Source organism: Sus scrofa, chromosome 14 (assembly GCF_054392235.1).
Source record: "Sus scrofa isolate SSC_HxYL_T2T_F1_AM1 chromosome 14, Sscrofa_HxYL_maternal_Yorkshire_Landrace_v2.0, whole genome shotgun sequence".
NCBI lineage: Eukaryota > Metazoa > Chordata > Mammalia > Artiodactyla > Suidae > Sus > Sus scrofa.
In genome coordinates, this window is record NC_139396.1 from 138,931,893 (window position 1) to 139,003,981 (window position 72,089).

At 38.8% G+C, this 72,089-nt stretch overlaps 1 long non-coding RNA gene across 1 annotated transcript; it reads left to right on the top strand.

Annotated features, from left to right (window-relative positions):
* The first annotated feature begins 7,119 nt into the window (after positions 1 to 7,119).
* LOC110256731 (uncharacterized) lies at positions 7,120 to 42,152 on the top strand. Its single transcript, XR_002338643.2, has 3 exons — positions 7,120 to 7,195; positions 7,336 to 7,445; positions 41,781 to 42,152. It is a non-coding gene; the product is annotated as an uncharacterized LOC110256731 (long non-coding RNA).
* The last annotated feature ends 29,937 nt before the right edge of the window (positions 42,153 to 72,089 follow it).

The window sequence follows — 72,089 nt, forward strand, 5'->3', positions numbered from 1 at the left end:
AAAAAAAAAAGACAAAAAGAAAAAAGAAATCACTGCTTTGATATGCACCTCAACACTCTGGGGTCAGTATCCTGTGCTTTTTCTCCCTGAGTCTCCTCAGGGTGCACTGTTGGCATTGCACTGCCAGATAGGGGACATCCTTTTTCCATCCTGAGTTCCTTCGGGGCTCACCTTTGGGGAGGGTGTAATGTGATGGCTTGATGGCTGAAGCATCCTTTGTTACCGATATGGCAGGCAATAGTTTGCATTCAAAATGGGATCAGTATCAATCAGTACAAGTTTTAATTTACATGATCCTGGCAACTGCTGGCAGAGGTAGGGATGATTATCATCTCTGTTGCACAGGTGTGTGTGTGTGTGTGTGTGTGTGTGTGTGTGTGTGTTTTCAGATCTACTTTCCATTATTTCCCATCCTGCTGGAGTGCTTGGGAGGCCAACTTGTGTGAATGCTATTACTTCTTTCTGGCTACCATTTCAGTGACGCCAAAAAGGAACAGAAAATTGTAGGAAAGGACAAGAGGTTGTGATACTTACTCTCCAGCTCCCTCCCTCATTGTGGGGTCCTCTTTGGATCAATGCGTCTCTTGACTGAAACCTGTATCTTCTTCCAGGCAGTCCACTCCCCACAGCTTTCCTTCTCTCTGGGAGTTCCACCGTTTTCCCTCTAGCCTAGAGGAGTTAGCAGTGGCACTGTCAAGTCTTTCTTTGTGGTTTCCAGGAAATTGCCCACACCTTTGTGAAAAATCCCTTTTTAAAACTCTCCTCAGCTTTCCCAATCTTTATGCTAAGTGGTTGAAGTAAGATTCAAAATCCAGGGATGGATTTCAGAGCCCATGCTAGTCATTCCTATGTTATGTTGCCCTATAAAATCAGTGATTACTTACCTGGAACTGGGTTTAACTTGTCTCTTAGTCTATATACTGCTATGAAAGATTTTATTTGAAATAATTTTAACACTTCTGGGGATTGTATGAGATCCCATCTGTATACAAATCTTGCACCAATGAACAACTATACAGAAAGGGAAAAGAGTTGGGCTTTGGAACCAGATAAACCTGGACTCCAACCTGAGATCCAGCTATTAGAGGTGAGTTACTTAATGTAATTAAACTTTCCTGCATCAAAGGACCTGCAGAGTTTAAACTCCTTTCTTAAAAGAAAATATTATAGTGTGAAAGCCTCCAGTTTAACACCTTGGACAGAGTAGGGGCTCAGCAGATGTCCATGTCTCTTCTTTTCTAAATTATGTTCTTGAATTTCTTATTAGTCCACAATTATGCTACATGTGAGTTTTCACTGCTATTCTCAAATTTGAGTCTCTGTATTTTACCACATGAAAGCAAAGACTGCGAGATTTATTATGTTTTTCTTTAAAAAACAAACCACAAACACACAAAGAAACAAAAAAGATCTGTCAAAAATGGTTTACAAGTTTTCTGGCCAGGATCTAGATTTTGAAAGTTTCTAAGGTCTTCATCTACTCTGGAAGAGATTTTTCTTTTCAAACAAAGGTACGACACTCTTTCTTAAAAAAATAGTCATGTGAAATACAAACTTATCTGCCTACTAATAAGTGATTCTACAAACCACCATTTCATACCCAAACTGAGGCCAAGGATTGATAGTAAATGTGTGCCAGACAGAGAGAGGAATTTCAAGTCATATCATCTGGGACGGCTGCCATTTTTCTCTCACTCCTCTTGCTTAGGAAAGGCCTCTGGAAGGTTACAATTATGTGGGTAGCTTTCTCATCTCATATTTGTTGGTGATGCTGATGATAAACTCTTCAAAAGCTTTGTTTTTTTCCCCAACTATTGTCACAAACGGGGACTGTGCATCTTGTTTTCCACTTAAACAGATGAAATTGTTTGAAGAATCAGCGGTTGCTTACTCCTGATTTACTTTGTTCGTAAAGTCCCCAAATGTGGGTGTTATAAAGGCAAAGTGAATTAAAGAAAGGGAGAAAAATGAAAAAAAAAATTAACCTCTGGGTGAATCAGTGCATCACTTTTCTCTCCGGTGACTGTGGGATGGAGAACAATAAAAACACTTGGGGAATCTCTCCCAATTTGCTTATGACATGATAACATATGAGCTGAATTACCCTCTCTGAGTATCTGTTTCCTACTTTATAAAATGCAGGAGTTTCATTTAACAGTCTATGGCATTGCCCCCAACTCCCATTTGGAGAATAGGATTCTATGAGAGGCTACCCTGAGAGAACTGTTAGAATACCACTGAATAAGCACAACACGGCCCCCCATTCCACCCCCTATGACTGGCTCTGAAGATTAAAAGAGGCTCAGCAGTAACTTTCTTTGAAAAACGTTAAACATTTAAAATAACCAGCCTTGTGAGGAGAGTTACCTGGCTCTGTGATTAGAGGCTGGAGGAAGGAAATCAGACCCCCTACAAACATGAAACTGCTCTCTGCAAGAGAAAACCAATGGTTGTTACCATCCCTGTGATGCCCTCTCTTAAGGCAGTCCCTGGGTATTGAGACCAAGCCAGGATATTTAAAGAACCCTCTCCTTATTCTTTTTAGGCTCCTTCTCTCCCTGCCTCGCCTCCTCCAAGTATCTCACACCCAAGTTTCTAATGAGAAAAGTTAATGTTGTTGCAAGCTAGTGGCATCTGACATCTTAAGGTTCCACTGAGGATGTATTTCCAAATCCTTTACAACCTTAGGGAGTGGTGTGTAATTGTTGCTATAAAGTAAGGCACGGCAGTAAGCTTGGGAATTTGAAATCACTATAGGATATTGAAGAGTAAATTCCTCTTAATAAAGCACTGCACAGCAAGACACAGAGGAGCAAGAAATTAACTTTCGTGGCAGAGGGACCTCCACGGCCAGGACCCATTAGTGGAGGCTCAAGATACTTTTTCTACCCACAGGTACTTGCCCTGTTTCAGAAGCAGCCTTATTACATTTTAGATGAAGAATTTTGAAAACAAAATGATTCCTCTGGCTTAAGCAGCAGAGGCAGCAAGCTGGGTGGCAAAGGAGTGGGGGTGGGGTGTGGGGTAAAGCTTTTGAGAAGCAGAGTCTAGTCTATGGTTTTTATCAAAAACCTGGTCTTTGAGGTTGAAGACTCAGATCATATCCTGCCAGCCTCAGTTTCCCCAGAACAGAGTACAATATTAGAAAGCATGATGACTTTTCTTCCCCCAGTGCCTGGGAAGAAAGATAGCATCTGTTGTGCTAAACACGGGATGTCCACAAGAAATAGGATATGTAAAGCTCGGGGAGGGAGGCAGGACATCAATACAAAGCACAATATCAGCACCAGAGCCCTGCTGTTAGTAGCACTTTGTGTCATGTTAGTCCTTAATGGTTGTTGTTGGTGGTGGTTTTAAACTGAGTGCACACAGCTAGGCAAAGGAAAGTGAAAATGCCACTAAAGCAGGGTGATATTGCCCAGAAAGGTACAGGTGATAGATGTGATGTCATATTTGTTTTCATGAACCAATTCCAGGGAAGGGTGATGTTAGCTGGAGTTGGTTACAGCCATAGCTTTCCAGGGACTGTCACACTCTTGATTATTCTAGAATATTCTAGCAACTTGTGATTACTCATATAATCACTTTCCACTCAGACCACTGTGTCTCCGGCCAAAAATTTACTAGAGTCCCCTGATTTCTCCCCTTGAGCCAACACCTCTCTTTTGCTACCCCAGGTAACCCTTGCCATCCTAGGCCAACCTCTTGGTTTTCTCTTGTTTTACACTATGTTAGAAGCAGCAGGGGATTGGCTAGTAGGCTCTAGAGTCTAACCAGGAGTTCCCGTTGTGGCCCAGTGGTTAACGAATCCTACTAAGAACCATGAGGTTGCGGGTTCAATCCCTGGCCTTGCTCAGTGGGTTAAGGATCCAGCATTGCCATGAGCTGTGGAGTAGGTCGCAGACACAGCTCAGATCCCACGTTGCTGTGGCTCTGGCGTAGGCTTGGCAGCTACAGCTCCGATTAGACCCCTAGCCTGGGAATCTCCATATGCCACAGGTTCAGCCCTAGAAAAGGCAAAAAGACAAAATAAATAAACAAATAAATACAAAAATAAAAATAAATAAAAAATAGAGTCTAACCAGATAAGGTTGAGTCTCAGTTCTGCCTTCCACAAGCAAGTTAATTTCCTCTAGCCTCAGTCATTTCATCTTTAACATGGAGAAAGGATTGCTAGGAATATTAAATGAGTCCAGCTATATAAAGCATTTAACAGAGTGGCTGGTATAAAAATCAGAACAATCCAATTTTACCCATCATTATTTTTGTTGCTAAGTACATATTTGTATTGACTTCTGATTTTCTTTGGGAAGCTCCCCCTAAAAAGTTTCACTTTCTCCACTCTGCCTCCCGTGAATCATCCAGCAAGCCAAAGTTACTGAGACTTGCTAGACCTCTGCTTTCTCATCTGTAAAATGGAAATGGATAACAGTTATTCTCTGATGGTTTTCTCTTACTGTTCCCGGTGGTCTAATCTCAACCCCCAACTGGTTGTCCTGTTACCTCCTCTAGGGGAGTCCAAATGCTACAGACGGCTTGTCAATTACCCTGAGTCTTATCTGAGCTGGAGTTGACAATCTACTTTGATTTATTATTTTAAGTTTTAACCACTCCTCATATGAAATTATTTCTAAGCTTTTACTATCCTGGGTTCTTTTTTTAAATGATCCGATTGGTCCATATGGAACCTTGCTATAAGGTGCCAGAAGCACTTGAAATACTTTTTTCCCATAAACAGCTCAGAGAAAGCAATGCTGCCTCTCATCGCCTTTGTTTTTTTACATTTTCCCCAAATTTTACCTATCTCAGATTGAAGCACACATCTCATTAAGGTTTTTCTGTGTCACCTTCCACTGTTGCCTAATTTTGAGTATCCTACTGACAAAAATCTTTACATAGAAACCTTGATGTCATCTCCCCAGTTCAGTATGTACTCAGTTGGTACCCTGAAGTGGAAAGCCGAGCCTTCATTTACATTTGTGTTAAATTTCACATTATTAGGTGCAGACCTTCATTTCAGTTGGTGGAAACTTTTGTGAACACTGATTTTGTCAATCGACACATTGGCGTCTCTCAGCATTTTTCATCCACAAATGTGATAACCCTCCCCCCCTTTCATAAGTTCACTTAGATCCAGTGATAAAAATATTTTAGACAGGGCCAAGCTGTTAACAAATCTTCTTCCTGTTTGTCAACCACCAAAACAATCCTCTTTGGGTCTATGTATTCAACCAATGATCAGTCTACCTAATGTCGGTATATCTTGACATTCTCTCTCCACCCTGGGCCCCATCACCACATGACACAACGTTTTACTCTTCCTATTGGCTCTCAGGACCCCACATCCACCTTGTTTCCCTAAGGCAGTAAGTCGTCCACAGTTGTTACAAAACTGAGCCTGGGAGTCTGATAGACTTGTGTTCAATTCAGCACCCACTCCTCACTAACTCTACGGCTCTGGGCAGCTTGGATACGCATTCTGCCCAAAATTCACAAAGGAAAAATCTGAAGTCGAACAGAAATACCTATTTTATAGGGCTAAATAATAAGATAAAACATATTAAATGCTTAGAAGAAACCACTTGCACTTCCCAGGGACTCTATATATGTTAGCTCTTTTTATATCTATAAACAACTCCACTAAAAAGGATAAAAGCAAAAAATGAGATTAATCTGACCAGATATTTACTGATTTCTATGACGTCTGTGACTTTTAACGTCTGTGTTCCTGAACAGCCCTGGTCTCTATTTGTAATCACACATGGATTCTGGTTATTTAATTACAATTGCCTTATTGAATCAGAAGCTCTATGATGACAACCGTCGCTGTAAACTTGTGCCCAGCTCTGCATCTCCAGGTACCCTGTACAGTGTCTGGCAGGCACTGTCAAATGAATAATCTATATGCAATTCATCTAATGATCACTGAGGTACAGAGAAGAATCAGCAAAAGTCACTGTTAACTATCCATAAGGCCTAATGTGCCCATCCCACCAGCCCCGCCATGTGGCTCTATGCAGAACAGCTGGTTAGGACTGAAGAACATCTCAGGGAAGACGTGACTGCTGGTGTAAAGAGCCTGTCATCAGGAACCTACCTGCATCCCAATGTGGCTGGCTGTTCGGACCCAGATGACTGTGGATGTTTGTGAAGACCAGAGAAAGATTAGGAGTGATCCTGCCCTCAGGATAGGTCAGAATCAGGGCTGTGTTCATTCAGGGCTGGAAGACCTGGGGAGAAAGGCACAGGTAAGCACATAAAGTTCTGAACAGGAGACATCAAGCAAAGGTAAATGGAGACCTTAAGTTGAGCAAAGAGCAGAAGAAATGAATATTGTGCCGATGCCGTGTCTCACAAGCATTCAGGGAGGTGGCAGCACAGGTGACCAGATGTCTAATATCTGAGTGACTGTTGTTCAGGCTGAACTGTGAGTCAAATCCTGTCCTCAGAACTTCCTGCATCTGTGTGACCTTGAGCAAGTCATGTGGCTTCTATCAACTTCAGTTTTCTAAAGTCCACACATGAGGCTAATAATATAAATCTCACAGAATTGTCACACAAATAGATTTATGTCACTGAATGAAATCACTTAACCATCAAAATAATGAAAGCTGGTTCACATATTGAGTGTTTATTTTAGTTATTTAAAATAAAGGGGGGTGATGCTTCTAGTAGAAATTTCAGTGTCCAGTAGAAGCAGCAGCACATCAAGAGAAACCTGGAGGTAGGTATCTAATAAGAACCTCATCTATAGCTCTACAGCCCTATGAGAAATACAGAGAGGCAGGATCAGGGAAAGTCACTATTGAAAACAAACCTAAAGATCCCTGAGTAAATGTTTCCCTAAATTCAGTGCTTACATCATTTAGTGAATTTGGGGAAATAGCAACTAACTGATGTAATTAATCATTAAAACAGAAATTCCAGATATACAGTAAAGAACAACTAAACATCATCCTCAGCGCAGGGACCTAGATATTGGGATTACAAGAGTACCAGGTGATTCTCATGATTAGGTGAAATTGGTAAGTCGTGAACTCAACCTTTGACAATTGAATTTCTTTAAACTCTCACTACTCAATGCAAGGTCCTTAAAATAGAAGCATCAGCATTACCTGGGAAAATGTCAGGTTGTAGACCCTCAGAACCCACACAGACTTACTGCATAGAAATCTGCAGTTTAAGGAGACTCCAGGTGAGTCCTATACATGTTAAACTGTGGAAACGCCAGCCTAAGACATCTTCGCCTGCTCTCAGACACAGTCAGTAGCAGGGGAATGTCTTTACCAGGAAAGTTTTTTCTACTCTTGGAACTTCTGACTGTTTAAATTCTAGCTACCACGAACTTCTCTACAGAGTCAACACCATCGAGGATATTTTGGGATCCGAGCCATTAATTGCAACACAGGCTGATAAGAGCTGAAAAGTCCAGACGCCTAAGAAAGGTAGGGACTAACTTTCTTCTATAATATCCATCCTCAAAATTGAAAGGCGTTTGTGATTCTGGGTTTTTTTTCCCTTGGATTTAAAAAATATAGTAAAAAACAAATAATGTAAATTCGCAATCTTAACCATTTTTAATGTGTTCTTTCAGGCTATTTCTCTTTTTAAAAAAAATTAGGAGTATTTTCTTTGCTTTTTTAAATTTTTACTTAACTTTTTCTGTCTCTATGATTGCAGGAGAAACAGTTATCTACTGTGGTCTTGAAGGGGTGTTTTTATGCGGGAGTATCCCTGTGTAGACTGTGTGTGTGAAGCACATTTTTTTGATGTAAGGGCTGGTTTTGGTGTGGTCTTCTCTGCATGCCTTCTCTCAAGGTATGCTGGCCTTTATCTCCTGGATAGGGGTGTGATTGGTGTAGTGTCCAGTACCTGTGCTGGACATGAGGGGGTTCCTCCTCTTTGCTCTGGGGGTATCACTGCTCTGTTTGGGGTGGCGTCTGCTCCCTAGTAATGGAGTAGAAGCCCTGCCGGTCCTGTTCAGTTGGGCTCCATTGCCCTTGAGTGCACTCCCTGCTACAAAGGAAGTGATTGTGGAAACAAGTAAGGTCAGAACCATGGCAGTGACCCTACGCGCTCGCCCGTGGACGAATCTGTAATTCTGCGTAGAAGCAGCCCAAGATTACATCCTTTTTTTCTGTTGTGTTCATCCCAGATCTAGTGCAAGGCTGGAGCTGGGGCGTTGCAGCATTGTGGCTGCAGGAATTGAGGTGGCTGTGCTGCCACTTGGGATCTGGTCTGCTTCCTTGTCAGCCTTCTCCCAGGACCTGTCTGCCCCAGATTCAGCACTAAGCTGTGGTGTGGAGGGGTTGGACCCCCGGGTGCTCTCACTGGGAAATGAATTACTGAGTCCTCTTGCCCAGGGCCTGTCTACCCAAAATTCAGCTCTTGGCCACTGCACACTCATGTGGCACTACCTGGTGTGCAAGCTGACGATGTCTACTGCAGCGGGACCCCCAGTCACCTTGCCTGCACAGACAACAGGCTCGTTTCTTCTCCTGGATCACACACCCAGGGCCTGTCTGCTGGGGATTCAGGGCTTATACTGAGGCTTCTGGTGTTGCTGCCTGGTGCATGCTCTGACAGCGTCTGCCCAGCTGGACTCGCTGCCTCTTACTGTGTGTGTTGACAGTGGTCTCTGTGGTTGGTCTGGATCACACGCCCATGTGTCCCTAACTGTCTTGGCACAGCTAGACCAAATCTTTGCCCTGCTGTCCACCAGGCTGTAGTGTGGTGTCAGTAGGGCTGGGGCGTTTACCCCTTTGGATTGGGAAGTGTGGCAAGATGGCAGCCTCCAGTGCAAAGTTCTCTCACCCGGGTGGTTGGCGAGCCAGCAAGGTATGCACTCCTTTTGAGCAGAGCCTAAGCTTCTCTGGTAATTCTGTTTGTCTTGGAGGATTTCCTGGCAGGCAAGGGGACTTGTCTCCTCTGCAGGAGTCCCAGAAGGGATGCTCAAATTGAGTCCGTCTGATCCCTTCCCAGGGTGAAGGACCACTTTGTGGACCTTCTCCTTCTTCACAGATCCCTTCCAAAGGTGCCAGTCCTGATCTGGTGCCTTTTTTTCCCCCATCCTACCCAGTTATGTGAAGATTTTTCTTAAAGTTTTGGTTGTATAAAAGCTTTCCTTCCAGTTTCCAGTTAGTTTTTTTGTGTGTCTGTGTGTGAGAGTTTTTCCATATGTATACATATTTTTGATGTCTTTGTGGAGGAAGGTGAGCTCCATGTCTTTCTGCTCCTCCATCTTGATGCCCTGTCCTGCTCTGTATTCTTAACTGCCTATTTTCAGAGTGTGGAATTGGTAGAATAGTCACCTCCAATGGTAGTAAATTGTTGTTCCCTTTTATTTTTACTATGCGCTTATGGGTTTTTTTCTACTAGATGTATTGCACATAGTTACATTCATTCTTTTTGTTCCACATAGCTTTTGAAGCATTATGTCATTCACTTAATTTAGATAATATGTTGTTCTTACAAAACAGAAATTGTCCACTTACTTTGTAAATGGAGTCATAGCTCTTGTACTAAGTTCTCTTCCTAGAAGAGATTAATGCACATTTCCTGTTATTTAGGAACTCCATGATTCTGGGCTCCATTTGATCTTGGAGACTTCCTCCAGATGCAGGCCAACTTTTGGCAGATTTCAACATGAACCTGGCTATTTTGCATTGGTTAATGCAACTCTTAGTGTTGCATTTTGAGAAATGTGAATAATTGCTATAAGATCATACAGAGAAAACCTATAGTTTAGAATTTCCTTAAACAAGTTTCTTAGAGCAAAAACACTCCTACCTAATCTGATGAAGCATAACTTACTTTAAAACACATAATAAGCAGTTGAGTATTAAGTTCCGTAACACCAAACGTCCCCATGTTTTCTTCTCTTAAGGGGGCCTCATTCTGAGCCTTAGTTCTGCCCTGTGTGGCAAGGGGTGCAAGTTTTCTGGAGGGTCTTCCTTAGACTCCTAAAATGTACTCTTCTCTGTTCTTTCAGGAAACTTTTGAATGACTAATGCTTGTGGGTTCTGCCCAAGTAATTTCTCCATGCTAAAAAAGAAAGGGACCGAAAAGCATAAAACTCAGCGTTTGCAAGCAGACTAGAAAACACCATGAATCATTAATGGTCAAAATGCAGTAGGCAATTTTGCACCAAACACAATTACTCTGTGTCTGGGGAAGGAACTCTATCCTATTGTTAAACTAAGAACATGTTCACTTCTAGTTTCAGCGACAGTAGAGAGTAAACACTTCTATAAACTCAGAAGAGAGAAGGTTCCAAGGAGATCTGAGAAATGCTTATAGAAGAGAGGAAAAATATACACTATCTTTGCAAATTGTAAAGTCATCGAGAAAATGAAAAAGGGGATTCTTGCGATTTTCAAGGGACTAGTACTTTTTTTTTTTTAAGTGAAAGGAGGCTTAGGTATCCAAAGAATTCAGTAATGTCTCCACTGTTGATTAATGAATGCATCTAAGACAGAGAAGCAATGGTAGAAATAGTAGAAATAGTCAAGGGCTGCAACCTAGGGTTCTTATGTCTAGCCTTGGGCTCCTACCTCGAGTTTATCATCCCTCTCTTTCTAGAACAATATGTCTTTTCTTCCACTGTTCATTTTCATAAGCCCACATGGAAATTATTTAGCTACACCTGTCAAATGGTAAAGCAAACACTTAGAATTTACTGTGGCATAATAGAATACTAGAATAAGAAGAGATCTAATAAATCCATGAGTCAAACAGCTGGTCCCCACTGGTGTTTAATAAAAAAAAAAAGGTGAAGCAGGCTGGGTTTATTTTACAGTGGTCACTTAAGTATATGACTGCACTGCCTATATACACACATGGAAGAGTGTTCTTTATTTCCAGAGACATCTTGAAATCTCTGTCTTGAAACATATGGTCACTCAGAACTTTGATTTTCTTTCTTTGATTAGAATCCTGGGAAAAGAGCCAAAATACCTTCTCTTGTATTAAGTGACCATTGGTGTGCAACCTCAGTGTCCAGGAGATAATTGAGGCACAAGACTAAGATGAATCTAGAACACAGCACAACTAAAAGGGAAAGCAGCCTCTTTTCAACTCAGCAAAAATGTGCATCAATTAGGAATCCCTTAAAATTTTAAGATAAAGCCAGAAATCCTGCTATTAATGAAAAAGTGCTATGTTTTTGAATGTTAACAATTAATTTCACTTTTTGAAGACACTAAACTGGCCAATACTGCACAAACTGAATCCTATACAAGGGCAACTAACTAGAAACCTGATTTAATTGGCAGGTCATTGTCCCATTTCTGAAATGGAAATGTTTGAAATGAGTTAACCTTAGAGCAAGCAGAGTTCTTTAAACTCTCTATTTAGGGAAGCATAGGAATACAGATCTCTCCCCCCAAAAGAAATGATGTAGAATCTCTCCCGCAACCTTAAATCTGGCTGATTCGTTCTTGTATGATTTGTTCTTCCTTTTTTTTTTTTTTTTTTGGTTTTGAGAGATGATCTGGTCAATCATGGAACAGTTTTACTCAGTTTTTTAAACTTTAATGTTGGTTAAAAAATAATAATGCATCTTTAAAGCATGTATTATGGTGGTAAATATTTAAAGTCTCATAAATCCACCATGACAGAGATTCCCAAGTCAGTGAAAATGGATAGCAAAACTGAAATGTGCATGTTCCCTTTGGAAAGATGATCTAAGAAACGACAATGTTCTCTCCAAATCCTTCTTTCCCTTTTGCCTTAGATCATTTTTTCTTGGCATAAGCAGTCACGAATGTTCATAAGAAAGCCTCCAGCTATCTTAAATTCTCTCCAATCTATGGATTTTTCATGGTGAATCATATTAGGTGAGGTGTTGCATATAAAAATCCATAGGAAAGTTGATAGTCATCAATTGAGTTTTTTCTTATATCTTTTGGCCCAAGGGACAGTGACATCAACCTTTGTGCTCCTTTCTAACATACTGATCTATATATAATCCATGATTTACTTCCATTCAGAGCTTTGGCTTAAATTAAAATTTATATATGTAATTTTATAATTATACTATGCAATATTATAATATCCTATATAACTATTACATATTATAATATGTAATTATACAAATATATTTCACATATAAATATATGAAACTATTTAATATATGTTTATATATTTTCTTCTGGTTTTCCTATATATAGCACATGCCATTATGTCATTTCAAATATTTCTCAATAACCAGTAGGAATTATGGTATTTGAGGGGTACACTTAGAAAAGGAATATTCCTTTTTGGCTTATTGGCTGTCATATATTGTTCTGTAGAAACTTAGAATCTTCCTTCTAATTAAAATACATTTGATTGCTGGAGTTCCCTTTGTGGCTCAGTGGAAACGAATCTGACTAGTATCCATGAAGATACAGGTTTGATCCCTGGCCTTACTCAGTGGGTTAAGGATCCAGTGTTACTGTAGCTGTGGTGTATGTCATGCACGTGGCTCTGATCCCCTGTTGCTGTGGCTATGATGTGCAGGCCAGCAGCTGTAGCTCCTATTCCTAGCCTGGGAATCTCCTTATGCCGTGACTGAAGCCCTTAAAAAAAAAAAAAAGGCAACAACAACAACAAAAAACATGTAATTGCTTAAGGCAATTTTTGAGGTGTCTGTGCAACTTATAGAAACCATCTTTTTTGGAGAACAGTGCCACCACACTCTATGCCCACCCCATCTACAGGGGTGAATAGGTATAGTCATAGTCATATACATGGGTCATGAGTGTGTATTTCACCAACCTGAAACGGTTGGAATTGCTTGCTTTGGAATTTTGAAGCAGGCTTGCTTCAACAGCAGTTGTGTATCTTTGGAAGCAGTGGGGCATTGTTCTTTACCAGGCATGGAAAAGAGAGAATGAAGCACACAGAGAAGCTGAGAGATCAGATCGCAGAGGGAAGCTGAGAAGCCCCTCCCACTTGGTTTATGCTATCTTTCCCACTCCTTTAGTCTTTTGCTAAGCCTGCAAGTATTCCTTGCCCTGGGCTTTGTGAAATAGTCACTTTATCTTAAACCTGTAAGAGCACAAATATATTTATTTGCTTAAACTTCTTTTAAATCTGTCCTTTGTTTGGAACCAAAAATGCATTAGGCAGAAATTGCATATTACATTTTATTTTTTAGGCCATGAAGACTATAAAATATGGTTGTGGGGGTTCATAATTGAATTTGCAAAGTCTTCAGGACCTAGTCCTTTCAAAAAAGATATGGGTTTCTTAAAAAGAAGTGACAGTAAGCTGGGAAAGAAAGTGATATTAACATTTTTATGGCAATGTGTGACTTACAAAAACTCTAAGTCCTCATTATAACCCTAAGTATTCAAAACAATTGCTCCCATTATATAAAGGAGAACAGTATGGCTCAAGATGTTAAGTGAATCTGTTGCATAGTAGCTGCCCCTCTGCAGGATCTGACAAAGAGAGGTCAACATACACTAAGCAAATGTATCGCTAGCACTCTGTATAATTATATACATTATTGCTTTTTTGGGGGGGCAGTCAGAGTTAAGACTATGATACTCAATGCTTTTATTGGCAGTGAATTGGGGAGATGCAAGTAATATACAATGTAGCAAAAAAAAAAAAAGACTTTTTTTTAACAATCCCATAATGCATAGCTGCTTGTAAACAAACAATCAATTAGTAAATAGTAATTATTATAATGGAAACTATAGAAACTTGCTTTTTCAATTATTTTGTACAAGGTCTTATGTGCAAAAAACCACGCTTATGGTCACAAAAAAGATAGCAAAATATACAATATAGTATAGGTTAAGTGCTAAATAAGTGATGGAATTGAAGACAGAAGAAAAAATTTACACTTCAGACAGATATATCCTACAGTGCACACAATTATATGTGTAAATTGAGGTCTGCCCAACAAAACTGTTCAAAATAGTATAAACCTGTCCATTGCATATGCTGAAGTCTCTCCTCATGCAGAGTTGGCCAGTGAATGTTGGCATTTGCTGGGGAACCAATATTCACTTACCTTACTTGTTTATTGTAAGGAACAGATTAACATCTGTGAGCATGGCAGAATGAGGGCAGACCTTTTCTGGCAATGCGGCTTTGGCTTTGAGAATCCATGTGTGTTTTATGGAAGTTTTCCTTTTGATGAGTGAACTCCATATGCTTCACCCGGCCATTTATCCATTCATCTGAAAATAAGTGAAGACTACGGAAAGTGCCTAGTTATGTTTGAACAGTGTAGAGCATATAGTAGGGATTTAAGTATTCAGTGAGAGCAGGTTTAATCCGAAAGTAAGAGGAAAAACAGAAAGGCAGGGAAACAACAACGACCAAAAACCCCAAGACACAAGAAAGCAGGAGTGAAGGAATATTATGTAATCTGTGTTCTGTTCTAAACTGTAAACATTGCTTGAAAGCCCAGGAGTTTGAGTTCATGATGTTTGCTCCCAAAATAAAACAAACAACAAAAACCTAAGAGCTTGGCGGGTATGTGTGTGGTTGTGATCATGGTCTTTGAAACATGGGTAACCTATATAGTTATAGGAGGTTTTGATTGTGGGAGACACATGGTGATGTTTAGGAAAAATGCCCAAGGACCCATCAAGTTGACTAGACATGGCTGAGAAAGGAGATAGGACGATAGGGGCAGAAAATGATAGAACATACAGCGTAAGCAAAACTGCATTTCCTGGGCAGACACAGATTCGCTGACATGGTGGGAGGTCAGTATTGGGAACTATTTTCTTTGAAGACGTTTTTCTAAAATCAAACCCCAGATTTAAAGTTGAGAGATTAATGGACTCTGGAAAATAAAGTTAAGTGAGATTTTTAAAAAGCATAATATATAAAGGCCCCATTGGATGTAATGATACAGCCTGACAATAAACCATCTCTCAGTCAGAATTAATCTCTTCCCCATAGGCCTGTGGTACTTTGCAGTTATGTTATGAAACTCATGACAATCTGCAGTATATTACAGGCAGAAGGGGAGCTGGCATTTGTTTGAGAGACCATGATATGACCTGCAGTTTCTTATATTGTCTCATTTTAAGTTAGTCATAAAACAGCATCTCTAGGACATCAGACTTATAATTCCTATTTTACAGAGAAAGTGCTGAGGTGTGAGAGGTTAAATAATTTCTTTATTAGTAAGTTTCAGTGCCAAAACTTGAACTCAGATTTGTCTATTCCCATTGCTCTGCATATGCATGAGCATTTAGAGGAAGACAATCCAAACATTTTTCAGCTTAAATGACCTACTGTGCCAAGTAGATGCTCAATAAATCTTATAAAATTGAATCAAGTGAACACATGGCAATTAGGTGTGTGATTTTGCAAGCCGAAGATTAAATAACCTTTCAAAGCTTTATTAAAATTTCAGTTAAACAATGAACTTCGAATTAGGATCAGCTCTTTTTTTGGGGACAGAAATTTTCTGAAAGTTCACAAGAGAAATAATTATTCAGAACTTCTCAATCTTTATAACAAGAATGAGCTTGCCTTCTAGATAAGCAGAAAAGGCGTTATCTGTTTCCTAGACATTCTGATGAGTTTTGAAATGTTTATATATCTCAAATTCCCTTCATCTGTGACCCTAACAACAAGTGAAATGCCTAAAATTTCCATGATTGGAGCTAATGCCTTATGTAAAATTATAGTTATCCAAAAACTTCAATTAAATTGCTTATCTGTACTAGGAATAAATAAAACATAAACCTCTATTTTATAGTAACACACACATACACAAAAATCAAAAGATTAATTTTCCATAAAGAAGATCCAAGGACCAAGGGAATTCTACATGCAGATTTGGAGGGGAGAGGAGTGAAAGGATAAGACACCAAAGGGAATCTTGCCAACCTCATAATGTTGCCCAAGGCTGGTTCTGAATTAGAAGCACATTTACTATGTCTGAATGACGTAACCAAGTAGAATCTAAATCAATGTGACTTTAATATAAATGGTGTTCTGTGTCTCCTATATAGTGATGTCAGAGAGCTAGACCTGGCAAGTCTCAAGGGCCAGAAGAATTGTTGGGTTCCTGAGTCATCTTTGGGCTGGATGTTCATTGGGAAATAAAGCTTTGCAGTTAGTAAAGACTGGGACCCTGCATGTTTCAATATTCAGCAACTCTGCTTAGCAGCTGATGTCCTAGCAAAGGTCATAAGCAAAGAAATATTGTGAAAGCTGTAGGATAGAAAAAAGGAAGAGACAAGAATTGCTTTGAATATGAGACATAATCTAATTAGGTACAGGCTGTGCATGGGAGAGAGAATGAGAATGAAACATGTGAAAAATGTTGGAATAATGCCTTAAACTTACAAGATTTCTTTGTATTTCTTCACTGGACCTTCATAAGAACTTCAAGAGGAAAATATTGTTATGGCAGAACACTAGACCCAGAGGAGTTAACTGACCCAAGACAAACAGCTAGAACAGGGCAGCCTGAAATATACTTTGCCCTCCTGGGCCCACATCTCATGTTTTCAAGTAGGTTATGCTCTCTGCTGTATAGGAATGAAGAATATATATGGGTGCTACAATCAGGAGGAAGTAAGCTTTGAGTTGACCTTTGCAGTAATTGGTGGGAGGTGGGGAATGGTTGAGAGTGGAGTTTTGAAGCTAGACTGCCTGATTTTGAACTTCACAACTGCCACATTTCAGCGAGGTGAAGCTGGTGAATTAATTTCTTTGTACTCAGATGTCTCACCTGTGAAACATGGATGACTGTTGGATACATAAATGGGTTAAGATTTGTAAGGAAGCTAGAACAGTTCTTGACAATTGTAGATCCTCAATAAATTATATAATCATTGTTAATCTCTAAAAGTAGAGTAAAAAAAATAAATAAAAGGAGAGTCAATTCCTGAATAAGAGTTTGTATCTCTACCCACCCAGTCATTTAGTGTTTGTTCAGAGTGTCCAGCAAGGCTAGACAAGCACTGTCCATGGTACTTAAACTACCTAACCTAGGCTCTGCTGGCAAATAGCAGAACAGTGCACAGACAGGGCTGTCACTGCCTGAACCTACCCATCAGTCTTCAAATCACTAAAAATGTGACAGATTTAGGTGCCTCCTGGTGTCTTGCAATCTAAACCACACAGGGCAACCTGTGAAGCATTCTTGCCAAAACTGCTTTATCTGAATCTAATGAAGTCTTTAGGAATAATTTACCTTCTATACTTCTTGTAGGATGCACAGAGGATAGAAGGACGAGTAAATGACACTATGAGGAAATACTTAGCTGAATTCAGAATATGGGCTTTGGACAACACCATTCAGTTTTTTTCAAAATATTTAAAAAAATGTTACAAGAAAAGGAAAAGAAAGACTGTTAAAGAGAATGAAAACAGATTTGAGAGACAGAGCAACTCAGTGAAATGATGGACCTTTTCTTTCTATGCCAGTTGAAGAAACCACTTGGAAAGAGAGATTTTTTTTGATAGTCATGGGCATTTAAAGGTATTAGATTATATTTTAAAAATAGAGCTAGTGCTATTAAGTTTGAAAATGACCTTGCAGTTATTTAACAAAATCTTTCATTGTGATAAAATGAGAGCCTTGAATAAAACACTTTTGTTTAAACTTTTTCTTCAAGAGACTAACTTGATAAAAGTAAAATTTAATGATACCAGATTTGAGAAATAGATGGAACTACTTAAAATTAAGCTTCCCCTCTCCCTTACTCAAGACCCAAGAGAGCCACACTGAGTGACCTGGGCCTTCCTAGGAGCTAGCATCTTACCTGTGACCTCATTTTATTTGAGAATCTTGAATATTTTACCTCCAGAGAGAAACTTATCTTGATGTAGGTGTCAGAAGCATCGTAAAGAAAATGAGAGGAAGACCAGAAGGTGGTAAGAGGAATGGGAACACTGGAAAAATGAGGATATACACAAAAATCAAATTAAAACAATGACAATATGATGTGGATCAAGGTGGAGGAATTAAGGGCTATGTAGGGAACAAGGGGACAAGAAATAGAGGTTAAAAATAAAGCGAGGGCAAAGAATCGAGAGCACCTAGAATTTAGACATCTAACACTTTACTGTTTGAGAAAGTGTTGAAAGAGAAGCAGAATTTACCAAGAAGGAAGAAATAGCATGAACACAATCAAGAAGAAGTTACAGGCAAGGGGAAGACACTGTTCTAGGTGCTTTATTTAATACAAAAATACCATGGAATATATATTATTCTCACAATTTTGGAACAGAGGCACAGGATAATTAAACTACTTGCCTAAGGTCAAACAGATAACAAATGGAAGTCCAGGACTCAAATGCAGGCTATCTTGGTGTGGAAGCTGCATTCCTAATTGCTGAGCTACCAAAGGGTCTCCCAGCTAAGGTACTAGCTCATGTTGGATTATGTAAGGTACTGTGATTTAAATGTTGCCCGTTTAACTTTGCCTTTCTAACCAGACTGCTGCCCACCCCTGTCCCTGTGAGTAGTCATTGTGTGCTTTCTACCCTGTCTAGGACAAGGCAAGGCATGGGTGCACATAAACCAAGTTCAATGTCTTCAGCAGTCAGAGAAGACACAACTGCCACAAGTGTGGAGCAGCAGAATGCCCATGCTAAAAAAGACTCAGATAATGTCTAGTCCACCTTCTTCTAACAAAGAAACTCGGGTCCAGAAAGGGAAAGGAATCTACTCAAGTTAACTGGCAAGTTAATGATAAAAATTTTTTCTTTTTAGGGCCACACCTGAGGCATATGAAAGTTCCGAGGCTAGGGTTCCAGTCAGAGCTACAGCTGCCAGCTTATGCCACAGCCACAGCAAAGCAGGATCTGAGTCGTGTCTGTGACCTACACCACAGCTCATGGCAATGCCAGATCCTTAACCCACTGAGCAAGGCCATGGATCAAATCTCCATTCTCATGGATCCTAGTCAGGTTCGTGAACCACTGAGCCACAAAGGGAACTCCCTAACAATGAAAATTTGATGAGAATTCATGTTTTCTGACTTCAGTGGCAAGATATGTCCCCTCAGGGCAGAATTAAATATCCTAGCTACATCCTAAATTTCACTATCAGGGAAAAAAAGACCTGCATGATCCAATAATTTCACTTCAGGGTATATATTCAAAAGAATTGAAAACAAGCTCACAAAGACCTATTTGTCATACCCATTTTTGCAGCAGCATTATTTATAATAGCCCCAAATTGGAAGTGGTGAAAGTATCCACCAATGGGTGATGGATAAGCAAAACGTGGTATATACATACAAGGGAAGGAAATTCTGACATGTGCTACCACATGGACGAACACTGAGGGCATTGTGCTGAGTGAAAGAGGTCAGTCACAAAAGGACAAATATTGTATGATTCCCCTTATGGGAGGTACTAAAGTGGTCAGATTCTTAGCCTGAGGAAGTACAATGGTGGTTGCCAGGGACTTGGGTGAAGGGGTAGTAGGGTGTTACTTAATAGGTAGAGTTCAAGTTTTGCAAGGTGGAAAGGGTTTGGTGGATAGATGGTGGAGATGTTAGCACAACAATGTGGATGTATTAGTGCCATTGAACCATGCATTTAGAGAGGGTTAGGATGGTAAATTTTGTGTTACATGCTTTTTGGCCACAGTTAAAATGAAAAAAAAAAATGAAATCAGACTGGGAACTCCAAAAAGGTTAAGGCACTTAAGGTTAATACATTTCAAGAGTCAAATCAGAGTTGACAGCCAGGATTTCAGCTTTGCCCTGATTTCTTACTGATGGAATTCAGTTGCATCACGGAAACAAAGATTTTGTGTTTAAAGAAATATGGAAAGTCATTCGACATCTGTAAATGACTAATGCCTTTGGTCATCCCTACCATAAAAGGTGAAATGTTACCTTTTAACAAATATCTATGGGCTTTTGCAGTTCCCCCTAACTGGAAGTCACCCCTTCTCTTCTGAAATATGCTCTTGAGCATATGAAGTAATACACATGAACAAACATACAATACCATGTTTTCTGCTCCAAACTCCTATCTATCCCCCAAAACCCTACCTTCCAACTCTTTTCTGAGAAACCAAAAACCTTCATAGTTATTTGCCCCTGATGAAGAAAATCTTATCCTGCCTTGCGCCACCACTAATATTGCTCTTATTTCAATATATTTTAACTTATTGCTGTGTTGTCATCAATAATTAAACTGTGTGTTCTTTCAAAGTAGACACTGTCTTTCATCTCTATCTCTAACATTTAGAATATTATACCTCAAAGGATTAGTCTTAGCAATTAGTCTTCATTGAGTGAATTAATGAAGGAAAAAAAATCCTGAGACTGGACATTGCATGTCTCCTTAGTGTCTGGCACTCACAACCCTTAAAAGGATCTTGTCCCTTGAATCAACCCATCAGTGTCAGTTGAAATTGTCTATGACATCTAATAAACCCAACATCCTGCCCTGCACTCACTCAGCACTGCCTTCAAATATTTAAAAATGTCACAGAAGATGGTTTGCCTTTCTGGAAGAAGATGATTAAGTGTGTAATTAAAAATTGATGCAATTTTCTTTGATGCAACAGTATTTTGCTGTTTCTCTTCCTGTAGCATATAAATGGAGCTTAACGCAGAAAATGTATTGGTTCCCAGTTGTTGGCACACTCTGCCCTCCTTTCCTATGCTGGAGGGAACAGAGACCTTGAGTTCCATCTCTCCCCTTTTGGAAGGAACCCTGAAGTTGCTGGTTTGCAGGATCTCTGCTCCATTACAGCCTTACTCTGTACATGTACCATGAGATGTAAAGTTTTTAGATAAGCATCATGCTACTTGCAAGCCACAAAGAGATGGGCAAGCTTTGTAATGGGCAAGTAGAAGAAACCCTGATTTTCTGTCCAGGTAGCCCAAATTGTTTGCAACATGTGTGTTTTTACCATTTAAAAATGGTAAATCAAATGTCAGGAATCCCAACCTTATAAAAATGTAGTAAAGGAAGAATTATTTAGACGTAGACATTGTTTTTAAATCACCCTCCTTCTACCGTCACCTATATTTTCTTCCTCAATTCCAGGTTTTTACCTACTAGATTCTTTTAAAGAGGAAAATACTTATTTTTCACTCTTTAATGAATGGCAAGCTATAATCTGGGTAATGAAGAAGCAGAGATGTGGAAAAAAGGGGTGGGATGAAATAAATCATTATGATGGAAAAGTAATACTGGAATCAATTCGAGAGGTTTGGTCTTCATTCATAGGTTTCTGCCAGTGAGTGATTCATTCATTGTCATAATGGTGTATCCCTCCCTCCTTCCCTTCTTTCCTTCTTTCTTTCTTCCCTCCTTCCTGCCCTCGTTCCCTCTTTCCTTTCTTCCTTCCTTCTTTTTCCTCTTTTTTTTTTTTTTTTTTTTTTTTTTTGGATTTTAGGTATGGGTAAAATATAGGCTACCTTAGTAGCCTATATGTATTTCATCTCATGTTGTTTGTATAAGAAACTGGATGACATACATAAAATGGTAGAAAACTAAGTTAAAAGTTAGACCTTAAGATTAACTTCAAACTACTAATCTGGTGATAATTCACATGACCTCAGGAAATGCACATAATCCCTGTGAACCTCACTTTCTTGCACAGCCACTCTTGAATAACTTCTTCTTTGCACACATGATGACTTTTGGCAACCGTCTTGGTGTGAGAATACAGATACTAAGGCAATTATGATAGGGTGGCTGTGGCAGAGGAAGGGACATTGGATGTAGGTTGGAACCTAAGGAAATGTGTCATAGGGAGATGAGCAAGGGAACTGAACTTCCCTAGGTGGATCAACATAACAGGGATGATGAGAAGGTAGGTGATGGGGAAGCACATTTCAGGAACTGGAAGAGTAATTTTAAACAGAAAATAAGCACCTTAGGAGTATGTTCGAGTATAAGTTTTAACAAATTCAGAAAATTATATATGTATTTGAGTGCCGTTTTTCTTCACATCTATTGAAAGAAAAAATACCCCCCTTAGCTAAAATGAAGAAATATCAGTCAGCTCAACATATGAGTTCATAGTTCAACATTGGAGGAGGAAAGTATGAATGCAATTAAATTGTCAATAGAGCTCTCCCTACATTTGGCCTTTCAATACCTCCCTCTGAGGGCTGCCTCTCTCTGCAGCATTGATTGGGTATTGTTAACCTTTATCTATCTCTTGTTTACGTTTCTCTATTAGAGCCAAATATCAATATGAAGCTTTGAGAAAGGACAGCGGCAACCAACAAAGAGACGTTGGGAAAAGGTCAAACTTTCAGAGATGAGGTGTGCTGTTCTCAGCCAGACCTGGAGAAATGCTCTTAGGCTAAGAGAGCGAGGTCAGGGCTCAGTGGCTGGCAGCCCTGGTGCTAGCCTTTTGGGAAGAAGTACTATAGGCAGTAATTATCAGTGCTTTCTCTGTCAGAGCAGCTGTCAGCAGCAAGTTCCCAGCCTAAAGAAGAGGGGAGAGCAAAGAGGGTACATTGTCATGAATGGGTGTGAAGGCAGTGAGTGCACTGGATGAGAATTTAGGATGGGGGAGGGATAGAGGCAAGCAGTGCCTGCTACTGCCTGGTGCTTCACCTCTGCCTCCTTCACCCCTACCCCTCCTCTGTTCTGCAAGGCTGGAGTGCAAGTTGGCATTTCAAATGAGAGGAAACTGAGGCTGTGAAAGGTTGGGTGACCTGTCAGGTCCCACAGTGGCAACCTTATTCTTGGGTTTCTCAGTTTGGAGATTCTACGAAATATAGAAAAGCCCTCCCCTTTTGCAAATCTGATATGTGCAACACATTCCCAGATGCCATAAAAATTCTGCAGAATTGCTTTTCTTTTGTGTGTTAAAAATATTTATCTATAGATAATAATTTATAATCTAGTAATAATTATAACAGTGAGCTTTCTCTTTCTCTTCCATCCTCCCTCTGCCCCTACTAACAGGGCTCACTGCTCTGTGGTCCTTTATGCTGAGCTGAGCCCTGGCCAGCTGTGAGAAGCAATTAATCTCTGCAGGTCTTAGTTTCTGAATCCGAATCCTAATCCTACCCTATTACTACTGCTTATAGGCCACTTACACTGATTTTAGTGAACCTTGGACTCAATCCCCTGTCTTGTCTCACTTGAGAACCCATACACTAAAGTATTTGGCTAAAGCACCTGTAAGTGTGGGCAGTGGAGTTTTGCTAGTGAACACAAGTTCAGGTGCAAAAAAAAATGTACAGTGAAGCCAAACGGTGCTGAAATATGGGAGTCTGGAGCAGTGAAATGTTTATTGCAGGGTCATGCAAGAAGACAGGTGGGTCATGCAAGAAGACAGGTGGCTCATGCCCCCCAAAATAACAAACTCCCCAAAAGGTTTTAGTAACGCGTTTTTAAAGGCCTGATGAGGAGGAAGGATTGCAGAATATATGATCATGTCCTGCACAATCTTCTGATTGGTTGATGGTGAGGTAACGGCAGTGCCACAAGGGTTAACATTATCGATCCTTAGGCTCCAGGAAGCCTAGGGGCTATGTGCTCATGGCCACCATGTCATTAGCATCTTCCATTTGGTGTGTGTGTGGGGGGTGTTCATATCTGTAAAATGCACTCAGAAAATATGCATTAGATATGTGAGAGAGGAGTGAAAATGGAGGATATGGGGAAGGATCCTACCCCTGGAAGGCCCCGTAGGGTCCTGCTCAATTACAGCTTCTATGGCTTTCTTGGCAGGATGCTTGCAAGCATCAGATACAAGTATAAAGGTAACAGCATGAGGTGGTCAGAACTGTGATGGTGATGGCCAGTTTTCCTGCTCACCACTGAAAATGGAGAAGAAGAAACAGACCTCGGAGCAACTAGAGGATTGTTCACCAATCCGTGTCTGATGTTGCAGTTTGGGCATTGCCTACAATAAGTATGAACAAAACTCTGGCAGTTCTCTACAGGAAGTTGGAAAGTTTCTTAGAAACCATATAGTGCACCCCTGTTTAAGTGTTTAAGATGGGGAATCCAAGGCCCAGAGCATCACCTGGCAGCATGGTCAGAGGAGCACAGGTTCTGATGACTCAGTTCATGATTCTTGGTGATCTGGTAAACTTCCTTCAAAAAGAAAGAATATATTTTACATAAAGTCAGACTCCAGATTGAACAAATAACCAACCAGAGAGAGAAAATTCAGAACTACAAAAAGCCTACACAAATATGAGTTGAGGTACTGAGTGCTTGTTCTAGGTCCACCAGAAGGTTCTGTGTGACTAAGCCACTTTGATCCTCATTTCCTTATCTACCTAACGGAAGTGATGACTTTCCCCTGTTTACCATTTTAATTTATTGTAACCAAATGTAATTTTTGAAAAGCATTTAAAAATGTTATATTTTGGAGTTCCCATTGTGGTCCTGTGGGTTAAGAACCCAATATAGTGTCCTTGAGGATGCCGGTTCAATCCCTGGCCTCACTCCATGGGTTAAGGATCCAGTGTTGTCATGAGCTGTTGTAGGTCACAGATGCGGCTCAGATCTATGCAGCTATAGCTTAGGCCAGCAGCTGCAGCTCCAATTCAACCCCTAGCCTGGGACCTTCCATATGCCACAGGTGCAGCCATAAAATGTAAAATAAAATAATTTAAAATGCTGTATGCAATTTTTAAAGACATTAACAGGTGGCTGGTCTGTCCCCACAAGATGAGTGAACTTGGGCAAATCACTTTACTGTCTATAAAAATAAAACTGCACTAGAAGCTTTTAAAATTAACTTTGCCTTATTCAACATTATCGGAGGCAAAAACATTCCTTTGTTCCATGGTTTTTGCTGAGATGTTTGCTTTTTGGGACCATGCCTTTGAGACCTAAGCATCCCTGTAGGGCTGGTAGCATACAGTCTGACTTTTCTAACCAGGGACTAACCTGGTTGGGCAAAGGCAGCCTCTTCACCTACATGCAGGTACAGAAGAACCCCATTTCCCAACTTTTCCAGGAAAGTCTAGATTTCAATGATCCCACTCCTATGTCCCATAAGTCCACTTTACTTGTCAAATTTGGGTCTGGCTCTACTTACGGCTGCAGTGATGGCGCTGCCTGATAGCTGGCCCCGGGCATGGGAGGACCATGTGTTTGGTTACAGAAAAAAAAAAAACTGATCAAGAAGAGCTGTCCCTATAGCCCTCACCTTATATGGACAAAAACCCAAATATATTTTCTAAATGTATATTTCTAGTCCCCAGGGGTATGCTACAGCTTGGTGACAATTTCTTGATCAAGGAAAGAATAAACGAGAATTCTCATAGACTTCTTATGGATGTTCAAGCATGTAAATAACTTTATACTTGAAGGTCTTGGGCATAGGTGGGTAGGTGGTGGTGGTGATGCTGGATACTTTCAAAATATACAGCTTAGAAAGGCTGAGTCTTGAAAAGCCACCTTCATACAGCTATCCTTTTGGTTGAATCACTGATTAAAATGCAGATATCTCTAAACGGGAATGTGTAATAAACTGTCCTGGTCATTAGCAATTTAGTGCTAATGTGGCTGTGAGATTGCTTTTTCCTTTCCATACCTAGACAGCAAGCTGCCATTAGCTTTCTATTAGGGATAAGACATATATCAGGCCTGATGACTATGATAAAGGGACAGTGAGAGGCCAGGAATGGAGCCCTGTCTGAGAAGCTCTGTCACAAGCATATTGATAGAGTAACCTGGGGCAACATTAGAAGGAAGGACATTAATGCTTTTATGAAAATTACATTAGAGCCAAAAATGTACTGGTCCTTCCCCCATCAATCTGTACCTTCAATGTGTATTTTTGAGTACTTGTTAGTTACTATGTTGGCCCCTGAGAGTCCAATCTAGAAAATATCACTTTCCTTTGCTGATATAGACCTATTGGTTTTTACCCCAAATACATAGGGCAAAGTTCTAACCCATAATAAGATGGTTTTGAAGGCAGAGCCTTTGGGAGGTAATTAGGGTTAGATTAGGTCATGAGGATGGAGCTTCCAAAATGTGATGAGTGCCCTTATAATGAGGTCAAGGGACTAGAGGTTCTTTCATCTACCATGTGAGAAGACAGGAAAAAACGGCCATCTGTGAACAGAGAAGTGGGTTGTCAACAGACCCTGCTGATGCTCTTAGCCTCCAGAACTGTTAAGTAAATGTTTGCTTTTTAAGCCAACCAGTTGTTGTGTTCTGGTCTCCACCTATGGATAACCAATATGGCTGGACCAGGCCTTGTAGTTCTGATAACAACTGCAAGATGCCCTCACCAATAACTATCACGAAACTGTGTGTGTTGGGCAGGAGGGTGAGATTTACTACTTACAGGTCCTGGGATTTACAAGGCACACCTGGGAGCCCACAGCAAGGTAATGGATAGAGAAAGAGAGCATGAGGTCCTGAGGTTCTGCTTTTACTGGGATTGAGGGTGGGGTGCCTTGAGTTTCACAGGCTCACTCTTCATTGGTAAATTTGAAACCTAAGAGAAGGAATTGAAAGTTTGGGAAGAGAAAAACAAGTGGATCCATAGAGTCAACTGTTTTTTTTGTTTTTTTTTTTTCCGTCTTTTTTTTTTTTTGCTATTTCTTGGGCTGGAGTCCCGCGGCATATGGAGGTTCCCAGGCTAGGGGTCTAATCGGAGCTGTAGCCACCGGCCTATGCCAGAGCCACAGCAACGTGGGATCCAAGCCCCGTCTGCAACCTATACCACAGCTCACAGCAACGCCGGATCGTTAACCCACTGAGCAAGGGCAGGGACCGAACCCGCAACCTCATGGTTCCTAGTTGGATTCGTTAACCACTGTGCCACGACGGGAACTCAGATGAATCAAAAGCTACAAAACAAATGAGACTAGGGTGTCGAGGAAGGGGGGATGGGTTTTTTTTGTCTAGTCCTAGCTGGCAGTGTGTCAGTTCATTGGTGTGGATGCTTCTTTGAAGGGGATGCCTCAGCAATCAAAGCTTAAGTCAGGTACCTGCTTTACTAAAAGTAAAATCAACTACAGTATCTATGGTATTGTTATTACTGAAGTCTGAACTAAGATACCTGCCCTCAGGGAGCTAGGTCCTATGTTGTGACATAAGTATGCAACAACTATAATAAAAACTGGAAAGATTTCTCATTGGGATCAAGAGTTCTGTGAAGGTCCATGGGTTGATACCTTGCCATAGAGCTGTAGGGAACTTAGAGCATCATTGTGCATTATTTCTTTTAACTTCACATGAGTTCTTGATGGTAAAATTTTAACCTCATATTTTAAGTGAAGAAACTCAGGCTTGGAGAATGTAGCCTCCATAGTTATAATAACAAAAACAGACAGTCATGATTCATGATCACCAAACCCACCCCATGTATCCATGAAACACCTAAAGTTACAAAGCCAAGTAGAAAGTCAAGATTTGAACTCATGGTCTACCTGACTCTACATGAATACTTGATCCCCTCAATCTCTACTTCGAAGGGGAGAGTGAAAGGGAATGGGACAGGGGGAGGGGACTGAACCAGAGAGCAGAGAGACATTTGAGGTCTTCACCATTCTTTAGCCCTAACGATGGCCTTAATGAAATATGTGTACAAAGAGGCCTTATCACCAGTCAGCTTTTGCACAGTGTCTTTTAAACAAAGAACACAGCAAGACCACATTTTCAAAATGTCACAGATTCCCTAACCACCCTCACTGTGGCAAGAGCACTGCTGTTTTCTTTCATCTACAAAGCCTGACTAGGGCTGGTTCCCCTGCTCCTTCATCCTCTCAGCAGAAGAAGCCAGGGGAACTGCCCTTTTAAAGTCCTTGAGATGAGGATTGGAAGGAGATATAATTTCTATCCTTTACACAGAAGACATTGATTCAGTAAAAGGTTTGAGAGGGTTCACCTGCCCCCCATACCACCCTGGACCAGGCACAGGGGGCTCTGTATTAAAGAGGTTTTGCTAAGATTTTCCCAGACTTCTTAGAAGTAGAATTTCTCTCTCAGCTGTCAGGAATCAAGTCTTAGGAGGACAAAGAACACAGAATTACTCTAAGAGGATTTGTGAATCTTAACATGACCTTCCTCCTCTCAGGACTCAGAGGAAGCCCCATCCTTGTAAATACCTCTGCCCAGATTGTTATTGACGAAGGAAATAGGATCATTAAGTCAGTTCCCCCTGACAGAGGTGGGATTACTGTACTGGTCTTTATATGACTTACTGGCTGGTTTCAGCTGTATGCTTGCTCCCCAAAGCCAGCAGTTTGCCAAGGGTGCGCGATTTTATAAATCACAAATAAATAAACATGAGACTTTCATCCAGGAGACTGAAAAGTGAAGTTTAAGTTTTAGAGAGGTGGGACAAAAGGCTGCCGGTTTCCAGAGCTCAGTCTTGCCCTCCTGCCCCCATCATTACAAGCACAAATCATGCTCAAGGAAGAAATACTGAAGAAGCTCCGCTCTCATGCCCCCTTGCACCCCCTCCTCACTGCTGCTCCATTGGAGATTGTAAAAAGTAAGGAAACAAGACCATGAGGCTTGTTTTTGGTACTTATTGAGCCTGACAAAGTCACCTTGATTGTGAACCCATCTAGTAATCATTTAAAATCATCAGTGTGATGACTGTGTTGAAGTGTCTTTGAGAAATAATTAGAAACAGCCTTCCGCTACCTCTGGTTGCCTGACATACTTAGGCAGAATGTTACTCTCAGCCTGGCACTTTGATCACAGGTACATAATAGACAACATCAAATACAACACAGGAGCTTGAAGTAAGGGGTTAGTGTACAAGGTCATGAGGCAAATGGCAGGAAAGATATGCTCTCTCTGATATTTTTTTGGTAGCATCCTTCCCTTTTAATTCTCAAATCCAACATACAGTTAACACAGAGGCAGAACTAGCTGTTGGGTGGACATTACAGAAGAGTAAAAAGCAATCACTAAGGGATACACTATCACTTCATGAAGTCACCTAGAGGCAGGGCTGTGTCCCTCTGAGGTGAGAGAAAAAAAGTACAAAGATTGACAATTTGGTGAATGAGCAAGGAATTGACTGTTGAGAAGATAAACTGTGAAAGAAGGTTTCCTGCCTCTGGTATCTCTTGATCTAAAAAAATCATCTTGCTAGAGGGTTAACTTTGGATTCCTTTCCTGGTGCAGAATTAGAAAACAAGACACTTCTGGGGCTAAGTCAATGTTTGAAAAAATCTTGAATACAAACACAATCAGATTCATAATGCATTGAATATATATAGCCCTTTTATTTTGAGGAGCTATATAAAGTCACAGAGGGTATCTCCTTAATCCCTACTTCTCTCTTTTGTGAGATGAGGTGATTAGCAGAAATAGGACAAAGAATTGAAAATCAAGCCCATGGAAGGTGTCTGAGGAATCATTACTGCCCCCCTCCCCAGGGCACAAACAGCTGGAAAAGTGATCATTCTGAGTTTTGTGCTTTTGCCAATAAAAGGAAACTCCTGTAACCATGCCTCAAAATAAATGCATTTGCAGACCTCTTTCTCCTGTCCTATCATATTTTCCTCAAACTGTAGTAAATAGAATATAGCTTTATAAACTATAAAATGCTAGCATTTCATGAATAGGTTATTAAACATATGCTGTGTTTCTACAATAACCAAAGAAAATATCTCCTATCCCATAAGTGGCAAATAGAAAAATGATAAATACACACCTTTTAAAGAATGTTTTTAAATAAAAGCTTAAATAATTTGAACTGATATATACTGGGAATTAAGATAAAAAGAAATAGGATTATTTAACCTAAGGAAAAGAAGGATCAGGGGAAGCTTCCTGGTGTAGATCTTAAGTGGAGAAAAATCTTAAAGAATTAACAAAGATCAGGAATCCTTTATCCTCATGGAGTAATGGACAAGGGGTGGGAGAAAGATTTTTCAGGAGCTGTGCAAGGGATTCAAATGGCAGTAAGCCTTGTCCCTATGGTTCTTAATATTAATATTGACTATTTCTCTCCATCACCATTGCTGCATCATTAAATTTCAAAACCACCATCGCTCTCCTAGATTGTGTTAACCTGTTAAGTGGTCACTACGTTTGCACTATGTTCTTTTTCCAGTTTATTTTCTAAATAGCAGTTGTCTTTTGAAAACATACATCTTCTCATCTTATGTCTTCCCTAAAATCCTTTAAGCATTCAATTATTTTCAGTACTTGGGCCAACACGTTGAGTTATAAATGTCCTACAAAGTCTGACCTATGCCAACATCCTCTCCATCCAAACCTAGCACTTTCTCCACCCTTCTTTGCTGTGCTCAAATTATAGTGGAATTCTTTGAGGTCCTCAAGTATGTACATGCCGTCCTTTTTCAAATGCTTGCCACATGCTGTTCCCTTTTCATATAAGGCTCTTCTATTTTTCAGCTGACCCAGTGATACTCACCCTTCATAGATCAAATAGATTTGATATTCTCATCATAATGTTTCCCATCATATGTTCCCATGATATTCTGCCTTTATCTCGTCTAACATTTATCATATTTGTAATTACCTGTCCAATTAGAAAGAAGCTCTCTGAAGGTATATTTGTCTTATTTGTCTGTGTCACCTTGGAATCCAGTTGGTAACATGTTTCATAATACAATTCTAATAATTATTTATGACTCAACAGTTGAGTCTAGTGGGTGCTCAGTAAATATTCTTGAAATAAGTGAATGTATTAGAGAATGGAACTAGCGGAGAATCACAAAAAATCAGATCAGTTGGATATTCTTCAAATATACGAACTTGAGGTTGTTCTAATTCTCAGTCATTTATCTCTATCCCAAATTCTATGTATAGAATTACAAATTAGACTGGTTAAAGTATATAATGATTAAAAAAACAGATAGTAAAGCTGCATTAATTTCAAATTTGCTACTACAAATTTCATGATGATCTCAACATTTTAACCATTTGTAAAAAAAAAATTTCCTAGAGGGTGTCATTAATTGGTCCCTTTAATATACTGATGTTGGGAGTTTGGATAGGTACCACTTCCTCGAAAAGTAGGTTGAGACTATCAACAGCTATAAAGAAGTGGGAATGTATAACCCTCTTTTGAGAAAGTTTTCCTAGGTATATATTATAATAATAATGTAGATAAAGACAGATTTTCACATTATCATTTTCAATACAACCGTTTTTACAATGACTGAACACTTGACACCACTGAAATGTCAAACAGTAGTAGTCTGAGTAAATTATGGCATATCCACATTGTGACTGTCAATAAAATTATGTGTTTAAATAATTTCCAAAGACAAGGAAAGCTAATGATACACATATCAGGTGAAAGAAGAAGAATGCATTGGAAAGACTTTGACATTGCAAAAATTATATGATCAGAAAGTATTTTCAAGGAAATATTCCAAAATGTTTATATTTGTGTAGAAGTTTATGGGTGGCTTTGACTTCTTGTTTTCAGATTTTCTCAGTCTCCACTTGGTCAACACCCATACCAGCCATTCTCTGAAAGCAAAAATAAAAACGAAAACAAATACCATGTGCCTGGCACTGGTGGAAAACCATGTGCTAATTCAATTTATTCTTACCATACTCAGCTTGGCACCTAATAAGTGCTCAAAAAACATGAATATTAGATACATACATGCACACACACCCCCCACATCTTTATCTATTCATCTGTCAGTGGATGCTCAGGTTGCTTCCATGCCTTGGTTATTGTACATAGTTCTGCAGTGAACATCACACTTCATGTACCTTTTTGAGTTATAGTTTTCTCCAGATATATGCCCAGGAATAGGACTGAAGAATCATATGGTAGCTCTGTTTTAGTTTTCTGAGGACCGTCCATAGTGTTTTTACATAGTAGCTATACAAGTTTACACCCCACCAACAATGTAGGAAGGTTCCCTTTTCTCCATACCCTCCCCAGCATTTATTTGTAGGCTTTTTAATGATGGCTATTCTAACTGGTACAAGGTGGTGCCTTATTATAGTCTCTATTGCAGGTAGTAGTTAATGAATAAATTATCATAGAAATGGATGTTGCATTTATTAAAATTATTTGTTGTTAATACTAACAATAAATTATTTTATTGAGGTATAGTTGATGTGTAATATTACATAAATTACAGTTGGACAACATAGTGATGCACAATTTTTAAAGCTTATCCTCCATTGATGGTTACTATTAAATATTAGCCATATTCCTTGTAGCTTATTTAATTTATATGGAATAGTTCATACCTCTTAATCCCTTACCCCTATTCCTGCCCACTCCCCTTACCTCTCCCCAGTGGAAACCACTAATTTGTCTGTATCTGTGAGTGTGTTTATTTTTTTATATTCATTACTTCACTTTATTTTTTATAATTCACATATAAGGGATATTATACAGTATTTGTCTTTCTATATCTGACTTATTACACTTAGCATATTACCCTCCCACTGGATCCATGTCATTGCAAATAGCAAAATTTCACTCCCTTTTATGGCTGAGTGATATGCCATTATATATAATCTATATCTATGCATACATATGTAAATGTAGGTAGATATAGATAGATAGGTAGATAGATAGAAGACATACTACTTCTACTGCATCCACTCATCTGTTGATGGACACTTAGTTTGCCTATATATATCCCTGCAACTGTAAACAATGATGCTGTGAACACTGGGGTACATGTATATTTTGGAATTAGTGTTTTCATTTTTTTTTTCAACTATATACCCAGGGGTGGGCCTGCTGGATCATATGGTAGTTCTGTTCTTAGTTTGTTGAGAAGCTTCCATACCACTTCCACAGTGGCCTCACCAATCCACATTCCCACCACATCCTCACTAACACTTCTCATTTGAGTTCTTTTGGGTGACAGTCATTGTGATAGGTGTTGGGTACTATCCCACTGTGGCCTTGATTTTCATTTCTGTGATGATTAATGATGTTGAACATCTTTTCATGTGCTGGTTGGCCATCCACATGTCCTCCCCTGGAAAAATGTCCACCCAGGTCCTCTGCCCATTCCTTATATACCATAAAACTCAAGGTCTATCTTATTGGCATTGAGTTTTATGAACTGTTTATATATTTTGGATATTAACCAACCGCTTCTTGGTCACCATTTGCAAATATTTCTCCCATGTAGTAGGTTGTCTTTTCATCAACATTTTTCTTTACTATGCAAAAATTTTAAAGTTTAATTAGACCCCATTTGTTTATTTTTGCTTTTGTTTTATTTAGGAGACAGATCCTAAGGAAAGTATTGCTATGATTTCTAGCAAAGAATGCTCAGCTTATGTTTTCTTTCTTTTAAAAAAATATGTTATCTTTATTAGAGTGTAGTTAATTTACAGTGTTTTGTCAATTTCTGCTGTACAGCATGGTGAACCAGTCATACATATATATACATTCTTTTTCTCATACTATTTTCCATCATGTTCCATCCCAGGAGATGAGATATAGTTCCCTGTGCCATATAGTAGGACCTCGTCACTTATCCATTCTAAATGTAATAGTTTGCATCTACTAACCCCAAACTTCTCATCCATGTCCATCCCATTTTCTTTCCCCTCCCCCTTGGAAGCCACAAGTCTGTTCTCTATGTCCCATAGTCTGTTTTTGTTTTGTAGATAGGTTCATCTGTGACATATTTTAAATTCCATATATGTGATATATGGTATTGTTTTTCTCTTTCTGACTTTTGTCACTTAGTATAAGAATTTCTAGTTGCATCCATGTTGCTGCAAATGGCATTACTTTGTTCTTTTTTAAGCCTATGTTTCCTTCTAGGAGTTTTATTGTTTCTAGTCTTACATTTAGATCTTTGATCCATTTTGAGTTTATTTTTGTATATAGTGTTAGAGAATGTTTAACGTTCTTTTGCATATAGCTGTCCAGTTTTCCCAGCACCACTTATAGAAGAGGCTCTCTTCTAGAAATGTCTATTCTTGCCTCTTTTGTGGTAGAGTAATTGACCATAAATGTGTGGGTTTATTTCTTGGCTGGCTCTTCTGTTCCATCGATGTATGTGTCTGTTTTTGTGCCAGTACCACATTGATTACTGCAGTCTGAAGTCAGGGAACATGCTTCTTCCAGCTCTGTCTTTGTCAAGATTGTTTTGGCTATTCAGGGTCTTTTCTGTTTCCATACCAATTTTAAGGTTATTTATTCTAGTTCTGTGAAAAATGCCTTGGGTATTTTGACAAGGTTACACTGAATCTGTATATTGCCTTGGGCAGTACAGTCATTTTAAGAATATCAGTTTTTCCAATTCATGAACATGGTGTTTCTTTCCATCTCAGATATTGCATTTTTTACAAATTGAAAGATGTGGCAACCTTGTATTGAGCAAATCTATCAGCATTATTCTTCCAACAAGAGCTGTTCACGTTGGGTCACTGTGTCACATTTTGGTAATGTTTATGATATTTCAAACGTGCTCATTATTATTATGTTTGTTATGATAATCTGTGATCAGTGATCTTTGATGTTACCCTTTGTAATTGTTTTGGTGTTTTTTAGAAATAAAGTTTTTTAGAATTTAAATTTTTTGTTTTTGTTTTTGCTTTTTAGGGCCTCACCTGTGGCATATGGAAGTTCCCAGGCTAGGGGTCGACTCAGAGCTGAAGCTGCTGGCCTACACCACAGCCACAGCAATGTGGGATCCAAGATGCATCTTCAACCTATACCACAGTTCACAGCAACTCCCGATCCTTAACGCACTGAACTGGGCCAGGGATCACACCCACATCCTCGTGGATCCTAGTTGGATTTGTTTCCTCTGTACCACAATGGGAACCCCCTAGAAATCAAGTACATTTTAATTCAGGTATCTACATTTTTAGACAAAATGCTATTACACATCTAATAGGTTATGGTAGAAACATAACTTATATGCACTGAGAAACCAAAAAATTTATGTGACTTGCTTTACTGCAATATTTGCTTTACAATGGTGGTCTGCAACAGACTCTGCAATCTCTGAAGTCTGCCTGCATATTAATTTATCATTACTGTCATTATCATTATGCTTATTTTTACTACTGTGAAAGCCAGCTATTGTCTCCAGGTCATCTGTGGAACAGGATTCCTTTAAGAGCGACCTGACCTAGCTTAGTTCCCAGGAAGCACTCCAGAAAATCTGGGCTGCAGCTGAAATAACAGCGAAAGCTACCACTTGTTTACTCATGGCCCATGTAGCAAGCAGCCAGCACAGCCTCAGTATTATCAATATGGATTTTGAAATCACCCAAGGCTAATAGCCCAAATTAATAGCCTTGGGGTGGCTCCGGAGCAATTGAGAAAGAAAATCTATAACTTCACTAAAGACACCAGAGGCTGTTCAGGGAGAGAGGTCTATATTAATTAAGAGCTGTGAACGCTGTAAAATCTAGCACATTCAGAAAAGAGAGACAGTTATAATTAACCAAACACGTGAGTCCCATAAGGCAATCCAGGTTAGGAAGCAGAGGGAGCGGTCTAGAGAGGTTGGGCTGGAGGCAGCCACACCACCCATGGCACCACCCCCAGGGAATCCAATGCCTTCTAAGTTCCTGCATCCCATTGCTCATAGCAGCCTCTAGGGCAAGTCTCTCCTTCAAGCATCAGCTATAAACTTTAGGCACATTCAGTTCTGGGATATGCATAAAACTCTGTGGTCTTTCCTTTGTGCAACAAAATCACTGGACTCCAGTGGCCTCCTTTCTTGAGGTCCCTCCTGGATAGTTTGCAAGGCAGGGGACTCAAAGTGAAGGAGGTGCACTGAGAACATTAAAGGAATGCCATTATCCTTCAGCAGTCTCCTCCAGATGCTTTGCACACTGAGGGACTGGTGCCTAAGAACACTTGCTATCTCAGGTGAGAAAAGAGCTTGCACCTAGGAGAAGCTGTGGTGTCCAGAGCACGCAGTGACCAAGCAGTTACACCACCGAAGGAGTGTGGTTTGAAACCAGGTGTTTTGGATTTGAGACCCATTTTGCCTTTTCCTACCTGAATTGGTTTAGGTGTTTTGGATTTGAGACTCATTTTTCCCCCTTGCTTTGCCATCACTTCTCCAGTCATGTTGTCCTTTCTTACCTCTTCACTCTGCTCCCATCACGCTGGCCTCCTTACTCTTCCTTTCATGTTACAAGCAAACTGCAGCCTCAGAGCTGGTGCACTTGCTGAAATACTTCCTGGAATATTTTTTCCTCAGCCAAGTGGGTAGCTTAGCTCTTTGCTGTTTTCAAATTTCTGCCCAAATATATCAGAGAGGTAGGCATTCCCTGACCCCCTGTTTAAAATAGCATCTTGCCTTCTCCCCTGTGTTCCTTTTTGTACTTATGCCTTCTTGCTTTTCTCCATGGAATTTATCACCATTAGACATATGATAGGTTTAATTATCATGTCACCTCCCAACTGGAATATGAGATCTGTGAAAGCATTACATTTTCTGTTTTGTTCCCTATTCTGATCCACAACACCCAGGACAAGCTCTTGTACCTGTTTAAAATCAATGATTGCAGGAATGAATGATTCTTACCAAGTGAGTTGTTTGATCTATCAAGTCTTTTTGGAAGTTATTACAAGTCCAGAAGCACTGAGGATGTATACATGGTGTATTTGTTTTGTGTGCCTGCTTGTTTTGTTTTTAGTCCTGCTTGTATACCTAGTGACATTGAGGGTGTCAAGATGAGGGCAGAGAAGTACAAAGAAATACTTGTCAGTGTCCTGATGTAGGGAGCCTCAGAACAGCTCTTGAAAGGAAAGCCACATCACACTCATCCATAGGAAGAAGGAAAACCAGCAATTTCTAGGCCAGGGTGGTACCCAGAGAGAATGAGAGAGCCTGCTCTACTGTTCCCCAGGGGACTTGTTCTGGATCCTGGGAATTCTGAGCAGTGCTGTACCCAAATGCCCTCATCCTGCCCAAGGTGAACTGATGGAGAGCCACTCCTCCTCACACCTCTGCCAACTGTGCCCATGTACTTCATTTCTGCAAATGAAACTGTATTATCTACTTAACTCTGTAGAACGTTAACTTCCATCTATCAACTAGAGGTAACCATAGATTATAATAAAGTTAGTTGTAAATGGAGATAATGTATGTAAAGGGCCTAGGTTTAGGTCAGTCACATATTACACGCTCAGTATGCTCATTATTGATGTGAATGTCACCATTAAAAAAGTCTCCAAATTCCTTGACATCTAAGTTGGCTCCTCGAATTTTCTTGTGATACATAATTTAGATTTATAACTTGATCTAATCCTCTTTTTGGAAATTCTGACCTATAAAGCAGATAGATGATAGAGTTATAATTCTCAATGAGCTCACAAGAAAATTTAAAAATACATGTGTATATATGCACAGGAATATGCATATGTATACACCCATGCACGTGTGTCTACACACACACACACACACACACACACACACACACACACATCTTGGCCTTCTTAACATTTCCACTAGATGTTATAAATAAATATATCCAAAACTCTGTTCTTTCTAAGAAGGGAGTTGTACATGGTAATTAAGAACCTGGGCTCTGAGAACTTAAATAACTTGTCCCATGCCACAGAGCTAACCACACAGAATTTAATTTCCATATCTCTAAAATGTGGTAACAGTGCAGGGCTGGATACATAATTTGTGGAACATAGTGCAAAATGAAATTCAAGTCTCCTTGCTCAAAGACTATGATAAAGCCATTAAATGTGCAAAGATATTAAGCTTTTATCTGCCTTCTGTTTCTTGAATTGTGATGGCAGTTTTTTGGTGTGTTTTTGGTTTTGTTATTTACTTTCATGCTAACCCCAGGTATGACAATACTCACATAGACTCTCACAGGTAGCCTAGGGTTCCATCCTGTGAGGGAAGAAGGCAGCAGGTCAGTCAGCTGCCAGCCCCTGAGAGTGGTCAGGAACAACCACCATGTGTCTGAGGTCCATTCTATACTCATGGATGGGACGCCCCCACTGGGACAAAGGGCGATGATAGAAAGCAGGCCTTTCCATGCCAACATAACTTGGCCATTACCTAGGGGAAAGAGTGGCAGTGATCACAAAGCAGGGATGCAGATAGGGTGGCCTGGTGGGACCCAGATGCCAAGGGGCTGCGAGCAGATGGCTGAGAACCCATCGCAGAGAGTCAGAGAGGCTGAGGGGGGCAAGACTGTTTGTGAGCTGAGACTCCCAGCCCTGTGTATGCTCTATCATCCCATCCATTCATATTATCATACAGAAAGTGATCAAATGTTAGGAATTTCAAGACAGATGCCACAGAGCCTTAAACTGCCAGTGCAGGACTCTCCTGGGTGCTAGGCATTTGTTGGCTGAGGTGGTTCTTTGCCACATGCCCACAAAACTACTCCTGAATCCCTGCCATGTAGAGTGAGACAAAGTGAGCCAACACACTTCACGTGTATTGCCTGCCATATGGTACTCTTGATACAAACCAATCACTGAGGTTATCTTCCAGTAGCCTCCAATCCTGATCTTTTACCTGTGCCCTGCCCTCAAAAGAGGGCCTACTTATTTATTTATTTTAAAGTGAAAGCAGGTTTATTGAGAGACATAGGCCAAATGCAGTCCAGCTCAGAAGGCAAGAGTGCCAAGCGGGCCTCTTTTAAAAATGCAAATCTAGTCATTTTATTTCTTAGCTTTAAATGTTTAATTTGCTTCTCTTTGCTCTGATAATAAAGTTCAAATTCTTCATGTGGTCTGTAAATCTCTGACACAATCTTCTTAAGACTCACTCAACACCCTCTTCTCAGGCCCCCTTCTTCCTCCCTCACTGTCTTCTAATTATGAGGATCAGCCTTCTTCCCACTTAGGTCCTTGGCTGCAAGGGAGGAATTCCAGGCAGAAGAAACAGCCTGTGCAAAGCCTTACTCATTTTCAGCTTTGAAAATTTCACTTCCTTGGGGAGGTTTTCTTTGAGATTTGTGGATAGCTAAAACAACCCCCATCCTGTGATGGGCTCTCATAATACCCTGCATTTTTTTTCTTTATGAAATTTCTAACAATTCTAAATACAATAAACTATTAAAATAGTCGTTATTTAATATGTCTCTAATTAAACTGTAAGCATCTTCCAAGTCAGGTTTCATATCTCTCTTGTTCACTGCTATGTTCTAGTGCCTAGTTGAGGGCCAGGCATGTGGTAGATTCTCCATAAATATTTATTGACTTACTTATATCTAGTGCTTAACTAAGATGGCCTAATCACCTGAGGTTATTGTTTGATGAAGAATGCTCTTTATGTAGATGAATTCTTATAGGGTTTTAGAAGGAAGCTACTCTTAGGTTTTTTTAAATTCTTGCTTGCTCTCCTAGACCTTCTGGATATCACCTCTTTTGGTCTGAAAGCTTTTTCTTCAGCTCCTTCCCCTGTTCCCTGTATTATCTTTCCTCAGAAAAAAAAATTATGTATGTTTCTTCTCCCTAATCTTTGCGTGGAGTTCTTCTCCTGTCATTTTCCAGTCACTGACCTTCCTTATTTATTCCGTTGGTAGTATCTTTACATCACCATTTTCTATAGTTTTCCTATAAATTGTCTCATATTGTTTCAAGATGGAAGGGGTCGTATGATGCAGCTGAAGAAGAATCTCTGCAGAATAAAATGGCCTCATAAATAAATGTACTGCTTTGTTTAAATAACCTTGTCATATAAACACCACTGAATTAACCTGTGAGTTTCAGCTGTCTGTATTACACAGTTTGATAATCACAGAACAGGTGAAGAAAACAGAGTCCAGTGTACATAGCGGCTGAGGTTCAGGAGTATTTTGAATAGATCTATAATATATTTGTCATTGTCTTCAGCCTAATAAGACTGTGCTTCCTTTTCACATCTTATTTTATCATTGTCTATAATAAAGAGATGCATTAATCTTTCATAAATACAAATATGATGGGTTTATCCTATGGCTATGAATGGTACTTGAAATAAAAAATTGAAATGATAACCAGTGTCATAATTTACCATAATTATAGCAATGAAATATTACTTAGAATGTATGATGGCAGTAATACACGGCTCAGGAACCTCTAGTGAAATCTGCAAAGTGAGGGAGAGCAAAAGAAGGGAGGAGACAAGATATGAGGACATGCAAAATCCTAGCCTCTAATCCAGACAGTTGTGGAAAATAAACGCAGACTGGAGGACTCCAGGAAAGGTCTGCCGTGGGAGGAGGTGCCCTTGTTTTCTCTGGAAAGCCCGCCAAGTTTAGGAGACTTGCCACAGTTTAATTAAAGTCTGCAGCTGGTGTGGAACCAAAAGAGAAAAAGAAATTAGGGCAGCATAAAAACTAATGAAAGTCTAGGATCTCATTTTAAACGTTTCTCTCTATTATGAAAGAAATTTGACTTGTCAGAGGTGGCCCCATTCACAGTGTCAAAGCCCTCAGGGAAGGAACGTTCTGGAGAAGGAAGACAAAAGACCTGTAGTCTGATGTCTTTGGACTTGACTGCTACTGCCTTTTTCAGTAAAAGCTTATCAAAATAATTTTTAAAAAAGCCCCACCAAATTGGTAAACGAGGACAACACAGGTTGAACAGCTTCCAATTTAACCACAGGACGGTCCATTGTAACTGCGAAACTCAGAACTGGCCTCTGTGATCAGAGTTGGATTCAGATTTAGGCTTTATCAACTGTATTAGTCAGAGCCTCAAAAAAAAAAAAAAAAAAAAACCCAGAACCTATAGGATATATCATATTGTGGGGGCTGGTCAGTCTAAAATCCACCGGGCAAGCCAGCAGACTGGAAATTCAGATAAGAGCTGATCTTGAGTCCAAATTCTATGGGGCAAGCCAGGCAAGCTGCAAAATCAAGCAGGGCTTCTTTGTCGCAGACTTGAGGCCCAATTCCTTCTCCTTTAGGAAACCTCAATCTTTGCCTTAGCCTTCAGTTGATTGGATAAAGATCACTCATATTTTGGAGAAGAATCTGCTTCACTGAAAGTCTATTGATTTAGATGTTCATACCTCCATAGAAACATCTTAAAAATATTTCCACGGTATCTAGAAAATACCTCCCCAGCAACATCTAGTCTGCTGTTTGACCAAACAACTGGGCACCATGGCTTAGCCAAGTTGACATATGACATTCACTTATCAACTAATGTTAAGAATAATATGTTAGTTAATATTTATTATAACATTTCCTTTTTGCCAGGTACCATGAACTTATTTAATTCTCACAACAACCATATAATCTGGGTGATGTTATTATTCTGATTTTGTAGATGAGATAACTAAGATAAAGAAAAGGTTAAGTAACTTCCCAAGTTCATAGACAAGAAGGGGCAGAACTGGGATTTTTTAACTCATGTAACTTAACTCCAAAATTTGTGTTCTTAAGCACCATGGTATAATGAATTTGGGCAAGTTAATTAAATTCCCTTAACCTTTATTCTTTATAAGAAAACACGTATAATAACTTATAATCTTCCTGTTGATAGGAAGATTAAATTAGCAAATGGATATAAAGATCGACCATAATACCTAATAGATAGTAGATACTCAGTAGAATTTAACTATCTTCCCCTGACCTTAAAATTCATTGCTTTCATATTGTGTCTTAAATTTAGAAATTCCTTCATTCTAGAAAGCCTTACTAAAACATTGAGTTCTTAGTGTTATCATTTATGGTTTTTTTTTTAATTATTTGCTTAATATTAATTTATCTTGATAATTTCAACGATTCATTTGGGCTAGAACCTGTGTTATCCCATGCTGTTCTGCAGCATTAAACTTGACCCTTGGCATATAGTAAGGTCTTAAACTCATGCAACATCAACAAATAGATTTAGAAATTAATGACTTATTGTCAGTTGATAGATATGGAGGCACAGAATGAGGAACAGAATGATTAATTGATTAATTTATAGTATAGTGTATCCAGGTCTTCAGCATTCCTTTGTTTTTGTTTATTTTTTTGTTTTCTTTCAGAAAGCAGTGCAAGCAGAGGCATAGAAATCTTAAGATTCAACATCTCCCTGCCCAGGTGGAGTCTGAGAAACTTAAATAATCTCCTTGCCTGTTCTAGGTTGTGATCAGTTTCTGAGTGTTGTTGACACCAAGTGCCATCATTTGAAGTGGGCTTCTTCTCATCAGGCAGCTGAATAGCTTCAGAACTCAGTAATTAAGGGGTCAGTGACTCATGCAAAGCATTCTACATTTAGACACAGATAACTTGTACTTCCAAACATGACTGAAAAAAACCCTCACCTTTAACCAACTTTTATTCCTCCTGCTCTCTCATTTTCCTGGAAACTGATTAGAAATAGCTCTGTAATTTAAGCCTAATGACAATTAAAGTACAAAGTCATTACCTACTTCTATTGAATTGTCGTCTATTTTATGGACTAATTGAAGGAATGATACATTGCTACGGAAATTCATGTGCTCATCCTCATCTAGCCCAGCATTTTCCTGCTTAGGATTCACTGTCTTTGCTATGAGACTGATCTTGGACTTGGGGACACAACTCAGAGTACCATTTCTGGCTTGGCCACTTAAATATGAATGGCCTCAAATGCATGAATGAGCATCTCTCTGCCTCACTTTCCTCACAAATAAAATGTAGGTGTTATTTCTTCCCCAACTTCTTCATGGATAAGTGAGATTTCAGTGAGGCAATGTATGTAAGAATCTTTTGAATAAGACAATAAAACATAAGTAAAAAATGGACTGGGGGTTGGGATTGCCATGTGCACACTGTGGTCCATGGAATGGCAGACCAATGGGGACCTGCTGTAGAGGGTCTCAATATTTGGTAATAACCTATATGGGAAAAGAATCTGAAAATGAATGTGTGTGCATGTATAATTGAATTGCTGTGTTGTACAGCAGAGATTATCACAATATTGTAAATCAACTATACTTCAATAAGACTTTTAGAAAAGTGCATCAATGTAAGCTTTTTTTGGTTATGACTATGGATCTTTTGAAAGGAAAATATATCCCACTTGGTATTGAGTTTCCTTTACACTACAAAGTCCAGAATTTACACACAAGTAAATAGATGAGCAACTCACAATCGCCCAGGGGTTACCATCTTCTCATCATCCTGAATTCCCTCAGAATGCCAACATTCCAGGCACCTTTTACTGCCTGATCTCCTAGGTTCTTAGTTCCTATTATTTATGTTTTCTTTCCCATTTCTGTCACTAATACCTCAAATCAAACTTCATTATTTTCTAAGAGGTGTTCCTCTCTCCTCTCTATCCTCAACTGATCTTCATAATGCCTTTCCACCTTCTGGAGAAAATTCCAGTTCCTTTAGGGTTTTACAGTGGGAACTGTCAAGACCTCACTGCTTTATGTTTCCAGTTTCCATAAAGAATCCTTCTGCCCTAAAACCTTGCTAGTTTTACATTTCCCCAAAACTTCGCTGTGACTTATTAGAATCCTTCACAAATTCCTTCCTTTCTTACCCTACAGACCACTCATCAGACTGGGGTCTTATTCATTTTATGAAAATCCCAGGGTCATCATTTGTTTCCCTTTCCTGAAAACTTCTGTGAAAATGCAATGTCCTTTGACCAATATTTCTGAGAGGATTTTTAAGGTCCTTCATAATGATCTTAGTTTACACACTCCACCCCACGCTTCTTCCCCAAACAAGCCATTCTTATCAAATTTGAACATCCCCTTGTTTCCTGAGACTGCTCCCTGATCAGTCTTTTTCTAGTTCCATTTCTCTTCCTTCTTCTCTACTTATCAAAATCCCAGCGGTCATTATAAAAATAGCTCATGTAAAAATCTCCTCACAAAGCTTTTTCTGTTGCTGCCTGTTTTCCTTCACTGACCTCCAAGAAGACGGAAGAGGTAACATGGTGAAAGAGAGGCAATGAGGCATCCTAGATATAGAATTGCATTTGGGGGTCACACAAAATTGGGGTTGGAATCCCAGTTTAGCTTTTAATATGATTGAGTCCTTGAGAAAATCACGTAACTCCTTGAGCTTCTTTTTCCTTATCTGTAAAATAGGAATATTAATCATAACCTTACCGGGATTGTAGTGATAGAATGAGGAAATTTATATAAAACATCTGGCACATAACAGTTATTCAATAAGTGGTAGCTACTATCATTATGAGTACTGCCTCTGTTGTTCGTTTGACATCTACCATATGCTACCGTGCATTATTATTTAACTACGTTATGAGTTTATATGTCTTCTTGCAAAGTGGCTTTCATAGACGTGCTGTGTGTTACACTTACTTTGAATGTCCCAGAGTGGTTAGCACAGTGATGGTGTCTTTTCATTTATTAGAACTCTAAGAAGCCCATCCCTTGAAAAATTCATTTCAGTAGTACATCTTGCAACATTAAGTACATACAGTTAACCACATGTTACCAACACTTAAAAAGTGTGGCTGAATATAAATCTTTTTTGGATTCATTTGGCATGTTCATTGAGAATCATTCTATAGTCCTATCTTGTATTGATGCCATCATGTGAAACTTAGGAGTCATATCATCTCTTGGGGTGATGATGAATTGAGTCCCCTCACTTCCACCCCATGGAAACAATATTTTGTAATTTATATATGTAGTGGACACATTGGGTGATTCATAATCGTTCTGAAGTCTGAAAGCCCTTGATATAGGGGGAGCTGAGCAGTTTTGAGTCACATTCTACCCCTATGAACCTAAACTTATTTTTAAAATATGAATTATCATAGTTCTTCCTCCCAGAGCTTATAAAATAGAAGCTCTTAGCCCATCATCTGGAATGTAGTAGTTGGCTGAAGGATGTAGTGATTATTATTATCCTTATTAGATCAAAAGCTGTGATGATTGTGTTTCAAGGAAAATGGCTCATACTTTACCAGCTATATCCTTCTTAAAGACCAGTCTTAAACCAGAAACATGAGTATCCTCTGAGATCTTATTAGAAATGCAGAGTCTTAGGTTCTACAATTGAACAACTGAATCCAAATCTGCATTTTCACAAGAACTCCAATGTTTTTGGAAGGCACATTAAAGTTTGGGAAGTGCTGATCTAGATCATATTATAAATTAGCAGACCTAAGAAGGGGTCCAGGACTCTGTGTTTCTGACAAGCTGACAGGTAGTACCAGTGCTATTACACACTGTATTATGAGTAACCTGCTTGGATCACAGATTCCAAACTTGGCTCTACATTAGAACCAACTTGGAAGAGGGCTTCAGACATATGGATGACTGGTTTTCACTTTCAGAGATTCACTGGGATGAGAAGCAGCCTCAACATCTAATCTTCTAAAATGAACTAGTTTATCCAACACAGAAAAGTTGGAAAACCACTGTGATAGGTTAATTTGGTTGGAAACTTTTTTTCATACATAACATAAAAGCGGTATTTCAACCAAGATATTGCATGAATCATAATTTTTAAAAGCACATCACTGAGATTTTATTAGAGATATTTTTGGCAGACAAAAAAGTAAACATGTGTATGTACTAACACAAAGGCATATGGGTCAATTTATTTATTTTTTACTTTTTTTAATTTTTTTGTCTTTTTGCTATTTCTTGGGCCACTCCTGCGGCATATGGAGGTTCCCAGGCTAGGGGTCGAATTGGAGCTGTAGCCTCTGGCCTACGCCAGAGCCACAGCAACGCGGGATTTGAGCCATGTCTGCAACCTACATCACAGCTCACAGCAACGCCGGATCGTTAACCCACTGAGCAAGGGCAGGGACCGAACCCGCAACCTCATGGTTCCTAGTCGGATTCGTTAACCACTGCGCCACGACGGGAACTCCTAATATGGGTCAAGGGGAACTCCTAATATGGGTCAATTTAAATCCTTTTTAACTCTGAGATCATCTCATGTCAATAACAAAACAAAGTTGAAAGGCTGTGAAAGTTGTTCCCAGAGAGTAAGGGCATGGATTGAGCTGAAGTATTTTGGAAGGAAGCATCACAGAGCACTTGAAACATTAGAGTGTCTGCACACCGTTTTTCTTCATTGCCAGATTTTCACTTGTCAGTACATTAGAATTACAGTTGAGCCAGATAAATTGTTAACAATGTCAAATTTGATTGCTGTGATATGTTCTAAAGCATGGCTGCCGGAGGTGGATCTTGCTGACTTTTGCATCTTCCTCCCTAAATCTCAAGGGTGATAGATGGACATATTATTTTCAAAGCATAAATGATATATTTATTTAGAAACAAGTGATACTTTAGTGGGTGGGATCGTATGAAAGAATTCCACTAACTTTGTAAGATCCATGCAAAATCTTACTGAGAGTTTCATCATTAAAAAATATTGTAGCATCTCATCAGGGTAGATATTTTTCCAGTTTTAAGCAAAAGTGATATATTTTCATTGATTCTATTAGATGATACTCCATTACTCTAAAAAATTCAGTGACCAACAGTGATATGCCCCTCCTGTTGAGAAAACCCTGAAATTAAAAATGTCTCCAAATTTTGTTGATTCCTATTAACTAATAATATACCAGGAGACAACTTTGAATGTACTTAGTATGTTTTCACTTTTTAATAACTTGATTGATGCTCAACTCTACAGAAAAAATAATGACAAAATAAGTTGTACCCATTTATTGAAAAATATTTTTTGAATGCTTACTATGTGCTGGGCATTTTTTACAGACATTAAAATGACCCTCTTTTCTATGTGCCAAAACTTCTTCATGCAAAAGCATTTCACTGAGGGCAAAAAGTGATAATAATAACGATGGAGATTTATTGAGACCTAACACATGCCAGGCACAGTGTTTGGTCCTTTATGGCTGTCTCTTCGGTGTCATAGCATCCCTATGAGGATGGAACTAGTATTATCCAAGCCTTCAGAAGAGGCAACCAAGACTTAGATTAAGCAACTAGAGAAACAGTAAACAGTGGGGTCTGTACTTGAAATCTGACAATGAGAATCTGAACCCAATTTATTAATCATTATGGGCAAAGTAAGTGCATCTTAGCTGTACTGTGCGTGTCATTCTTCTGATCCAAGTCATACTCTATTTATTATAAGAAAAGTGATTCTTGTTAATATGAAGCACTGTCCCTACTCAGTCTAGAAAGAATGCCATTGTATCAGTGCCCTCCAGCCAGAGCCCATCCTGAACACAGCAGTAGTTGAACAAGTTTTGTTTAGTACTCATTGCAGCAAGGGAGAACAGACACCATGGGAAGTGTGGGGTGTCTCAGTGAGATGGTGTTATAAAGAAACTGTTAAAGGATCTGGGCTTTGGTTAAGCAATTTTTTAGGGAATTTAAGGAAGCAAAGATTTATTTTTGATTGAACGTTTTTAGGAAGTAGAGCCAGTTTTATAATCTAATATCTCAATACCTGCAGGATATTTGATCCTGTCCAAAATCTCATTGAGACATTGGGTTTATGCCAAAAGGCCCTCGATATGCAGTTATATTTGGTCCTATCCAAACGTCTAAGGACATACTTGCTTTATGCCAAAAGGTCCTTGAGATGTGGTCCTGCCCAAAACTATTTGGCAAGGACCAAATATGCTTATGGATGTTTTGGACAGGACCACATCACAAGGACCTTTAGCATGGACCAAATATCTTATGCTTTTTTTGGACAGGACCAAATAGTTGCTAACCATCTCAGAAAACAGACTCTTTAGGGGAAGCAACATGGAGGGAGGTTAAGGGTTGTGGTTGGAATGAGGAACGATGCAGCATCATTCCCACTGGCTGGGGTGGAAGGAGGGTGTTTGTCATTTTGTGGGCTGCAAAGTTAGCTTATCTTGTCTGCATGTACACAAAAGTATGAATAAGCTTTGTTTTGTCTCACTTTATATTGGTCTCAGAGTTACTTTCATAATCTTGGTGTTTTGTAAGATTGTTTACATACAATAGGTTAATAACATAGCCTAGCTGTGAGCTTCATACCAGCTTCTAAAAACAAGAAGATCTAGCTGTATCAGGCGAGTTCCTGGATGTCAGGGGCTGGTGTTTTGTTTTCTCAGTGGTCTATTGAGAAAGATAAGACCCCCTCCAGTCACAGTTCCTGGTATCTTCCGGGCAGCAGTGTAAGATAGAACACATCACATGTATAATTATGGGCCTGGGGGAGAAGAGAGAAGTAGAGAAGCATCAGAGGGCCTGTGTGTGGTGTATGTGTCTGTAACCTACTCCTGGGTATACCCAGAGAGAGACAGAGTGGGAGTAGAGGGAGAAAGAGGTGGGGGTAGAGAGAGAGAGAAAGAGAGAGAGAGAATATTATTCTCCAAAAGCAGACATAGACCAGAGAAGGCTACTATTTTCAGAAGGACTGCGAGTTGTGAACAATTGTGGTTAAGGAATGCTTAGTAGGTCATGGGGAAAGACTTTAAACCTTAAATTTGGGGAAGAATCTTTGGAAAAAGCACTAATAAATTGATTGCTTAAATTATTTTTTCACGAGTTTGATTCTTCAAACAGCTCTGCTTCCACCCTTATGATAAGCAACTTGTTTATCCTTTTCTCTCACCAGCCAGCTCACCCAAGCAGTCAACAAGTTCTGTAGAATCTACCTCCACTATAACTCTTAAGGATTTAATTACAACCCAGTTCAAACATACAAAAAAAAAAAAGCACAGGAATAATGTATCAAATATAAAAGTCTCCATTTTTTTTTAGTCCCTCATCTAAATATCTTAACCTCAGGACATGAGAGAGTTTATCTCTTTTTCCCCTATTAAAAAAAAGGTTTTATTTTTCCAAAAATTATTTATGAAAGTAGGACATGCAAATTAAGAATGAAATAGAACTATAAAAGTCCCCACAAAAACTTTCTCTTTTCCATCCCCAACTCCACCTTATCCTTGAATACATTGCCCTCAGAGTCAATTACTGTGAACAGTGTATATTCATAAACATATTTATCTTTCCAACTCTATCTTCCTTTTTCTATAAATCCCTGAATACCTTGCCCTCAGAGTAAATTACTATCAACAGTGTATATGCATAAACACATATACCTTTCCAACTCTCTTCCTCTCTTTCTATAAGTACCATTTGATTTCACTTCCATATTTCTAATTATTAGTATCCATGATGCTAATTATACCAAACATTACAGTATCTATGACACTATTAGGAATCATTGATTTGTACTTTTGAGCATTATCTTTACTTTGCAGTGTGGTAAATAAGGATTTAGCACTCTTAAGCCCTGTCTCAGCTCCTCCCACACCTCCCCTTACCCTCTTCTCTTCCCTCCATTGATACAATAAAATTATAATCCAGTTTTGGTTAAATGTATATTTACTTGTTACATGATATTACTATGCAAGTATTATTCAATAGTAGGATACTCTGATTATATTTTTATTCTGGAGTCACTTTTCCAAGTGGACTTATTGATTGATTTTTAATAAAAATTTGCTTGGTCTTCAACACACAATTATTCCCCCCCCCAAAAGGAGTACAGATTCCTTTAGAATACCTTCTTCTATAACAAGTGAGATAATACTTATTTTTCTTTGCAATAGTCTTCCATCCTGGAGCTCTCCATCCTTCACCTCTACTCTAGATTACCTTCTGAACTGCATCTCTAACCTCTTGGGTCTGTTCCTCACTCCTCTTTTGGTTGAACCAATAGTTCCTGGATAAGTGCCTTTGTCTTTCTTGGTATCTTTCCTTGTTTTGGAGATACACAGCTTCAAGTAATGTTCTGAGAATGATCCATGAGAGGGAATCTTTAGATCTATATTTCTGAAAAAGGAATTTGCTAGCCTCATCCTGGATTGATAATTTGGCCAGGCGTGGCCTCTTAGAAATAAAATTTTCCCTTAGAGTTTTGAAAGCATTGCTACATTTTCGTTCAGCTTCTAATGTGGCTACTGAAAAGTCCTATATCATGCTAATACCTATTCCTTTTAGGCAATCTTTTTATTTTCTAGACTATTTTAGGGACTTATTTTTGTGTCTTTTTGGGGCTGCACCCACAGAACATGGAGATTCCCAGACTAGGGGCCAAATTGGAGCTGCAGGTGCCTACCTACACCACAGTAACGGCAACGCTAGATCCGAGCCGTGTCTGCGACCTACACCACAGATCACAGCAAAGCCAGATCCTTAACCCTCTTAGGGAGGCCAGGGATCAAACCTGCATCCTCATGGGTGCTAGTCAGATTCTTTTCCACTGAACCACGATGGGAGCTCCAGGAACTTTTTTTTTTTTTAAATCCTGGTGTTCTAAAAGTGATATTAGAGTCCGCTAAAATAGTTGATTGGAAGATATGGTATATGAGTGGAAATCATTCAGTGATGGTTTAGAGTCTTAGAATTTGCACTTTGGGAATTCCTGTATTTTTTGGTTGTTGTTTGTTTGCTTTTTGGCTGCATCTGTGTTATGTGAAAGTTCCCAAGCTAGGGATCAAACCTGCATCACATCAGCAACCTGAGCTGGATCTTTAATGTGGGATCCCTGCTAAGTGAACAGGGAGCTCCTGAAGGTTGTATTTTGGATCTTTATTTTCTTCTTTTTTTAGGGCAACACTTGCATCATATGGAAGTTCCCAGGCTAGGGATCCAATTAAAGCTACAGCTATGGGCCAATGCCACAGCCATAGCAAGGCGGGATCTGAGCTGTGTCTGCAACTTACACCACAGCTCAGGGCAACAACAGATCCTTGACTCACTGAGCAAGGCTAGGGATTGAACCTGCATCCTCATGGATAATAGGTTGGTAATCCACTGAGCCACAACAGGAACTCCGTATTTTATGTATTCTTTTTTGGTAAGAGAGAACAACAGCTTTATATTTAGCCAAGTCCAGGCCTAGGGTTTGGTGTGGATGGTTAATCCTTAGGTAGAGGAGTCAGTGCCAGCATTCTTGGAAAAAAAAAAAAAAAGAAAATAGTTTTGAGCAGTGGCTGGTGTAACTTCAACTTCACCTTCTTGTTTTTACCTCGCTGTCTGTCTCCCACCACATACTGTGCCTCATGCCCCCTACAATGGAATTTCTCTGGGTTTTATTCTTTACAGAATTAAAATTAACCACATGCCGGGGTGGAGGAAGTGTAATTGCCTGATTGAGTGGAATAGCGAATGGACCAGGGTACTGATTTCTACAGTCCTCTGCTTTCTGTTTCTTCTACTGCTTCTGTGATACTGGTGCCAAGTGCTGGGGTTCTGACTCATACCCTCCAAGCTTCCCCCTGTAAAGCATTCAGTTTTTTTTTTTCTTTTGTCATTTTAGGGCTGCACCCTTGGCATACGGAGTTTCCCAAGCTAGGGGTCTAATCAGAGCTGTATCTGCCGGCCTACACCAGAGCCACAGCAACGCCAGATCTGAGCTATGTCTGCGACCTACATCACAGCTCACAGCAATGCTGGATCCTTAATCCACTGAGCGAGGGCAAGGGTCAAACTTGCAACCTCGTGGTTCCTAGTCGGATTCCTTTCTGCTGCGCCATGTTTTTTTAACCAAATAAATCACTCACCTACTTGCCTTATTCCAAAAACTTCTCAACACCCCCTCTCCTGGTCTGCTCCATATATATATATATTCTCACACACACACACACACACACACACACATACACACATTGTTTTTATTTATCTTCTTTCCTTTTAATGGAGTTTCCTGAAGATACAAAGATAATTCAGGTGGGCAACTGCAAGTTTTTAAACTTCTCTTATTTTCAGTTAATTGTTATATAGTAACCCAGCCACTGTACACATGGTCCATATAGGAAATGTTAATTGTACCACATATAATAGGATATATTTTAAGTCAGTGGAGTAAATAAATACTCTGGCAATTTCCAATAAACTCCACCTGAATACAGTGCACACATTTCTACTACCAATAAGCTCTTTTTATTTCCACCTTATAAGCTGTTCTAATAATAGCCTAATGACTGCCTCAGCTCCTTTGTGGAATATACAGTAGGGTGTATATAAATGACTGAATAAGCAAACAATAAATAAGTGTTATTTATTAACATAATACCATGATACAGTAAAAACAAAGACAACAAAATCTTCCCAGTTAAATACAGTGTTTTTGTTTGTTTGTTTGTTTGTTTACAGCTGAACTTACAGCATATGGAAGTACCCAGATTAGCAGTCGATTAGAGCTGCAGCTGAGGCCTATGCCTTGCCTTGGCAATACCAGATCCTTAACCCATTGAGTGAAGCCAGGGATCGAATTCGAATCATCAAAGAGACAATGTTGGGTCCTTCACCAGCTGAGTTATGGTGGGAACTCCTAGGGTGGTCTTTGAACATCTCCATCACCAGAATGCCAAGTTACCTTTGAAAGCTGACCAGGGTAAATGGACTACTAGTGTTTTCTACATTCAGTTAAATGAAATTATCATACAGTATTATAAACCATGAGGTTGGATTTCTTAGACTTCTGGGCATGGCCGAGTTTTGACAATGTTGTGCAGGAAAATGAGAAACAGAATGAAAAATCCCTGTCTCTTTAGCAAATATTCATCCTGCTCTAATCTGCCACAGTACCTCTGGATTTCACCAATATTGATAGCCCTCTTTATACAAGTGAATTCTGAAAGCTGTCTCATTAATGCACTGAATGGATAGTGGTGTTTAACTGATGCCATTTTCCAGGTCTCTCTTATCAACGTGTAGTAATCCATCATTTAAGTCAATTTTATTCCTAGGCATTTCTCACGGCAGAATGTTTCTTCTAGAAACCAAAGCTGCCTGTCCATTCCCTTTATCATCACTCTTTCCCTCTTTCACAGAGAAGTTGTGCCTGCTCTGTCTCCCTTCCTCTCTCCCTCTCCCTCTCTCTGAATTAACACCTCTGGGCTCATCTTTATGCTGCTTATGATGTGTTTGACAATCACTGATGCCTCACTGGGTTTCAGCTCATGGGGTAAGCGATGGAAGGCATGAGCTTTCCTGACAGATTAGAAGGTGCTTTGTAACAAGGGGAAAATCAAATCAAATGCTTGTCACAGGGAATTCCAAGATATGTTGGAAGGCAGAAAGGGCATGAGAGAAAAGGATTAGCTGGGAGAAGGTAAAAATGCAGTCTCACATCTAAGAAGCAAACACCTGGAAAGGTATTAATTGGTGAAACATTAGAGAAACTGCTCTAAGACTCTATAAACATGGTCTCTGCTTCTTGGTTACTCACTGAATTTTAACAAGAAAGCTATGCAAATTTAAAAAATACAAAATACAGAAGTGATTAACAAAATTACAATATCACCAATTAAAAGAAGTTCATGCAGCCATTAAAATATTGGTTATGAAAAAGTATAATAATATGAAAAATGTTTACTAGGTTATGATAAGTGGAAGAGTGATATAAAATTACAAAAGCAGTGTGACTCCAGCTAGGTAAAACTTAAGCATAGAGAAAAGGATGACTTTATACCAATAAATTAAATCTAGCATAATTAATTGGTAGAAATCCATATATACACACACACATTTTAATTTTTTTTAATATTTTCTACATTACATTAAAATACATGCTACCTTAATTCTTTTGGGAAAAAAAAGGTCATGTTTATTTTTAATAAGGAAGGAGCCTAAACAAGCTTCAGGCCCTAAAGGAAAAGATTCAAACTACAAAAGCATGAAGAAATACAACTGAGTGTATTGGCCATCCTGGACCTTTGGTTTGAAGGAAAGTGGAACCAAAGAAAGAGCTAAGATTGATGAGAAGGGCCAAGACCCAGTAAAGTTTTATATTAATAAAGTCTAAAAGCTAATGGACTAAGTTAGATGTAGTTTGTAAAAAAAAAAAAAAACTATCCAAGGAGAAAAACTATCAAGGAGAAAAAACTATCAAGGAGAAAAAAAACTTTGAATGTCAGAAAAAAGTGATAATTAAAAAAAATAATTTCCCTTAATTTTCATATTATTTTAAAAGGTCATAGCATGCTCCAGAAATATGGAAGGGCCATGAAATATATTGAGAAGGGCCTAGGAACCAATTTGGAGTGGGGAAATACATGGATAATATATATGTTTCTTAAGAAAGAATTAATTAAACTATGATATATGAACCTGTTAGTAGTACCACCCATAAAAATGATAAATGCCAAAATTATAGAAGCATGAAAATGCCTACAAAAGACATAAATAAAAATTGCCATACAGCTATATGTAAACACTGATTACAACAATGTGAAGTTTTATATGTATATAGAAAGATGTAAATAGTTATGCTAAGGGGGATGAATCTTTATACGTATTTTTATGTACAACTGTTTAGTATTTAACACAGTTTTATTTTGTAAAAATGTTATGAATATAGGCCAGATGAATAAAAAAAAAATTATTTGCAAACTAGGATGGCAAAGGGATCCAAAAGCAGGATTCTGGGGTATCGGATTGTTTTGAGGGTTCTCTAGTTTCAAGACATGCAGCAAATGATGTGAAGGGCTTTGCTTTGTTAGAAGAAGTGGGGAAAGAGGGAAAGGAACATGCAAATAACAGGCATCTTCAAAATACTAGGCTATGTCCTAGACATATGGCACATATCATCTAGTTGAATACATTGGTCATAACTTGCTTCCCCACAGCTATGTCAGGTCTGAGTGCTCTATCAATGCTGCTAGGTATGGGCCTCCCAGTTTGAGAGACACCCATTAAATTCAAATATCAATGGCTTCCCATGGCCCTTAGAATGAAAATCACACTTTATGTCATCATCCTACAATTTCCCTCATAATGTGGTCCTGATGGACTTTCTGACTCATTTGCTTCCCCCCTCTCTCATTCAATGTTATCTCCTGCTTCAGAGCCTTGCTGTTTCCTCTGCTGGTTTTATTTCACGTGGCTCTTCATGGCCAGCTAGCTCTTTATCCTCCAGCTCTGTTCAAATATCATTTATTCAGAAAGTTTTTTTCCCCTTAGCCTCTCTGATATATGCCTTCATCCATACCCGTCCATCAACTCTGATATTATATTCCCAGGGTACCACTGTTATACTCCTTTTACAATATTTATTATGAATATTATATATTTTTAATGCATGTATTCACTTATCTATATACATATGGCTTCTATTTAATAACACCTTAAGTTCTATAACTTAAAGTAGGAATATCTGTTGTTGCTAAACATTTTATCTGCAATGCCTAGAAGGGCCTCTAGCATATAGTAGGAGATCAATAAACATTTTTAGAATTAATGACTTCCCAGTTGACTGAAAGATTAAATGAATGACATATTCTCCCCTTTCCTATCCATCTCATGAAGTGTTTGTTAGCGACTATTATGCCTGGAGATACCAATGGCTTTCTTCACCATAGAAATGATCTCTTTTATTTGTTAAGTTATTTAAATTTGCTCTGGATATCTAAAAGGCCAGTGTAAGACAGGATGACAGGTTTAGGTCATGCATATATATGTTCAAAGCTTATGCTAACTGTATGACTTTGAGTTATTAAAATATCAACTGGTCTATGTCACCAATACATCAGTAAGCACAGGTATTATAATAGATGTTATTATAAAATCAATATTATTCTTTCCACTGAAGCTTCCATTTTAAAATTTTCTCAGGTGATAATTGGCATAATTAGTCTGTGTTGGGGTCACTTTTATTCACATAACAACTTGGTGTAAATGACAGCCAAATTTTATTATAAAACCAATAGCAAATACACTATAAAACTATTAAACGTTAAATTTCATTTAAAAGGGTTTCATTATGTGCAATCTCCAAGAGTCCCATACACAATAACAAAGTCATAGAACAGTAGAAAATGGAAAGCACAGAAAAATAAGACCCCAATCTGGAATGAACGTGAGTGTTTATATCTCAGTAACAGAAATCCTACAAATTTCATGATAACATGATATCTAACACATTAATTTCTGCCTGGTCCATTCCCAAATAGGAAGATCAAATATTCTTCTTTTGTTATATAATAGGGAAAGGTGGAAAGTAGACTGAGGCCTGAGCATTTCAGTTGTCCTTGCAAGAATTCAATACCACATCTGATATGGAAATTTTGGAGTTATCCCATATTGACTGAATGACAGATTATTACTGTATTAATGAAAAAGACTAAGCTTCACCTCTTCTGAATGTATGTCACAGATGAAGCAAAAACCAAGCTTCTACCCTAACCCACAGCCTTCACTGAGTACTATCTAAAGAAGCAGTGACTGCATATCATTTTTGGTATAGTTCCGGCTCTTTAGTTTGATCTTGAGGAGGGATAGCTCTATTAGTTTTGCCATGGCTGTTTGTAGATGATCACAACTGGTTTATGCAACTGGTTTAGGGTGACAATCAAAATTGACTAGATGATTCTGTGATAACAACCCCCAAACCTCAGTCTAAACATCAAAGATTTCTTTCTTTCTCACATAACACAGAGAGTCAGTTGGGGCTGTACGACTGCATTGTCATTGTCATAACTTTGAAGTGGAGGCTGACAGGGCAGTTATCGTGGGAGAGGGGAAAAAGAGAGCTTGGAAAATCATGCACTGGCTCTTAACATTTCAACACAGGGCTGACTCACATCTGCTTCCTTATATTTCATTGGCCAAAGCAAGTGACACAGTCAAACCTGACGTCAAGGTGCCAGGAAAGTAAAATCTTCCTTCAGAAAGAGGAACTAGATGATTGAAAATAGTAAGAGAGTCTACCAGGTAATTGAATGGAAGTTTGGAATCCTGTTTCCTGGGCTCATTTTGTGAAACCACACAGATCTACATACACACATTCATACAGAGAGAGAGAGAATGTGTGTGTGTAAATCCAAGTCTGGAAATTAATCATTCGCATTCCAATGGCCCGGTGAACAATTTTGGTTCTATGTATTTTTCCTTTTTGTATATATTTTTTTCTATAGTGAAGCTTTATTGTTGTTTCAAATCTTTGGGAAAAAAACTATATTTTTGTTTTAAAACAGCTGGTTAAATTGTTGAACCTAAAGTCTGAGCTTTGTTTCCATTATCCCCATAACAGAAACTGGCAGGCCACGTGGTCTTCTGAGGATGCAGCCACTCAAACACATCAGATAGTTCCTCACAGGATCAGCCCTCTTTGGAACAGAGGCCTTTGCCACCCAGGGCAAAAGGCCCTTGTACGAGCTTGTTGAGGCAGATATCTTAACACACTTTAATCCATGTGCTCTGGGGAGCTGCTACTAATGGTTGCTCAGGTTGCCATACTTTCATAACACGCTGGAACAACCAAGCAAGTGTAACGAGGAGGAGTAAATAGGACAACTGCTGAGTGCTCTCTGGAGAAAAACACAAGCGTAAATGTAAAGTGGCCATTGCCTTACTCAAGCTCATTGCAATCTTTAGATCACAGTCTCAAGGTCCTTCCTGAGACGTGCTAAGTAGAAGGAATTTTGGAAATGCAATTTACATTAACTACCTTTTACTTATCTGTCGATGACAAACTGGGCTCTTGACACATCTTCTTTCATGCAGTGTACTGTGTGCTAATTGGCCGGCTAGAGTTAGAGCTGTCTAGTATGGAAGGTATGTTTATTACTGGAACTCAATTCTGGCTCATCTTCATAATGATATTTTATGATGATGCAGCTGGAGGAAAAAAAAAAGCTCTGTGGCAGGTGGTGAATACATAGAAGTATTAGAGATACAATATGTTTTTACCTTGCCACCTTATATTTGTATAGCATGTGCATAGCATAACAATAAAACATTAAAAACTGACAGGAAACAAAATGAGGCAAAAGGAAACTAAGTAACAATGTCAGATGGAGCCAATATAAGGTGGGTCTACCACACGCATGCCTTGAAGTTCTGTACATCTGTTAAACTATCCTTTGGTTGGAGATATTTGGCTACCAGTGAGAAGGGGAAAACAATCTCAGAACATACAGTGAGCAAAGTATTAAAACAACAACAAAAACAAAGCATTTAGGAGTCAAATTATTTCTACAGAGATACACCAGGAACTATCTGTCATGCATTATCTTAGACATTCGGTTCACGGGGTGGTTACAAATGTGAGCCCTGGAGTCAAGGTGCTTGGGTTTGAATCCATCTTCTCAAATGTACTTGTGGTGTTATCTTGGGCCAGACTATTCAAACTCCTTTGGGCTCTTTTCCTCATCACTAATTGGGAGCAACAACACCAGCCTCCGAGGATCATTTTGAGGATTATCATGGATAGTCTATGAAAGGAATTCACCATTGTGTCTGTTCATAATAGTAGCTAAAACTTAGTGAGATTTTTTTTTGCCCTAAATAATATTTGTTTATTTATTTTGAGTTTGTTTATCTATGTATTCATTGATTTTTATGGCCTCACCTGTGGCATATGGGAGTTAATGGGCCAGGGGACGAATCAGAGCTGCTGCTGCAGCCTATGCCATAGACACAGCACCCCCAGATCAGATCCATATTTTTGACCTACACCGCAGGTTGCAGCAACGCCAGATCCTTTACTCACTGAATGAGACCAGGGATTGAACCCACATCCTCACAGACACTATGTCAGGTTCTTAACCCACTGAGCCACAACAGAACTCCAGTGAGTTTATTTTTAAGCAACATTTTTCACAATAGTTTTCACTAATCAAAATTACATGATTCAAAGTGCTTAGGTATCAAGTGTTAGTATCCAGAAGGATTCTGGTTCCCTAAATGCAGTTCTATGGAGGAGCAGGAAGCTAGGTAAAACAATGAAGTCTGGGTAAGAGGTTATGGGGCCATAAACTAGGTACACATTTGGGAATTGCTGGAAAAGTGTTTCCTTGAGTATACTATGTGGGATTTTACATAAAAATAATTCCTTACCAAATAGGTTGGGAAAACTCTAGGTTAATAAATTAAAGGGTTTTTTCCTTTACTTCATGAATTCTCTGATATTTTTGTTATACTATTGTGCATTTTGAATCGATGGAAGAGAATATAATACACATTGTTTGCCAAACTTTGACTGAAGAATTCTTTCTTCATTGGACATCTTGTGGATTTATGTCCCTAAAGACACACTTAGGAAATGCTGATTGAGGAAAGTGACAGAATTGCACTTCCTCTAGGCAAATGGTCATAAATATTGTTTATATCAAATGAATTTTTGAGTTTGAATTTAGGGTTTGAGCACAGCTATAGTCTGACTCCAGTTAAATATGTCATTTCTCAGTCTAATTGGAAGATGTGACTGACATTCTCCTGTAAATATTGAAGAAACTGAGGAAGATGTGTCATTGACTAGTCTATACCATTTTAAACCAACAAACTGGTTTTGATTAGACTTGTAAATTACCTTTTTCCCCCCTGAGTTTTCTGGTTCTGGAGCTGTGAGATACCATTACTGCTCTTTAATGCTCCATTTTATTCCTATACAACTATATGAGCTTATGCCATGAATACATGCATATACATGATAGTTGTGTAAAAAAAAAGCCCAAATTTCAAAGTATAAAAAAGAGGTAAAAACGGAAAATTTCCTTTTTATTAGCCCTTACATTTTTTTATGTCCACTCCTTTAATTGAAGGAGTATATAAGCATGTAGTTTAGGAAAAAATGATAACAGAATTGTGTGTTATGATATACATATACATATATATCTATATATGTGTGTGTGTATATATATATGTATAGATATATATGTCTGTATTTGGCTTTTGTACCTTAAAATATTTCCTGTGGATCTTTCTTTGTCCCTTCCCTTCTTTTAATCATAGACAAAAAAAAAATGACTGGCGGAACTATAAAACATGATTTCATAAAAAGAAGTTTGCATTGGGAGAAATTGAATAAAATCTTGGGTTGAGGACTTTTGGGGATTTCATAGGAAATGGGAGTCACTAATAATTCCTAGTCTGGCAAAAAGCATCAAGCAGCAGAGTTTTAGATCAGTTCTGGCAATGAGGGTTGTGATGAAATAGCATTTGTTATGATGCCTGTTCATCATTTTATGCACCAAGGATCATAACTTAAGTAAACACAGTTATAAATTGTAAAATGATAGCTATCAAAGTCACACTTAAGTTTTTGTTTGTGTCTTGTTTGTCTGGGAGAATGCTCAGGTTTTAAAAACTTCCGAAGGTTACAAACTTCCATGCTCTCTGGAAGTTAGCTAACATGTCAGTCTTTTTCGCAAGAGAGAACTCATCCCAGGGAGTCTTCTGGGAAGTATCTTACCTCTTTCTGGATCATCAAGTCCCCTGAGACATCCAGGATATTTACAGACACCTTCTGAGCTCATGGCTTTGGGGCAGTGATATCCTTACATTTTGGTTATTTTACCTGCTCCAAACATCAGGAAGTTTTTGTCATCCTTGATGCTGTTTGTGGCCAATCACATTTTCTGCTTCTCCAGCGTATCTCTGTAACTCACTGCCTGTCATTCCTGATGAGCATCAACAAAGGCAGTGCCTTGTGTCCCGTGTGTCATGTCTGAAGTGGTGCACGGTACTCTCCACTTACCGCTAACCGAGAGCGGGTCGACTTTCACGCATGCAGCTAATTGGTGTCAAGTCACATCACCTCACATTGCAGAGACAGGCACAAATCAGAGAAGCACAGGGTTGTCCCCACCTCTGCCCCCCGAGGGTCTAGCTGGTATTTCAAAGTCGCCACAGTTTAACACTGAGGACCACCTCCACCCTCACTCCCCGCCCCAGCTCCAGAAGCAAAACGATTTTTGCTTTAAATTGCCTTACTCTTCAGGTCAAACAGATTTCAGGACTCAAACCACTGAGCACATATAATTGCTTCAGATGCTTTCCTCTTTTCAGTGGTGGACTTGAGGAGGAACTGTGCTGAAGGTAGAACAGAGGTTAATTATGGCAAGGAAACAGCATCGCTCTGAGCCCTTTTCCACTGGTTTTTTGTTAGGTGCCTTGATCCGTCTGCACTTAAGCCACTTGTGCCTTCGACTTACAAGGAAAGAGGATAAATGAGTCACTTTGAAAGCAACCTCTTCATTTCAGAAATTCCCTTCCAGAGCCCCGTGATATTTCTACTTAGAACTCTTAGAACAAGTGACTTCTTTTTGAAAGGAAGGACAAAGAATAGAGACAGTGGTCTTCAAGAGACAAATAGGTTTCACTCAAATAGTTGGAGTACCATCTTTATTTGACTTGAATTTATCGTTCCTTTCTGTCAGGAACCCTTCCTCCAGCTTTCATAGCTCCTTCCCAGGCTGCATGTCTCAATTTGAAAGCACTCCTTACATTTCCATCCTAATCTAGCCTTTTTTTTTTTTGCTTTTTAAGGGCCGCATTTGCAACATATGGAAATTCCCAGATTAGGGGTTGAATCAGAGCTACAGCTGCCACTCTATGCTGCAGCCACAGCTACACAGGATCTGAGCTGCGTCTGCGACCTGCACTACAGCTCACAATCTTTAACCCACTGAGTGAGGACAGGGATTGAATCCACATCCTCATGGATTATAATCATGTTCATAACCCACTGAGCCACAATAGGAACTCCTATTACCCTCTATCTTATCCTCTGTCAAAGCAGAGGGTACAAAAAAAATAAGATTCTGCTTTGTTACTTTATGCATGTACACTGATCTTTCATTATTTTTATTCATTATTTGTTCTCATTGCCTGGGATCTGTTTCCTGCACTGGGATGCAAACTCTCTAAGCTGATAGGTAGTTGCCTATATTGTTCACTACTGATTCATCAGGGCCCAGCCCATGGTAGGTGCTCAATTAATATTTAAGTAAAAGAGAAGAAAGTAGCAAAGGAGGGAAGAACAAGAAGGTAAAAAGTAAAATGAAGAGAAGAAGGAAGGAAAGAAAGAAGGGAGATGGGGTGGAAGGGAGGAATGGGAAGGAAGAAAAATTAACATTAGCCATGCATTTATTTTTTCCTATATTTTAGGGGCCACATCCATGTCATATGGAAGTTCTCAGCCTAGGGGTTAAATCTGAGCTGCAGCTGCCAGCCTATGCCACAGCCACAGCAACACCAGGTCTGAGGTGGCATGTCTGTGACATACACCACAGCTCCTGGCAACGCTGGATCCTTAACCCACTAAGCAAAGCTGGGGATAGAACCAGTATCCTCATGGATACTAGTCAGTTTCCTTACTGCTGAGCTATTATGGGAAATCCAGCCATGCACTTTTGCTTTAATTCCTGGTGTGAAGTCAAGGTTCTTTGGAGAAATGGAACCAATAGAATATATGTAGAAATAGATGAGATTTATTCTAGGAATTGGCTCATGATAGAGGCCAAGAAGCCCTATAATGTGTGAGCTGGAGAACCAGAAAATAAAACAGTAGTATAATTCAGTCCAAAGGCCTGAGGCCAGGGGAGCTGATCTTGTAAGTCCCAGTCCAAATCCAAAAGTCCAAAAACCAGGAAGAACCATGTCTGAGGGTAGAAAAAGATACATGTCCCAGTGTAAGCCATAAGAGCAAATTTGTCCTTCCTCTGCCTGTTTATTTTATGTAGTCCCTCAGTGATTTAGGTGATGCCCCCCAGCCATAAATTTGATCTTCTTTACTCAGCTACTGATCCAAATACTAATCTCTTCCTGAAACTCCCTTTCAGACACACCCAAAAAACAGGTGTTACCACCTCCCTGGGCATCCCTTAGTTCAGTCATGTTGACACATCCAATTACCCCCCATGGCTGGTGTTAAGGACATCTCAGGACCATCTCTACTTCTCATAGGGGCAAGCCTCTCTGTTGTCATTGCCTTGAAGACTCTGCCTGAATATGGTTTTGGATGATGGGATCAGCTGCAACTGTTCATGTTGTTAGGCATGTGGGTGGAAAATGGCCAAGCTTCCTCTTTATTGCTCATGCATTTGTCATATGTTATATATAACAGAAAAAAAAATGTCGTCTGTGGGACACAGGGATGAAGGATCCAACAAAGAAGATCTTGGCAGCCAGTCCTGTGTGTGCTGAGGGGTGGAGGAGGGAGCCAAGGAAAAAAACAGGTTGGCTCTTCCCAAGCAGCAGATTCTTTTGTTCTAATTTCACCATCGACACCCAGTTTGCTGCATGGGCTCCTATGTCAGGTTTGCTGCCAGTTTTAAACACCAGCTTAATTAATTTAGTGGGAGATTTACAAGAAGAAAAATGAAAGAGAACTAAGCCAAGTGCTTAGCTTTAATTCAAAACGAATTACCTGATTTCTTTTAAGGAAAATCTCCTTAAGCTTCACAGAAGCATTGGCAGCTTTTTTTTCAAACATACATCTTAATATGTGGTTATTTCCATGTGACTTGTAGAAGCTGCAGTTCTTTCAATGTCAGCCTAAAAAAGCTTGCATGAGGACATTTTGTCTTGTTTTTTAATGGCTGTGGAGATAGGAATTAAGTGCTTCTTGGAAATATCAAAGCCCCCTGCTCTGACAAACTATTGCTTTAGGGATGATGCAGCATACTATAAATTCTGTGTTTGAGATGCAGGAATGCATTCAGATTAGAACCCACCATGGCAACTCAAAGGGATGATCCCAGTTTACTTTGAGATGCTCTGGAAATTCTTTGCTATTGGTGGCACATTAGACTCATATGAGAAAATTTTTAAGCTGTAGATCACTGGGTCCCACTCCAGGGATTTGGATCTAGTAAGGAAGGAAGGAAGCCCAGGAATTTTTGTTTTCATTAATGCCAGATCATGATATAATATATTTTAGAAACACTGCTCTGGGATATAATTCTTACCATGTATATGTATTAAGTTTATTTTTTAATGAATTGTTCTTAATTTATTCATTATCTTATTTAAAAATGTTTATTGAACATGATCATATAACCATTAGGTTATTGAGTTGATCATATGATGGAAGATAATATGAGAAAAAGAATGTGTATATATATATATATATATATGTGTGTGTGTGTGTGTGTGTATAACAGTACAGCAGAAATTGATAGAACATTGTAAATAAACTATAATAAAAATTAATATATATATATCCTTTATTTTTTAATACGCAAATTGTTTTGGTGTTCAGATTTTATCTCTGTCTTATAGTTTTATTATTTATTTTAAATTTAATTTTATTGGAGTATAATTGACTTACAATTTTGTATTAGTTTCAGGTGTAAAGTATTGTAAACTAATATGCAGGTGTGTTATTGATACTACCTTCTAAACTGTCCCCAATTAAGCAACTTATTCTCAACAATTGAATCTTGTCCTTCTATTTAAGACCCTTTGATGGCTCCCTTAATCATTCAAGATCCTTTTAAAATACATTTGCTCAGCATTCAAGACTCTTCAGGAAGTAGAACAAGGCTTTGTAAAGAGAGTCTGTTAAATATGTAGCTTACTCAGCCCCACTGAATCAAATTTCCTGGACCTGGCCAAGAACCTCTTCCTTAGTAAATCCCTAGGTGATTTTGACATATAACAAAATTTGAGTACTTCTATTTGAGATTTTTCTCTGGCATATTTCCTACCACTGATTGCACGCAATTTCTGTGGCAACCACACCAACCTGCTTAAAATTTCCTCAATATCTCTGACTATTTCCAGTCTTTGGGGAAGTCCTGCCACATCCTCCAACCCGGTAAATCTTCATGTTGTTCACAAACTTAGCTGGGGCCTCATATCCTCCAGGAAGTCCACACATCCTCTTGTGTCTCCCAGTCTGAAACCCATGCATCTCCTCTGTGTTCATAACCAGCTCTAAATCCCTCTAGCTAATGCTTATCCTGATGGATGGACACAGTCAATTTACTCAAAATTCCTTGATAGCTGGGAGCATATATCATTGAGTATATTCAGCATCACTAGTGATCAACATGCAGCTTGTATGCAAGTGCAAGTGTTTGATATAATGGCTGTTAAATGAATGAACTAGAACTATAATGCAAAACAGTACAGATAGCTATACGTAGAAAGGTGGTTTTGGACATAAAACCTCGAAGTATTCTTGATTGGAAAAGTTTTTTTTTTTTAATAGGATGGAGTTGATTGGCAATCATTGCTTAAAGGTGATGCATATTGAGTCTGGCTTTGACCAGATGAAAGGAACCAGTTGACATAGTCAATGAGAAGGAGGTTGAGGAGTTGAGCATGTGGATATCCCTAGAAGAGCTAAGTATAAGCGAAGGAGGGAAGTCAGAATGTGCACTAGGGAGTCAAAGGTCTAGAGAAAGACTGTTTAGACCAGGGTGCTTAGGATGATGGTTTACGTTAAGGGTCTTAGTTTTAGCTCTGAGAATGTCATCTGAAGATTAGCCTTATCTGTGCAACCTTAGCTCACATGATACTTCATGTGGACTGTATGATTCCTGGGCAGAAATCAGTGACAAAGATATATTATCCTATAAATCCTTCCTTCTCCTCTTGCTCACCTTTAGGTAGCTCAGTTCTGTGATTTACAGTCTGTTTTTCCAGGTGAATGTCAAGGAAAGATGTCAGACTATGAGGATTTCACTTTGCTTATTCCGTAAAGAAAGCAAATATTTTAATTTAGAAGAATGAGAGGGGGATTGAAAGAGAGAAGGATAGGAGGGGCAGGGATAAAAACAGTGAGAGAAAGAAAAGTTTAACAGACCCTGCATAATTTATTTCAAGCATGTTTATTTCTTAAAGAAAATTTAACTAGAGGTTTGTTCATTCACTTTTCATTGAGAAAACTGACTCTTTGGGATGAGAAGTTTTTTGAAGAAAGAAAAGAGAAATGTATTTTAAAGATGGTCATAACAAGTGGATCCACAATTTAAGGGAGATTTCTTTACTTTTTTATAATGTATTGTATAAGTCACCAGTGCCATTATGCATCTTTTACTGTGAAGCAGCTTAAACTGCCTGATCTCTTCCCCAGATCCTCAAGTTCTTCATATTATCTTTTCTGTTCCATCTGCACAAACTTTTTGCAATGATCTCTCAATCAAAGCTCTCCTTCAGACCCAGGAGTAAAATAACCTGCAGATTATATCATTTCAGGTGGGCAGGTTTTTAAACCTAACCTTACTTTTAGATTAGATATTAGTTTCAGATTCAGTTTGGTGAAATTGAGATTTATGAGCATTATAAATATTGAATTTCATCATAATCAGAAGATGAAAGAAACAATGAAATATCAACCACCTTAAGCAAATAATCCTTGAAATTCTGTAATGCCAGAAGACCAGCTGACTTGTAAAATAGACTTTCAATAAATAATGAGTTAATATTCCTTCTCCAGGCTTTTATATTTTGATTCTATTCTATCATTCCTCTAGCCCTCCGGATCAGAAAACCTGAAGTCAGGGAGTTCCCTTCATGGTTCAGTAGTTAATAAACCCAACTCGTATCCTTGAGGATGCAGGTTCAATCCCTGGCCTCACTCCATGGGGGGGTTAAGGATCCAGTATTGCCATGAGTTGTGGTGTAGGTTTCAGACACGGCTTGGATCTGGCATTGCTGTGGCTGTGGTATAGGCTGGCAGCTGTACCTCCAACTCAACCCCTAACCTGGGAACTTCCATAAAAAAAATTTAAAAAGCCCTTGAAATCAATTAAGGCATTCTGTCAACCTATCCAATTTGTCGCTCTGTTTTATCCCTTTGATCTCCTCAGTGGCTCTTCAGTCCATTGCTATTGCTACAGCTCCTCTTCCATTGAGACATTCCCTGAGGTCAGTGCAGATGCCTTTTGCACCAATGTTCTCCATGCTCTCTAATCCTCTACCTCCACATTCATTCTTTCCATTATTCCTAGATTTATATTTATTAATATAAACATATATAAATAATATATAGTATATAAATATGATTATGTTATAGATTTTAGTGGTTTCCTATAAGAGGCCTTTTTTATAGTCTTGAATTTTAGTCTTGATGATCTAGCCTTTGTGCTTGCCCAGCCTCAATTTTCTCTCTCTTCCCGCTCATGCACCTTCCATTTTTTTTTGCCAGAACTACTTACAAATCCTAGACTGTTGCAGGTTCCCTTGTCTGTGATATCATCTTCATGCTGTTGCAATTATTTGCAACATGCCCATCAATATTCTTCATTTGTCCAACCCCCAAGCATACTGCCAGATTTAGCTCCTCCAGGAATTCTTCAGGTAATACCTCCTCTGATTTGCCTTGGTCTGTGTTCCAAGAACACCCTGAGCATAAGGATATTCAGTAATTATCACATTAAACTAGAATTGTCTTTGTCTGTTTCCTTCACTAGCTGCAATTTCCTTATAGGCAAATCTTTCACCTCTGTATTCCCAGTGTCTACTATAATGATTTTTCCATTTGCAGTGCATTGCCTAGAACCATTTTTTCCCCCAGAAATAATATAGGCATCAGTTTATATGATTCTGGTGTGTCTGATATTGGACCATTTAAATACAGTGATGGACCTAAGACCAAGCCAGGTTAATTAGTAGCCTTTCCCAAGACTGTTGTGAGAGAGCTTTGGGAAAGATGTTCTTTTCTACTAGAGTCCACATCTCTAAGGACATCCAAGATGAATATTTAATGGCTATTTTCCCCTGATGAATGGAGGAAATCATCCTGAATAAGACACTGAGGTCAATACTCCCAAAGAAGCAACACCTGAAATCACAGAAGGTGAAGGAGAGGGAGAGAAAAAGAGAAAGAAGAGAGAAAATATTATTTGAACTTTTTCTTAAAAACCCTGAATGCAGCTATTTATGAGATTATTCCATACCCCTATGCTTTTCAGTTACACGAGCAAATACATACTTCAAATACTGTAACTGGAAAACAAAATAAATGAGGAGATCTGTCAATGCTTATGAAGTGGATGAATAAAGAAAGAGCTTCCATGAGATGAAGGGAGGGCAAAGAAGGAGTTAGGAAGGATGAGGGAATCAGAAGGCATATGGCAGTCAATTAGGATGGAATACTTACTCTAGAATAGCTTCTAATAAGGAAGAAAGATGGTGCACACAGAGAAGGAAAGAACATGTATAATTAGCAGCTTATGGACTGAGGATTTATTACTGAAGAGAGACAGAGCTATCTGCGTAGCATGCTGTTCCAGCAGATACTTACAGATCCAGTCTGCAAGACACATGCTTACAGACTGACAAGTCAATGATTCTTCCCAAGGGGGGGAAATTTAGGATTCAACATCATAAAATGCCTTTGTTAATTTATCTCAAGAGTTCCATTTCTAGCACTATCTAATTTAGGGTTAAATGTGTAGCATCTCTGTAGAAGTGAATCCTGACAGATATATATTCAGGGTTGCACTTTCAGTCAAAGAATAAAATGATGAAACTCACCAGGAATGGGTTCAGAATATAGTGAGCCTGACTGGGTCCCATTTGTCATAGTGAGTGAAATGTCGTAAAAGGGGCACAGACATTATACTCAGAAGCTAACTTCAGTTTCTGACCCTTTATGATTATGAGCAGCCGAAAAAGGCCATGGCCAGAATGAAGGGCACAGCAGTAGATGTGGGAACTGTGTTCTCTGTCTGCCCTCCGCGTGACAATTCTGGGAATTCATATCCATTTCCTGAACCTGTCAGCTTATACTTTGCACACGCACAGGATAGAAAACCCTTTTCTCCCTTTAATAAGGCTGATGCTAGATAATGAAAATGAGTTGGTTCTAGGAGAGACTTGCTCTGCACGTATGGAATTCAATTTCTATCTCAAGACTAGGATGTGAAACATGTTTCCAAATCACATGTGGATACTAATTCTAACCATGATTCATTCACTTAAAGAGCTAGTTACAAGACTAGAAGAAATACATATGCTTTCCACCAAGAACTAACCATGTAAAGAGGGCATACCCATGGGGAGCAAAACAAATGGGTAGTGCCAGAGGTAAACCGCCAATTCATTCACTTTTGAAGACTGTAAAATTTTCCATCATCAGTTTTAAAAACATAGTGAGGCATAAGCATTACTTTTGAAGAAGAAAAACAATAAATATAATTTTCTCACATACGATCAGTTGAGGAAGAAGAGAGTCCTGAAACACAGAAAGAACCTTGAAATTTGTCAAAGTTTTAAGATACAGAGTAAGATAGTATTCAAAGTCTGATATTTGTCTAATATTGCCTTTATCCTGAGGGGAAGAAAGCAAACAAAGAGCAATATCTACTACTTCAATCAACAAAGTAAAAAATAAATGAAATATTACCATGCATAGTGAGCAGATATTGTCAAAATGTATTTTTCAACATATTTTAACTTTTTCCTGAATTTAAAATTTTTAAATGTTTATTATTTTTATGATTTTAAAGGAGAAAAAGCAAAATGTTTCCCATTCTCTAAGGTGTTCTAAAATGTGCAGAGGTGTAGAGATAAAGTTATTTTCTCACAGGGCAGTCATCTTGTCATTTAGGATCTTAGTACTAAAGACTCATTTCGTTATTAGCACCCATGGGTATAAATGGTTTCATGCAATTGATAGAATTTTGAGAATTGCGGTGTTGATATTTGGCTTGTTAACTGAAGGCAGTGTTAGTGGTGTGGTGCGATGGCGAAATCTCCTTACCATTATCCGCGTAGCACCAACTCAGATCATTTCAAATTCCTTCTATAGTGATATACAGACCATATTAATTTGCAGCTAGTTCTTCATAAAAATCTCTTTATTTTGCAGAATTCTGGAGAGCTCTATGCTGTCCTTCTTCAGGGAAATCAAGTTTGGATATTTATTCCTAAACTTAGAGGAGAAAACGCTTGGAGATTTTACTTTAGGAGACAACAGTGCTTGGAAAGTCCAAGTCTGTCTTGGCAATGGCTTGCCTTTAATAAAGCCTCATTTCTTCCAGAGAGTGTATGTGCCTCTGAATGAAATGTTAGACAAAATCTTTTTTATAATATCACACTATGCGTATTACTCTTCATTCATTGGTCCCCTCCTGTCGGCTGCTAGAATAGCCCAAAATCTGAACCCCACCCATTTAATCTTATTAGCTGTTACTCCCCCCATATGAAGATTTGTTTCTATTCTCTGACTCATTAACATGTGGAAGTCACCTCCAGTCTTCCTATCATTTCCTGTCCCAGAATATTTTTCAATCCCTCTTCCTGTCCAATTACTATACCTATAATTTAATCCTCCATTGATGACTTCCCAAATTAAGTCAATAGTGACTGTCATCTCACATCATGAAAATGATTAACCTATGCTTACTTATAATAATACATAATAATATACTTCAGCGTCTCTACATTTATCACTAAAAATTCAAGATGGGGAGCCAAGCCCTAGAAAGCCAAGCCCTTAGTTTCCCATAGAGTTAAGCATGTGTTAGGCAAATACTAAAAGAATCAGGAAATATTTAAAGGCTTGCGTGTGTATAATATATGTATATGGGGTGGGATATTAGACTCTCTCTGCCATTTAAGTCATTGCACCCTTTGAATGACAGTTAGAAACAGGGCAGAGAACACTTCCAGGGGTAAGAGCTGAATTACATTACTTTGTGGGCTAATTATTAGAAATCACTGCAGTGTGTAACTTTTTATGTGTGTCCACATAAGTACAAATTGTTTAGCACTGCAGTGGTTTGCATTGTGCATTTGTTCCATGGGATTTTGCTCGGTCTAGACATTGGAGGGCAAAATGTTACCACTAATTTGCTAAACTTACTGTGAATTATGTTGCAATATGTAGAATAAGAGTAACCTCTAGTGTGCTAAAAAAAATGAATCATTTGTACAATAGGTGTTTTAATTACAAGAGGTTCTCAAGTTTAAATGGCCAGAGCCATAACTTGAAGGTGACACGTTATTAAAGGCATATCTCCGATGGGGACAGAGACTTTCCCTGACCACAAAAATGGCTGCCTCCTTTGTCCAAGGCTTCTTTTCCATTTGTGGTCACTTTAACCCATTGAGAGACTGTGTGGCTTGGTTACCCTTTAAAATTCCCTATTTGCCACCTTAGGATGCTGTTGTCTATATGAATAATCACAATAAATATGCCTTAATAATTAATTTTCATCAATTTAACATAAATTATGCCACTAAAACTAAATTAAATGTCTCTCCCTAGAACTTAATGGAGCTTACTACCCCCCAAAATGCAAAATCCCCTTTCAATTAGAATGCTTTGCAGCAATAAATATTGTAATAACTGTACAACCTACTTACATTTTTCTTCTATCATCTTGAACATGTCTCTTAGCACTGTAGGAAATCTTTGTGTTGGCAGGATATTACTGAAGTATGTTGTAGTTAATACTAATTAATTCATGTTGGTCTCTTCACAATTTAATGAAACAAAATTAAACCTGTATTTTGTTCATTTGGTTCATAGTTTCCAAATGAGCCACCTATTGGAGACTTTGCAAAGGGCATGTAAACTCTGCATGGTTAGTCTCTTTGTGGCTTCTTTAAACTTTCCAAAGGGAAAACCCTGAATACCATACCAATAATAGTGATAATGATTATATAACAAAAATGGAATGAATTGCTGTAGAATTGTTGAAGATTTTTCAAAACCAATTTCTAGCTGTGAATTTATGACTAGGGAGTAGTTTCTCATTAGAACTATCACTTAAGGAAATAAAATTAAAGAGATAAAATTTTGCAGGACTCCCTCCTTATGTGATGTAAGAAGACTTATATCTACACTGCCAAAATAATTTTGAAAATGGGATACCTATTAAGGTAATTTTTAAAAAAATTGGTGTTTGTTAGGAGAAACTACAAATTAATATCCATTTGGACATAATGAAGGAAAAATTTTCTATTTTTGTTTGCTTGATTTTTCATTTTTACTTGATTAAGGGAGAGCTACCTTGAAAATAGCAAAAGTTATAATTTCAGAGACTTACATACATATTAGATCCTGCAAAATATAGTCAAAAGACAACATAAAGAAGATCTTTTCCCCTTGTTTATTTTAATCAGGCATAGTTGGATATATGTAATTTGGAGACTACTCTGTAATATTTGCTATGTCACTTTCTGGCTATATTTTTCTTTTTAAAAATGAACATGTTGATACACGTGATCTCTTAAGACTAACATTTAAAATTATATAATTCAAAATGCAGCCAAATGATGAGCAGCTAGACAATAAGCAGTCAAAAATATATTCAGAGGAAAATTCATTGTCCTATATATCACTTATTAATAAAAAGAATAAAAATTGCTAATATTTACATATAATTTATTATACATTGATCATACATTTTCTGATTCTATAGACAGAAACTCCTTTAGAAAAGGAAACTATAGCTGCCTTCTTCCCTAAACCAGGGGTCCAAGCACCATGCCCAGACAGTGAATCAATAAGAAAGAAAAGTAAAGATAGACTAGCTTCTGAGGTGATAGAAAATAGCCATACTCAAGCAAACTGGAAATCCGACAATATTTTTAATATAATATAGTTCCTGCCAACTGAACAACAAAATAATATAACCAAAGTAGTGTGTAAACATTATCTATTTTCTAAGAATGATGAAGTGTAATATTCATATTGTGTAGAGAGTTCAGAATATTACT